The 54,699-nt window shown below is 57.4% G+C and overlaps 3 protein-coding genes across 6 annotated transcripts; 1 reads left to right on the plus strand and 2 right to left on the minus strand.

The window, feature by feature from the left end:
- Positions 1–283: 283 nt before the first annotated feature.
- Positions 284–4,901, minus strand: CD74 (CD74 molecule). Of its 3 annotated transcripts, XM_075164776.1 has the most exons (9): positions 4,764–4,901; positions 3,258–3,433; positions 3,058–3,149; positions 2,886–2,939; positions 2,553–2,648; positions 2,225–2,315; positions 1,616–1,804; positions 1,164–1,250; positions 284–980 (listed from the first exon to the last, which is right to left on the minus strand). In XM_075164776.1, exons 1-9 carry the CDS (start codon positions 4,832–4,834, stop codon positions 973–975), a joined length of 864 nt encoding a protein of 287 aa, XP_075020877.1. In that variant the 5' UTR covers positions 4,835–4,901; the 3' UTR covers positions 284–972. The 3 variants fall into 3 exon arrangements, with proteins under 3 accessions (XP_075020877.1, XP_075020878.1, XP_075020879.1); XM_075164777.1 differs by lacking the exon at positions 2,886–2,939; XM_075164778.1 differs by lacking the exon at positions 1,616–1,804.
- Positions 4,902–10,344: 5,443 nt separating this feature from the next.
- On the minus strand, positions 10,345–47,530 carry RPS14 (ribosomal protein S14). Of its 2 annotated transcripts, none has more exons than XM_075164780.1 (5): positions 47,525–47,530; positions 12,304–12,454; positions 11,825–11,986; positions 11,244–11,320; positions 10,345–10,459 (listed from the first exon to the last, which is right to left on the minus strand). In XM_075164780.1, exons 2-5 carry the CDS (start codon positions 12,450–12,452, stop codon positions 10,392–10,394), a joined length of 456 nt encoding a protein of 151 aa, XP_075020881.1. In that variant the 5' UTR covers positions 12,453–12,454; positions 47,525–47,530; the 3' UTR covers positions 10,345–10,391. The 2 variants fall into 2 exon arrangements, with proteins under 2 accessions (XP_075020881.1, XP_075020880.1); XM_075164779.1 differs by lacking the exon at positions 47,525–47,530 and adding an exon at positions 13,828–14,107.
- NDST1 (N-deacetylase and N-sulfotransferase 1) lies at positions 20,231–42,432 on the plus strand. The gene is made up of 16 exons (XM_075164769.1): positions 20,231–20,302; positions 30,873–30,952; positions 32,118–33,017; positions 33,647–34,129; positions 34,346–34,433; positions 34,662–34,816; positions 35,857–36,042; positions 36,379–36,507; positions 36,677–36,859; positions 37,093–37,189; positions 37,341–37,464; positions 38,070–38,244; positions 38,476–38,646; positions 39,544–39,653; positions 40,542–40,644; positions 40,758–42,432. Exons 3-16 carry the CDS (start codon positions 32,508–32,510, stop codon positions 40,875–40,877), a joined length of 2,634 nt encoding a protein of 877 aa, XP_075020870.1. The 5' UTR covers positions 20,231–20,302; positions 30,873–30,952; positions 32,118–32,507; the 3' UTR covers positions 40,878–42,432.
- Positions 47,531–54,699: the final 7,169 nt, after the last annotated feature.

Consider the following 54,699-nt stretch of genomic DNA (forward strand, 5'->3'; position numbering starts at 1 on the left):
TCCAGTGCAGGGGGCTGCTTTACTCCTCCCCCCATGCTGCGACTCACTTAAAGGTGATTTCAGCCTTCTGGGCCATGCAGGGGGACCCTGGAGTGCAAGGGAGATTGAACAAGTGATGGGCCAGGAATGTGGCAAGGAATATCTATGATCCTGGGTGGGGGCACAGATGTCCGAGTCTGCAGAGATTTTTTTTTCCCCTTTTTTCTTAAGATTCATTTATTTTTAACCTAGGACAGCTGTAGACTGTTTGCAAGCACTGCCCTGCTAGAGTTGCTTACAAGGCTTTCTTATTCAAAAGTTTATTTGAAATAATTAGCTTGTGAGGTCATTTATAAAGGAACTATCAGGTATATTCAGAAAAATTAGAAGCCCCTCTGACTCCAGGGTCAGCTCCTCTGCCTGCTGTTACCCACTGCTGTGGCTGTTCTCCAGCCTGAAGGCAAAAGCTGAAGGTTAGCATCTATCTTTACAAAACTGAGCGCTCAACAAGAAAAACCCTCTACTCCAGTAATCTAACAGAGCTTCAATCTACAGGGGTCAGTTAAGAAGCTGGTGGAGGTTGTTTTGCTGCTTTTAATGTTCATTCAGTGTAAGAAAGCATTAGTGGCTTGTTCTTCAGCAGGGGTGAGCTCTGTGCCTGCCGCTGCCTGGGTGCTGCAGGATGCCGATGAGCAAAAGGGAACAGGATTTATGGGTCTGACATCGTTGAAATCACTTTCCAGCCTGCTTTACCCACCCTTTGAGGGAACACTTTGTCTCTAGCACTGATCCTGGTGGCAGCTGCAGCCCTGTCTGGTGCCCTGTAGCAGGGGAAGGGTCACAACCGATGCCTCGAGGAGCAGGAGCGTGCAGGGGTGCCTGCTGTTAATCGTCTCAGGAAAGCAATATAAGACAGAAATGAAATAGAGCAAAAAAATAAAACATGGGAGCTGGGATGCTGAAGAGGGGGCAGGCATCTGCTGTCGTCCTCTTCTACTTGGCTGTTGTGGGGAAAGAGGGGAGGGAGTTTTGATAAGATGGCTCCAGGACCTCCCAGAGTCCAGGCTGTTTTTGCCTGTGTCTCCATCACAACCTCCACCGCCCCAGCAGTGCTTTTGTACTGCCGTGGCTCTTGGGGGCAGACCTGTGCCTCCCCCAGCCCCACGACCACACTTGGCCCTCACCTTTCTCTGCACCCAGCTTGAGGATGTCCACGCCGGAGAAGATCATCTCTTCTGGCTCTGCAGTGGTGGCAGAAGCAGCGGCGGCATCTGCAGAAGAGGGAGGGCAGGACATGGGTGCTGGACCGCTGGGTCTGCCCTATGGACCCCCCCTCTGAGGGCAGCAGGGGAGAGCCTGTGCCCACCCACTGAGCCATGCGTTTGGGGGCAGGGGGGACTAGTGGAAAACCTCGACTGCATTCCTTGGCTCTAGCTGTACCTATGCGAGGAGGGCTGTGTTTTTTAGGGTCCCCTCCAGCTGGCACCAAAGAGGGGTGAGGGATGCTCTCTACAGCTTGGGCACCCTCCTCTCCTCTCCCTGGCTGCTCTCCTCCTCCCTAATCACAAGCAAAATGGGGGGCAGTATCCATGCATACTGCTCATTCCTCTCCTCCATCCCCTCCCTGGCGACCTACCAGGGCAGTCCAGCTTTTCCCGAGTGGCAGTGCCCTCAATCCTGGTGCCATTTTTGTAGGAGCACCAGCAGTAGCCTGTGGCAGCGTGGCACTGCTTGGGCAGGTAGTCGCCGTTCTCATCGCACTGCGGGCGGAAGCGACCCGGCCGGACACCCCCAGAATTGGCCTCCGCCTGGCACTTAGTTTGCACTAGGGCAATAAAAACAAAGGGGAGACACCGTGGAGCCGCCTGGGCGCTTCTGCTGCCCGGCAGCCTTGGCGGGAGCTTTTTGTCCAGAAGCAGCTAAATTAAATATAAAAGGAGAACAAGCCCCACCCCAGTGACCCTTCTAAAGCTCTTGGGCTAGTCAAGGACAGAGGAGTTGGTGTGGTGCTCTGGCTTTTCAGACATCTGACATTCAGCCCCCGCAGGCAGTGGCAGTGGCTCTGTGATGTCCTAAAGGCCACCACCAGAGGCTCCCCATGGGACGAAGAGGTCCATGACCGGTCAGGGGACAAAGGGGTCGGTTGCCTTTGGGATGCCCCATGCTGGAACCTCTTGGGGGGTGGTTGCTCCTGAAGTGGCAGTCCCGACCCTCCCCAGCTCAGCAGCCCCCCCATCCTTGATACCTTTCTCTGCTGGTATTGCCTTATGCTCCTCCGGCTTGGAGTTCTTGGCCATTTCAAACAGCAGCCACTTGTGCATCCAGGATTCAAAGGACTGCAACAAGGGGAACCAGCATGTTAACTGGGACAGGGGGGTGCACCATGGGGGAGCCGTGCTGCAAGCTCCAGCCTGGGCCAGGGAAGGGCGTGAGCACCACCACCTCCCTTGGGGTGGAGGTAACCCAAGCCTGGCTCAAGCAGGACTTTGTTTTTCCAGGTGGGGACACCCCAGTCCCTTCCCAAAGCAGGGTGCTCCTGGAAGGGGAAGAGTAGGACAGCAGCAAGCACTGACCTTCCAGTCTGCATCAGGCATGGTGTTTTTCAGGCTCTTCAGGTTGTCCATCAGATTGTCCTTCAGCTCCGGGAACATCTTCCTGGGGTCTGCTTGCTGCAGAATGACCACCATGGTCAGACAGGGCAAAGAAAAGTGAGGTGGAGGGGTGAAGCTCTGCTTATATCAGCCAGATGGACTTTGCAGGCGGCCAGGAGCTCCCACCAGCTCCGAGTGCCCCAAGAGACCCCAGACCCAGCCAAGAGCCAGCTTGAAGCTGGAAGCAGAGGGTCGCATCGCCTCCTGCAGCGCAGGGGGCAGCTATGGGGCCAGTGGGGTAGTGGGGGACCTTACCAGCAGCAGGTGCTTCACTTGGTCCTCGGTTTTGTTGCTAGCAGGGGCCATGTCCTCAAGAAAAAAGGCCAAGGGGCAGCGTGAGCACGAGGGCTGGCAGCAAGCCCCAGGGGCAGCAGGCAGCAGCCAAGCAGCTGCCAGCGCCAAGCAGCGCCACATGGGCATCTCTTACCATGTTGCCTGCAGAGGGGGCAAGAGGCAGGACCCTCATGGCCAGGGGCGTGTTCACCATGGCCATCTTCATCTTTTTCACCGGCTTGGCACCTGCCGAGGAAGGAGCGGCGTGAGTGGCGCCGGGTTGGGTGGTCCAGGGGGACCCGTCCCCTCTCCCTGGCCACCCCCCACCATGCTGGTGCCCATGGGGCTACTGACTGGCGGGCAGCTTCCTCTGCAGCGCCTCCAGCTGCAGGCTCTGGGAGGTCCTGGTGAGCTTGCTGATCTGTCCGCTCTGCTGGTAGACAAAGTAGACGGTGACAGCCTGGCCAGCGATCAGCAGGGCCACCAGGATGGACAGCGTGGAGAGGGCGGCTTTGCGGCCCAACGCAGACCTGCAGGACATGGACAGGGAGCTCAGGCCCTGCCACCGGCTGGAGGAGACATCCTCATACCCTGCCATCACCCCCCCAAAAATGCCTCCTGCAGCCCACGTTACCCCCCCCGCCCTCCCCCTCCCCACACCACCCGAAAACACCCCCCTCCCAGGGGGTTTGCAGCCAGACAAATGCAAATTCCCCCTTCGCAGCATGCAGAAGTGAAATCTCAGCGTGAAGGTCCCTCCTTCGCACTGGGGGAACTGAAACCCACTGTGGGGCGAGAGGGGAGGCATGGGAGAGGTACCCGAGGGGCTGCGGGCAGGGCACTGCCACGGGATTTGGAGGCACAGCATCTCTCTGGGCATCGTCTTTTGCAGGATGATGAAGCCACCTGAAGCCCCACTGGTCCCAGAGGGCAGAAGACATATCCCACGGTATGCCAGACTGCACTTAATTTTTTAAATTTTGTGCAAAAAGGGAAGGTGCCGGGCACCCCAAGCACACAGGCAGCACACGGGCAGGCTGGGCAGGTGGGTGTCGCAGTGCTGCCATCGCACTCGGATGCCAAGGGAAGGCAAAGCCAAGCACCACACGGCCACCTGCCATGCTGCCAAGGCCTCCCTGGGCCAGATCCTACCCCACCAGGGTGAACGGGGCACTGGGGGGGTGCAGCGGCACCCCAGGGAGCCACCACCAGCCTCCACTGCCGACGAAGTGGGAGCACCCGTGGGTGCTGCCAGGCTGCCACTGCTGCTGCAAGCAATGTCCAGAGCTGGACTCGCTGCCTGGATATCTGCCTGGTGACTGATGATGTCAGAGCTCCCGGGCTTCTGATTGGCTGAAAGTATTTGGGGGAGGCCCCAAGGGGACTGGGAGGTGGGAACTGGTTGGGACATTGCAGGGGAGCCCACAAAGCCAGCTGGGCTCCGGGTCCACGCTGTGTCCCTGCCTGCCCCATAGCCACGCTGTTCCCCCGTCCACCCCATAGCCGAGACTTGAACCCGTCTGCCCATAGGTTTGTCATGTCCCCATCCACCCCAGAGATCCAGTGACCCCCCCAACCCCGTAGCCACTCCATGCTCCTGCCTGCCCCACAGCCATGCTCCGGCCCCTTCCACTCCGTAGCCATACCACGGCCCCTTGGCTCCACAGTGCCCCATAGCCACAGTGTGACCCCCACCTTCTGCCCCATAGTCACTCTGCGCCCCCTTGGCCCAACTGCATCCCCTTCCATGCCACGGCCACGCAATGCCCCCTCTGCCCCACATCCCCATCGTGCTCCCTTTGCCCTCCCCACAACCCCTTGACCCCACATCCCCCATCCCTGTACCCCCAGCAGCGGCACCTGTGGGCGTCCCCGACATTGAGCACACCGCTGCCACGGTCAGAGATGAGGTCCCGCTGCTCCTCGGCCATGGCTCCGCTGTCGGCACCCCGATGAGCAATGAGCTCCCCGAGTGCTGCCGCTGGAAATACCCCCCAGGCCCCCACCCTGCCCTGCCACCCCCGGGGGGGAGGGGGGAGCAAAAAAAAAAAAGCCCCATTGGCTGCCATCATCTGCATCACCTGTTGCCAGGCAGACCTCGGCTCGGCAGGTCTCCGGTCCAGAAATGATGCTGGATCCAGCCGTGAGCGCTAAGGCCACTTCGTGGGGCATCGCTTCCCACTCCACCATCACGGCCAGGTCACGACATCCAGCCTGGTGACACCCGGTGCCATGGGCTTGGGGGATCTGGTACCCCTGGGGGGTCAGGAGGTGGGATATGGGGTACAGGATGTGACAAGTGGGATGTGGAGGTGGGATGGGGGAGATGGGAGGCAATGTATGAGGAAGGAGGTGGGATGCGGGGGGTGGGATGCCATGGGGAGGGCTCGCCACACCAAAGGCTGAGCAGGACCCTCCGTGGGTGCATGCCGTCGTGGTACACCCCCCCTCGCTCACCTTTGCTGCCAAGGAAAAGCTACACTGCAGCCCAAACCCCTCCTTGAGTGTCACTTTGGACCCCCCTGGGTGGGGGTGCTTGGCCAGCACCTCTCAGGCTGAGGGGGTAATGATTAAAGGACCACCAAGTGTTTTCAAGCCCCCCCTGTCTCACAGCACCCCTGTCACCCTGCCTGCAGCAGCTTTGGAGGGCTGAACCCACTAACCCAAGAGAGGAGAAGCAGCCCTTCAAGGTGGATGACCCCCAAAGCACCAGTGGGAGTGGAGCAGGGTGGGGGGCAGCATGGGTCCCCCACCCCACAGCCCTGCTAGCGCTACAGGCTGGGAGCAGCCATCCACCCCCGTAATGCTGATTTTAGGTGATTTTATACAAGGGCCCCCGGCAGCCCAAGTGTAGCACGTCCCCAGTGCCAGCACTGCACCGTGGGGCTTGGCCTCGCAGTGCACGCTGCGACCGGCACCCAGCCGGCTCCAGCGTCAGAACCCAGCACGACTGCGGCCAGGATTCAGCCAAAAGTGAAACTCAGAGTGTGAAATTAAAAGCAATCCGCCCAGGCATCACTGGTTACCAGGCAAACCTCCCCATGTGCGGCCCAAGGGCCATAAAGTGGTAAGGCTGGGGCAAGCCCAGGCAGGCTCCTTCAGCGACTCCATCCCTCCTCCCCAGTCAGCCCCAGAGCAGCCCCCGTGCAGGGGAAGGGCTTTGGTGCTTGGAGCCTGGTCCCTGCGACCCAACTGGGAAAGCCCCAGGGCCCCCAGGGGTGCTGGGGTGCACAGACCCCTGCCCAAGGGTGTCCATCAGCCTCACCCCAGGCCACCTGCATTCCCAGCTCCTGCCCCCACCTGCATTCCTCCCCAGACGCTATTTTGAAGACAAATAACTTATCTATATCTGCTGCTTTTTAGGTAATGCTGCATTTAGAAACAATCTGAGGTGTTTAAAAAAAAGAAGGGGGGGTGGCGGGGAAGCACATAAAACCCTTCCATAAATTTTTCACCTCTCCTCTCGCTCTCAGCCCATGGCGGGCACTGGGGGGTTTAGAGGGATGCCGGTTTTTCTCGCAGCCCCAGCCCTCGCTCGGCTCCTCGCTGGGACTGCAAGCCCCCCACCCCGGGGCCACGCTCCAGGCGCATTCCGTGACCAGCCTCAGCCCTAAGGGGAACTAGGGGAAGTCTGAACAGGAACTCAGCAAGCGAAACCCCCAGCGATTTCATGGAGCTGGGCCTGACTCTGCAAACCACAAACACAGGCAATAAACTGGGGGGGGGGGGGGGCGGGGGGAGAGCCCCGCTCCAACCCACAGGCAGGCTGAGTCCCCTGAGCCCCCAGCCCAGCTGGGGACTGTCAGCACCAAATCAGCCCTTGCTCTGCACACAGACATTTCCATTAACTTCTTCAGTGCTTTTCCCCCCCCAATACACCTTTCTGCACAGGGCTGTGGCACCTAAAGTGTTTTAAGTCTGTAAATTGATTTTCCTAGGAAGATGCAGACCTCTTTAAAGAGCAGCTTTCAGCCTGCCTTATCCCCCTCCCTTTCTTCCATAGCCTGAGGCTGGCACCCTGACCCAGCACAGGCTCATCACCACCCTGTCACCCCCGAGGCTTCGTATTTGCATGCATTTTGTGCTGCCCATGAAAAACTTGACAAGCACCATTACAGGAGGCTGGGGAACCAGCTGTCTTTTGGGGGAAAAGAGGCCATCTGGAGCAGGGAGCAGTCTCAGGACTCGGCTCAGATTGCCCATTCCCCAGGGCCTCGACCCAAGCCAGCAGAGCAATTATTTCAGGCAGGGAGGCAGAAATAACCTCATGGGCATTCACATGAAGCCACTCATTACCAGCCAAGCCTCCATCTCACAGCCCTCAGACCCCTGCACAGACTGACATTTGGTGAACAAACCCACATTTCTCACTGCCCGTGAGACAACACCCTCAGCAGCACAGGATCGGCCCCAGGCAAACCCGAGGGGAAAGGCTGAGCCACAGGGCTCACCAGCGAGCACAGACCCGTCCCCCAGGGACTTTGTGGGCTGGGGATGCACTGCAGCCCCTGAGCAGCCCCGTGCCCTCAGCAGGATGAGCATCCCTGCTGGGAGGCACAGGGTGGCAGTCACACATCCCCCACCTACGCAGCCGGAACCAGGGAGCCATCACCCAGCTACAGGTGATGCAGTTCCTCCCCAGATCACACAAGACAAGCCAGCTGGGTAGGGGCAGGAACAGGCAGGAGCCATGAAACCCATCCACACCACTCAGCCAGGAGAGTCTTTCCCTCCAGACAGCCCCAGGCCACGCGCCGGGCAGCCCGCTCTGCACAGGGACCTGCCTGGCTCTCTGGTCTCTCTTCCTCATTCACCGTTTCTCCCCTGGGGGGTTTCACACCGACAAGGGAAGTTGTTTCGAAGACGTCAGATTGGCTAAGAAATAAAAGCAATTTTTGCCATTAATTGTGCAGTGAGCCCAGGGAACACCCTGCCCACAGCACAGCACGGTGAGAGCAGCAAGCGGCAGGGGCTGGACTTACAGCAGCTTAGCCCGGACAGCCCTCCGCACCCAAGAGAGCTCCTGCTCCCAAAGATTAAGAGCTAATAAAACAAATCCACCTTCCTGCATTGGGCAAAGCTCCTGCCACCTGTGCAAGCCACAGAAAACCTCCCCGGGGGAGGATATGCCAAGCACAGCAGTAGGTCTCAGGTTAGACACAAAGGTCTCAGCTGGTGCTTCAGCAACCTGCTCTCCAGAGACAAGCAAGGCCAATGCCACCGCAAAGCTCAGTGCCACCAGGTGCCAGCCTGGTCCATGCTGCCCAGAGGTTGGCCTGACCCTGCTACATCGGGGGAACCCACCAGTCAGACTAAAAGCCACTTCCCTTCTCGTACCCTTAGAGCAGTATTGAGCAGACACGTTCCCATTTCCACATCTGCCCTTAAAAACAGCAGGGCTAAACTAGCCTGCGCCAGGGTGGCTGTGCTCTGCCTTGGTGGGCAGCAGAAGGGAGATGGAACGGATCAGAAAACACCACAAACTGCACCCAAAGAGACAAGAGTGGTCTGTTAAATTTGTAGCATGCAAAGGTCCTTCCTTGGATTTTATATTCCTGTAGAGCTTTCCCCAAACGTACCCTGTGAAGTAGCCACATTAACGTCACCTGGGACAGAGTAACACCTACCAGAACAGCAACAGGTTTCACTGTATATAAGTATGTAAAAAAAATATTGACTAAAGCTGTTAGTAACACACCACACCTTTGCCTCCCGCTCCCCTGCGTGCCTCTGCCCTGTTCCCTCCTCAGTTCAGCTCCCCATTGGCTGAGCCACTGCTGGTTTCATGTTTTCAGCACCTTCTCCACACAGAGTTCAAAGAACACAAGTACAGGAAAATGGTGATTTAAACTGCAAATAGTGCACTTTTAAGACAGTAAGGGAAGTTTATTCTAAAGTTTTCCATGGCCACACATGGAATTACAAATAAAACACTATGGCTGCGCCAAGACACATGCTGGCTTAGGAATATCTGTCCAGGCAGAGATTTTTTTCCACAGAAAAGGGAAGTCATGTATTAAGCAACAGTTTGCAGAACACCCAGCAGCAGTTAGCTTGCTTACAAGCCCAGCTTTCTTCTCCACAGCAAGGACACCTCCAAGAGATCATGACTCATTTTGAAACCACAAGCATCTAAGTAGCTCTCACTATGAAGATCGAGATGCACCATGGCTTCAGATCAGACAGCCTGGTTTCCTCTGCTGTGAAACTCGTCCCCTTTCACCACCCAAGAGCCAGCGCTCAACAACTGAAGACCAAGTCTGACAGGAGCAACATGCCCTGGATCCAGGCTGAGCAACTGCTCAAAGACTGCTTTGGGAGCGGAGCGTGTCCAACACCGTTAATCAAAGCATCCTTTCCCACGAGAAGAGGGAGGCTCAGGAGTGGACAGATGAAGGAATCTCCCCATGAAGTGTTTTAAGATGCAAAGGTGTGGGAAAGAGCCCATGTGAAAGCGGTGAGGCTCTCAAGCCTCATGATCTCGAGACAGACCTTGTCCAAGAGCCCAGGTCACCAGAACACCACCTTCCAGCTTCATTTTATAGGTCACACATCATCATGTACAAGACTATTCATATTGGCCGTATAACTGTGCTAATAAGGTTTTTTTAACCAATTCTGATAGACAACCATCACTTAAAGATGACCGCACGTATTCCTGGACAAATGTTTTACCAGCTCCAGATGAGCTCCCTTGCTCGTTGCCAGGAGTCCCACTGAACAGTACGCGACTGCAACAGAACAGGCAAAGCATGACGCATTGTAGCTGCCTCTACAATGAGCCCCTACCAACCGCACGCCGCATTGCCAGGGAGATCACAGGGCAGCACAACACTGACCCACATCAAAACAGGCACTACACTGTATGAGGGCTAAAGTCACCATTTCACAGGAGGGATTTTGGCAATTTCATCTCTCTCGAGCTGTAGAAGCCACAGCTATTTTAACCACAAGCATAAAGAACCTTGACACCACGAGCATACAGAACCCACCTATCTTAAACTATACTTCTCAAGTATTGTATGCCCACAAATCTTCTCTTGGTCTAAAGTCCTGCTCCAGCCGAGGAAGTGACAGAAACAGGAGCAATGGAGAGAGAGGAAGAGAACATTGGCAAAGGTGCAAATGGGCGTTTCTTCCAGGTGATGGCAGCATGTTCCATGGAGGGCAAACATCAGTGCAGGAAGCAGGGCATGACAGAGTCACTTTTCTTAAAATACCTCTGGAAGTATAAATATATAAACAGAGCAGCTGAGGGAGCTGTAATTGCAGTGCTTCTAGAAACTTTTCCTGTATATATTCAAAAGCACCTCTGGTGCAGCAGTGCTAACAACAACCCCAACCCAAACCAGAAGCCCAGCTTCAGAGGATAAGCATTCGTGGATGTAATTAAACTGAAGCCACTCAGCTTCGGAGCATACCTCAGTAAGAAAACACACAGTTGAGAAGAAGTTTAAAAGAGAGCTTTAATGAAAGATGCAGCATTGTTTACAGGCGACGTCCACGGCGACCACCCTTTCTGCGAGTGCTGTCAGAGGGGATGGGGGTGACATCCTCTGCGGGGACAAGAAAACCGAAACCACGCTGTTACCTTCCAGAAGTACCCCAAGAAACCAACCGGGCACAGCCACTCAACCCCAGCAGTCACCCTGACATCCCACAGCTGCACCTCGGCAGTCAGCCACTGCAGGAGCCACACACAGGCAGAACCAACGCTCCATGGGAGTTAAGATATTTGCAAACTTGCCAAGGGCTGCGTACCCAGGGCTTTTAATGCTTAGGAAGCAAAAATCCCCATCTCCCATCCCATTTAAACCAAGTAGCCACAGGGTTTCCAAAGAAACGGAGGGTACACGATGTAACTTTCAGAGCAGCCAACACCACTGCTTCTTGTGACTCCCCTACAAAGTTTGGGACTCTCCCTCAAACATGGAGGAACTCCTCTATTACTGAGTCAGTCTTAAACCGAGACCAACACAGTACTTCTAGGTAACTGAACAGCTCTGGCACAAACCCTGTTACATCAGAGGGGCATCAGCATCCTGATGTACAGCTGGGGTTTATCGTGCAGACAGAAACTTGGTTTCTGAAGTCTGCTCACGCCACCTCCGGGTGGATCTTCAATTTAAGAATCTGTTTAAATTAAATCATACCTACAGGGGCATCTGACAGAGGCCAAGCAGAACATCCCAAAGTCAAACCATCATACCAAGCAGCATATATGGCCTGTTGAGCTCCTTTTACTAAATAATCCCTCAAAACTGATTTTTTGAGGTAGCAAGGCCCTGCACTGATATACAATGACACACGCGTCTAGCTATCGCTTTCTCCATCACTCACCAATGCGGCCGATCTTCATTCCAGATCGGGCCAGAGCTCTCAGGGCTGACTGGGCACCAGGTCCAGGAGTCTTGGTCCTGGAGGAGAGAACCAGAACCCATAACCCCTTAAATTATTCAGAAGTTGAACACAGTTCACAAATAACTGACAATGTTAAAATCAGTTTCCCCACTCCAAAACATCCAGATACCAGAACTCACCTTCCTCCTGTCCCTAGACCCAAACCATTCACACACTATCAGCCACCAAACACACACTTCACTGTCATTCCAAGGTAACACATCTCCAAGTTGACAGCACCTCCCCATCCACTACCGGATAAATAAGAGCACATCCTAGCTCCAGTCAGCTGAAGACGCCCATTCAGAACGGGTTCCAGATGCTCAGCGAGAGATGACCACGTCAGCCAGTCACCATACAATGTGACAGACACCCTTCGGGTCAAGTTTAAAGTCAAATTCCCGGGGTGCATCTACCTTCCCAACCCAGGCAGTGCAAAGAAGGGATGTGGTGCAATCTGGCATGCTTCTAAGACTGGACACATCCGCTAGGAATGCCAGGGCCCAGGCCCTCCAACGTACCTATTTCCACCGGTAGCACGCAGCTTGATGTGCAGGGCAGTGATGCCCAGTTCCTTGCACCTCTGGGCAACATCTTGGGCTGCCAGCATAGCCGCATAGGGAGAAGACTCATCTCTGTCCGCCTTCACCTTCATGCCACCAGTCACACGGCAGATGGTTTCCCTACCAAAGGGAAAGAAGACATTCAGAAAAAAAGCCCTTCCTCTTTCTTCCCCACAAACCAGCTTCTGGGTACAGCAGAAGCTGTTATTTTGAGCGTTACTGGATCAGTAAGCTGCCATCCAGTACCTTGAGCACAATATTCATCACAGAGGAGCACACCAAGCCATCTGGTCTAGGTTCACGTACACACACCATCATATTTTACAGCTCAGCAGAAGCTCAAGGATTTCAGTGGAGCCTCCTGCCAAATCTAATTTCTGTTTTCAAAACAGAAGGAGCCAGGTACTGCAGGGAGGTGACCAGCGTTCAATACTCACTTGCCAGAGAGATCAGTCACATGGACAAAAGTGTCATTGAAGGAAGCAAAGATATGGCAGACGCCGAACACGTTTTCTCCTTCAGCAACCTGAGGTCCCAAGCTGATGACCTGTTCTTCCTTCTTCTCCTTGCCCTTACGAGGTGCCATTTCTGAACAACAACAAAAAAGAAGTAAGAGTGATGGTAGATTTCTCAGCATTCTCTTACAGGATTTTATGAAATTCCCTGCTACTGCAACTTTTTACCAAGCACGATAAATGAGTTACCATTGGCAAAACGCAGGTAGTAATTTTGGGGTATAAGTGCGGTTCTTATAAAACCCAGGATTTCAAGCTTTGCTGTATGCTGGCATACAGATCACCACCCACAACTGCACTTCACGGCAGGAGCTACTTAAGCTGTACTTCATGGCACCACCATGGTCCCCAGGCACCACTGCAGCAGAGCACGAGGAAGCCCCTTTCCTTGATAACCAGCAATGCTGAGAGCTTCCCCTTGCTCATTTATATGACTTTATGGAAAGAAAATACCTAACCAAAAAATTATTAAAGACCCAGGTGCTGCCACAAAGCTCGGACTCTGCAGACCTTTCAAGTACTAGCTTGGGTTCTTCCATGTTATTGGTCCCCTAACCACATCCTTGGGACTAGTCCGGGTAAGTTTTCTGCCTCTGAAGTCTACACCCAGCTATAGAAGACGGCAGACGCAGCACTCACCAGTGCTTGGTTAGGTGGCTGGGGATCCCGCGCATCTGCTCCTGAGCACAGGAGGATGGTTCCCTATTGCCCTCTCCTGCCAAATACCTGCTACAACTGGCGCCTTGCACAAGAGAAAAGTCTAACAACTTCATTAAGGAAATCAACCCAAGCACGACCTACTTTCACCCACGGGCCGTAGCCCGATGGTCGCCTCTCCACAGACAGTAGCGCTGAGCACCGACTGTCAAATTAAGGCCTACACGGCCGCTCTGACAGAGCCCGTCCCCTTCCTGACGCAGCCAGCCAAAGCCTCCATGGACATCACCGTCCCCAGCCGGGGTCCACAAAGCCCACCGATGCCAACACGACAGAGAGAGCAAACTCCGAGCCGCGGGCGCTGTGACGCCGACATTAACCTTAAAACAATGTACCCGCCGCTCGCCTGAAACCGCACTGGACCCAGCCGCCCGCTCAGGGACCAGCGGGTGGGAGGAGGCTCACACCGCCGGGCTCAGGGGTGGGCCAGCCCGCAGCCTCGGCCGAGCACAGAGCCGCGGCCCTGCCGCGCGGCCCAGCCTCCCCACTCCGCCACCCCGCCAGGCCCGGCCGCCTCCTACCCCCGTCGGGAGCGCCGGCCCTCCACCGGGCGCCCAGCTACACCAGCCGCCGGCTCGCCCGCGGCCTGGCGCCCCGCTCCGCCGGCCGCGCCTCCGCCGCACCGAGCGCGCTGCCCCGCAGAGCCCCGGGCCCGAGGAGGCGGGCGGCGGGCGGGGATGCCGCGGCGAGGCGCGCGCGGGCGGATGGCGGCGGATGCCCCTCACCCACCTGCGCGTCTCCGCTGGCGGCCGCCGCTGGAAAGGAAGCGGCAGGGGTCAGGGGGCGGAGGTCACCGCCGCTCACCCGGAAGTGATGGCGGGAGGCGGCCGAGTGTCGCAGGGGAAGCGGCGTTTCCCCGATCTCAGGCACAGGACTCCTCGATCCCGATCCCGATCCCGCCGCGCCGGCCGCCGCCGTGAAACCGTGAACAGCGCTCCCGAGGGCAAGCCGGGCCGACCTCCCCAAGATGGCGCGGCTCCCTCTCCGGGTCCCTTCCCAAGATGGCGGCGACATCCGCCCCGTGGTCCCACCCCAAGATGGCGGCGGCCGCGTGCCGACCATCCCTCCCCAAGATGGCGGCGGGTCCGGGTGCGCGGATGTGTCTGTGCTCCTGGCAGGCCGTTGCCCCTAGCTCTGCCGTTGGGCAGCTGAGCACGGCGAGGTGTTGTGGCGGTCCAGGCAGCTGCTTGTCCCTGCCCCGAGCTCAGGCGGGAGCCCTGACTGCGAGGAGGTGTTTGGGAATTTACCTGTAAGGGGATGTACATAGTGGTTTTACTGTGTGGAAGTCTGGTGTATTTTCTCTTAAGGAGCTAAGGGGAGAGATTTTAATACACGTAAGTCTCTGTTGGGAGGTCAGGTGGCTGATGTGAGTGGCGCAGACTTTGCAGTTGTGAGCGATGGTGCAGGGACTACCTCCTAGAGCAATTAGCGGGGGAGATTTGTTCCACCTCTACAGCAAACAAAATGCAAATTTGTAAAGTTTTACATTAAGGTGGTCCAGCAAGCAAATATTTTCTGGTTCCAACTGATTTAAATAGGGCTTAGGAGAGTAAAGATGGGAAACATCAAAGACCTTTGGAAAAAAGGCAGATCGAACCTGGCTTTACAGCGCTTGCGATACGCTTCCTGGGCCTGGCCGTGCCCTGCTTCCAGATGCCTCCCCCGCGGCACTGGGCTGCCTCCGGCGCTTCGCCCTCCGGGAAGCAGAGAGCTCAGAGCCACGTGGGACTGGGTCACAGGTGGCAGAGCGGGAGCCCACCCGTGAGTGCTTAGGTGGGGAATGGTGTTCAGATCTGCACACAAGAGCTGCGTTCAGAGCTGATCCGACCGGAGGAATCACAGAATCATAGAATCATACAGGTTGGAAAAGACCTCTAAGATCATCGTGTCCAAACGTCAACCCAACACACCATGCCCACTAAACCATGTCCCTAAGGGCCTCATCTACACGTCTTTTAAATACCTCCAGGGATGGGGACTCCACCACTTCCCTGGGCAGCCCGTTCCAAGGCCTGACCACTCTTTCAGTAAAGAAATTTCTCCTAATGTTCAATCTAAACCTCCCTTGGTGCAACTTGAGGCCATTTCCTCTCGTCCTATCGCTAGTTACTTGGCAGAAGAGACCAACCCCCACCTCACTACAACCTCCTTTCAGATAGTTGTAGAGCGCGATGAGGTCTCCCCTCAGCCTCCTCTTCTCCAGGCTGAACACCCCCAGTTCCCTCAGCCGCTCCCCATCAGACTTGTGCTCCAGGCCCTTCACCAGCTTCGTTGCCCTCCTCTGGACACGCTCCAGCACCTCCATGTCCTTCTTGTAGTGAGGGGCCCAAAACTGAACACAGTATTCGAGGTGCGGCCTCACCAGTGCCCAGTACAGGGGCATGATCACCTCCCTGCTCCTGCTGGCCACACCATTTCTGATACAGGCCAGGATGCCGTTGGCCTTCTTAGCCACCTGGGCACACTGCCGGCTCGTGTTCAGCAGCTGTCAACCAGCACCCCCAGGTCCTTTTCCTCTGGGCAGCTTTCCAGCCACTCTTCCCCAAGCCTGTAGCGTTGCCTGGGGTTGTTGTGGCCGAAGTGCAGGACCCGGCACTTGGCCTTGTTGAACCTCATACATTGGCCTCAGCCCATCGATCCAGCCTGTCCAGGTCCCTCTGCAGAGCCTTCCCACCCTCCAGCAGATCAACACTCCCGCCCAGCTTGGTGTCATCTGCAAACTGACTGAGGGAGCACTTGATCCCCTCGTCCAGATCGTTGATAAAGATATTGAACAGGACCGGCCCCAGTACTGAGCCCTGGGGAACACCGCTGGTGACCGGCCGCCAACTGGATTTAACTCCGTTGACCACAACTCTCTGGGCTCAGCCGTCCAGCCAGTTTTTTACCCAGCGAAGAGTTTTTTACCCAGGAAGAGTTTTTTACCCAGGAGAAGAGTTTTTTACCCAGCGAAGAGTTTTTTACCCAGGAGAAGCAGATGGCTGCAGATGTACGAGGGAGGCTCCTTATAATGGCCTGCTAGCAGGATTACACAGTCCAAAGGCTTGAAAACACATCATCAGGGAGGGTCCAGCACCTCTGCTCGACTGACAGTGTTTGCTGCTTGCCCATGGGAAACTTCTGACCCCCTTCTTGCACCCATCAGCTCCACGGCTCTGGGGTGCTGCATGTTTTTAGGGGAGCGTCCACATGCCCAGCAAGACTGACGTCTTTTGGGGTACCTTTTCCCTTCTCTGGCCAAGCATCCCAGGTCCCTCCAGGCTGCAAACCTCTCAGCTGCCACCAGGGAGAAGAGGTTTGGTCTGTAAGGCTCCCTGCTCCCCTGCACCCCCCTGTGCTGGGCTTCTTTCCCAGGAAAGCTCTCTGTGCTCATGAGTGACGCCGTAACGCCCGCCTTGGCCCCATGGGCCACCCTTGCCCACTCCTCTCTTCATTAGCAGTTTGCCGCTGCATCAGGGATCTTCCTGTTTAAATATTGAAGGAGAGGCTTTTAAGATATACATCGGTGGGACTGCTGTAATTCCAGCCGCGGGCTCCAGTGATACCGGCCGTGGCCTGATTTGAAGGAAGGGGCTAGCAGCAGGTGAGCGCTGCAGAGATCAGCCTGTGTCAGACCATGTGTGCCCTGGTGGCTGCAGCTGACCCGTCTGAGAAGGAGCCATGGGGACAGTGAAGGGTGCACAGGGAGCTGGAGCCAGGCGGGGTGGGTTTCTCCCCAAGCAGCCACGCATGCAGGGTAGGCTGTGATGATCCTCTGCGAGGCTCACACCAGCCTACAGATGTTCCACTGGAACAGATGCAAGCCAGAGGCAAGGAAACGGGCAAGCCTCCACTTACGGGGGAACAGGCTGAAATAACCAGATGAGTTTCTAAAAAAAACCAACCCAGCGGTTCAAAATCCAATGCTGCCCTCAGCCCCAAAGCAGCTGGGAGGCAGGCTGCTCCCAGTCCCTCCAGGATCTGTGCGGGATAAGGCTTTCTCCACTCTTCGGGACAAATTCTTTCCTTTCTCTTTGCCTTGCACCAGTCCTGGCATGTCTGCAAGGGAACTGCCTGCTCTGCAAAATGTTCCTGGGGCTTGAATGCCAGCCCCCACCAGGCTGGCCTAGCTGCTGAGGGCAGTGCTGAGGACCTTCCCAGGCTGGGATGAGTGAGAAGGGAGGCACCCGGCAGGGACTGCAAGGACTCCAGCCTGGCCAGGAAGGATGCACCAGGAAGGTGGGGTCAGTGCCAGAGATGCTGTGTATTTGCTTTGAGAAATCCCCCAGATTTAGTTCCTTAATGGGTAATTAACATTCCAGCTGCTCCTTGGTAATAGCCTCTCCAGCCCATGGGAAACCCACAAACACAGTGACGCTGCAGGCGGATTTCATAACTCAGCTGGTGACTAAACAAAAAGGGAGCCGGAGAGCCAGAGTGGAAACACTGCTTTCAACCTTCTCTCCTGCCCGGGCTTTGGCGCTGATGTAAACCTGTCCTGGCTGAGAGAGGTCAGTGGGAAGCGACTGGCCTGACCTGCAAAGGCCCCGGCTCCGGGCTTCCCGCAAGCAGGAATTTTCGGTGCTCAGATGTCACTGTTTCCGTGACTGCGTCTCGTTCCCACGAGCCACCGGTCTGGTGGCCTTACTGGTGGCCTTGAAACAGAGACTGGAGCTAGAAGAGGCCAAAACTCTCCCTGGAGGCTCAACCCTTGCCGTCTGCCTGGTATGGAGCAGGGTCTGTGGTCGGGGCTCTCACAGGGCTGGTGGGCAACAGCTCCCGGTCCCTCAAAATGGTATCTTTCCTCTAATAGTCCTGGCAAAGAGAAATTCAGGACCCTGAATGCAGCCATGCACAGGTAAAAAAAAAAAAAAAAAAAAAGCAAGCTTTTCCATTTGCTTTTAAGGCCATTTTTAGTTTCAGAAAGGCAGTTTATGCATGCATACATGCAAAATGATGTGTCAGAAACAGGCGTAAGAAGATTAAAAAAGAAATCTCCAACGCTGAAGTTAAAGCACTTAAGGAATTGGCAGAGACTTCAAGAGCCGGTTTCTGGTCCTAATGAAGTCGGTGGAAGTGCTGCCATGGACTTCAAGGGGACGATAATGTGGCTGTAACTCAGTAGGGAGCTGAAGGTGTTGATTAATAAATTGGAGACAACGTGGAGGAAAGCCGCTGAACTTCTTTCCAACAGATGTGCTGAAGAAGAGCCTGTTAAAGTGTGCAGGAAAGGAACTGGTTTCCTTTGTGTTTGCAAACAGAGGATGGGGGGAAAAAAGCTACCTGATACTCATGTAAAATAGTAGAGCTGGTATTAATAAATACCAATGCCTTTCTGAGCAGCCTTCTGTTTCCAGCGAGTAGGTCATTCTTTTTAAAAAAATGTATTAGCAAATGCCAGACCAAGCATTCAACAAATTCCTTTTCCTCAGAAGTAATTATTCAGTGGAAAACTTTACCGCTGGAGATTGTGGATTCTGCAGATTGTCCTCAGAGTTCGGTGCGTGCCTTTGATTACTCATTGCTGGCTTTTTGCTCAATGATTTGTGCATGAATCTCCTCTGCTAAAACTCTGGCAGAGGTTAGCACAGCCTCAGAAAGCTGTTCCCGGTGGAGATACATTTTCAGGCTGAGTTTGCAAATCATTTAAGGCTGAAAAAAAATCCCTTTAATACCCTTTACAGCAGTTCGCCGTTAAAAAACTTCCTGTTTGTCCCTTTTTGTTTTCTGAGCTTTCAAGTAACTTTGGCGTAGGCAAGATATTCAGAGATCTTCAGAGAAAAGGCTTGTGAGGATAAGCAGTCTTTGACTTCAATGAATGCTTCAGAGCACATTAGAAAATTTGCAGCCATAATTGTCTGCAATTCTTTGTGTCTCCTTCCCTACGATTTCCCTTTCTTCTTTTCGTTTGTTTATCTGCCTGTTTCATTTGATTGAAATTGCTTCCTCGCCTCCCGTTAAGTCGGAAGCTCTCCCAGAGCTGCCAAAGCCAAACCCAACAGACCTTCTGCCGCATCTCGTCCCCATGGGCTGGACACGAAACTTGTCCCCATGGGCTGGACACGACGAAACCTGGTGGGGTCTTCTTCACGCACTGCGTCCCTTCTCACACACGCAGGGAGATGGACCCGGGTGGCTCTTGGCTGGCGATTAACGTGGGGTCCCTTCCCCTGGACCGGAGCGTGTCTCTGAATGCCAGCAGAGCTCCCGGCAGCCACCATGGTGAGGGCAGGAGCAGGAGTGGAGTGGCTGAGCCGTGTTAAGCTCGGTTTTCCCCTCTCTGAGGAATGAAGGGAATTTTGTGTGTGTGCTCACAGGTCCAGGGGCAGCCAGCCTGTGACTAGATGTGTGCCTTGCACTTGTCTTGGAGTCGGGATGGAAAAGCTGACATGATGTTATGAACCGGTGCTCTGAAATCACGCCTGGGTTCTGTGGCTGGGGTGGAGGTTAGGGATAACCCCAGGCTTAACTGGCTTCAAAAATCTGACATGAAGGTCACACACACACTGGGGGAAAGATAAAAGGACTCTGTGTAGGAGACATCAGCCTGGCAGCCCAGTTACACCAAAGGCGCTGCCTGGGCCTTACAATTCGGGACAGCTTGTGGTGCTTGCTCTGGGGAACAGTGGTGACAGCAAGGACCCGCCAGGAGCATCGCTGGGTAGATCACCACGTGCGCCCCAGCCCCCGGGGGATCGAAGGAGTCCTCCATCGGGAGATTATTGCACGGCTCATGGTCATCCCCCGTGCCCCGACACGACAGGGACCGGAGGCGGCTCTCATCTCACGGCTGAGGAGCCAGGAGCTGTGCTAGGCAGGGGATAAATGGAGCGGTGCAAGGGGAGCCTCGGCGGTCCACCCCCGCGGTGCCGCTGCCCTCCGAGCCCCGCGCTGGCCGCCTCTGCCGTGTGCTTGCAGCCGGCGTGGAGCAGCGCCGGGGCGCCCAGCGCTGCCACCCCGCTCCCCCAGCCCCCGCTCCCGGGCCGCGCCGTCGCCCGCCACCGCCCGGGCAGGCACCCCAGCGCAGCCCCCGGGGCGGTGCTCCCCGGCCGGGGCCTATCCGGGGGCGGCGGGGGGCCGGGCCGGGCCGGGCGGCGGGGCGGGGCCTGGCCGGGGCGGCGGGCGGGACGCGCCGAGCGGGGCCGGGCCCAGCGGAGCCGAGCGGAGCGGGCGGTGGTGGCGGCGGCGGCCTGGCGGAGCGGCGCGGGCCCGGCCGGGCAGGCAGGTACGGGCCGACCGGGGCGGGAGGCGGCGGCGGCGGCGCAGACAAAGGGCGGCCCCGCTGGGCGGCAGCGCGGGCCGGGACCCGCCGGGCCTTGCGTCGCTGGCGGGGCGGGCCGGGGTGGGGGGAGCTGGGCCGGGAGAGCCGGGCCCCGCCGCCCTGCTCGCCCCCCGGGCGCGGCGGCTCCCCCCCGCGCTAACGCTCCCCTTCCCCTCCCCTTCCTTTCGGCAGGTTGCCCGGTGCCCCTGGGGAGGAGCCGGCCGGGGCCGGGGGTCCGGCGGGGCCTGCCCGGGGCGGAGCGGGGCGGCCGAGTGAGGGGTCCGGCGCAGAGCCCACCTCGCCCCGAGCAGCCCCGCGAGCCCTCGGCTCCATCAGGCCTCACGTCCCCCCGTATCTTCCCACCCATCCCTGCTCTGGTGCGCGAAGCCGTGCGGGGCGGCCGGGGGTGCCCTCGCCCCAGCGCTGCCCAGGCACCCCACCCGGGCGTCGGGCACCGCCGTGCAGCAGGCAGGGATGCTGTCGGGGCCAGGCTGCAGCACGAGCGCTGAGGGCGTGGGGTGCAAGGCCTAAAGCGTCCCTGCTCTGGAGGAGCGTTAGTGGCGTTAGTTAATAAAGGATTGAAGGAGATCAGGAGAGTGTGGCCAAGAGCCAGTTTGATGGTGCACACCGTTTGCACAGCACGGCTTGTCCGGTCTGGCTGGAGTCCCCGTAAAGCACCTTATCACTCCCTCTGGAAGAGGTCCTAGCATTTACGCAGCCACCAGTGAACTCCTGGGCCTTTCGTGCATAGCTGTATTTATTTTTTTCCCCCAAGTCTTTTGCTTTTTGCCTCCACCGCTGCACAGGCAGACTGTCCCCTGCTGATGGGAGCAGCCCGTGATGCCTGGCGGTGCAGAAGCTGTGCCAGCCTGGCCACCTTTCGGCATCAGCTGGAAGGCTCTGCTTCCCTTGGAGACTGGTGCTCGCTCCCAGCCCTGCGATCGCATCCCAACGCCAGGGCTCTCCCTTCCCGCTGTCCCGGCCAGCTGCCGCCACAGCACATTGTGGGGCTGGTCTTCTTCCCACTACCAGCACTCACAGGGTTGGGAAGCTGGCTCCTTGCAACACAGCTTTGTCACCGACAGCCTTGAAACAGCAGGTCTTCCTGCAGCAAAGCAGCATCTTTGTTACTTTAGTCTCAAGAGTGTTTTTTACCAGGGCTGGGCTGGCACAGCTGGGGAGGCGAGCGGCTCTGTGCCTGCTCCTCTCAGCTGCTCACGGGGACTATGGCCGAGGAAGTCGTCCTTTTCCAAATAAAACAACCAGGATGAATTCAATAGGAAATAAGTTCCTTGCTTCAGAGTGAACTTGCTGTGGGTGGAGAAGAAGGAAATTAAACAATAGAAAAAACGTGCAGGGCTTTATACGGCAGGAAAAAAGCCCCAACCTCACTGGCCTCTGGCAGGTTGGGCGAGCATCTTCCCTTCGCCCATGTTGGTGCTCCTTTTCGGCTAGGACAGCAAAGGCGATGGCGATGCCCGTGTTTCCCAATACCCCACTGTGCCTGGGGCATCCGTGCATGGGTGTGGGGAAGCGAGGACCTTCTGCGTTACCATGGTGCTGGTCCCCAAGCCACCCTGCAGGGTCACCTCGCTCGGCCCCGGAGCATGTCATGCTACCCTGCCGGCTGCAGCCCCCAAATTCCTCCATTCCTGCCTGGAGCCACCGGCACGGGGCACGGATGCTGATGGGAAGGCTCACGCACGTGAAGCCTTTCCTGCTTCCTGTGCCTTTGGGAAGCTGGTGGGTCTGGTCTGGTTGTGTTTCGGTGAGGATGGAAAACCCATCCTAGCCAAACAGACTTTTTTAAAGGTTGTTTTGGTTTTTTTCCCCTCTTTTCTTTCTGTGCAGCACTGTCAGTACTCTAGAACAGAACATACTTAATGTGCTGTTGGTGGTAATTTAAACAGAAGAAAAAAGATGCCTCACAAGTCAAAGACTAGGCTGGAGTGAAGAGGGAATGATTAATATTTTTTTCAGTAGCGTTTCATGGTGAAGTATTGCACAGCTGAGCATGTCCCTGCTGCAGAGTGTCACTGGCACTGCCTGCCCCTCTCCGCCTGCCGGCTCTGGCTTTTATAACCAGGTTTGGTTTTGGGGGCATCTCTGGGTGCCTGGACTGGGGACAGAGGGCCATGGTCCCACCGAGCATCCCGTATCAGGGGCTTCTGGCCGGGTGCTCTCTTGGCTGTTCGTGCTGTGGGGCAGGGTCATGGAGGGCTTTGCTTAAAAGGGGTTTTGTGGAATTTTACCTCCTAGATGTACCTTATTGAGTTGGTTTTTTATTTTTAGCTGTTGAAGTAGAGCCTGCTAGAATGAGGTTAGGACTTAAGGCAGAGAGAGAAACAAGATATTAAGCTCCTATATTTTGCAATTGCTTCATGGCCACTGAGAGCTGGGGTTCCCGGTCCATCTCGCTGATGTTTCTGGCCCTGCTCTTGAAGTCACTTTAGGACCTCAGGAATGCACTTGGCTTCCTTGTGTGCTTTTGGCCAAGGTAGTGGCATTGCTTTGTGCATTTTTACAATGTGCCATCGTCATGCATGTGCCAGTGGCTTTGGAGCCTGAGACAGGGGAAGGAGGACCGGGGTGGAGGGAAATCATGATGTTGCTTTCTTGGAGACCACCTCACGAACCTCGGGGCTGTGACGACTCAGTCCCCAAGTGCCTACAGGAGATGGTGCCCCCTGCACCCCCCCTTCTGCGCCCGTCCCCAGGTGTGGAGGAGTAGGGCAGCGCTCGCACCAGGACCCCTGGAAGGGCTTGGTGAGTCACACAGCGTGGACGCGGGGAGAGGGCGGCCTGTAGCTTATGATTCATGTTGTTTTCCTGCAAAAGCCACCGGCTGTAATGGCAGAGCTTGCAGAAGACAAATCAATATCGAGCTATAAATCCCGAATGTGACTGCCGGCCGGGAGGCGAGGGGGCTGGCGTTGGGAGCGCCTCGGTTGCCATGTCTCCTCCCCAAAAGCAGCAGCCCTCTGCCCAGGGAAGGGGCTGAGATCCTCAGTGCTACCTTCAGGTGGTCTGAGCCTTCCTGGAGGGGTGTAGGAAGGTCAAGAGATTCCTGAATGTGGGGTGTCCCAGGAGGAGCTGCCCTGATATTTAAGAGGGGGGCGTGCCTGGGGTTCAGTCTGGTCCAAAGCATTGGAGATGCAGGTTGTCTTGGAGAGACCGAGACTGTCTCCCAGGGGCTCTGCCCTGTCATTGACAGGGGACTCAAAACGTCTTGGAAATCTCATCAATGATGTAAAGCGGGGAAGAAGTGTCTCTTTTGGCTTGGGCATGTTGAGGGTTGGATGTACAGCGAGGGGTGTCCCTCTCAGCTCCCTCTGCCGTGTGGAGAGACGTGTCTCACCCAACAACTCTGTGTATCGTGTGGAAGGATGACAGCCCCCAGGGTGTGCCCGCTCCTTGGGACAGTGTGCTGGCTCTGCATGGTTGCTGCTCTTTGGCTCTGCCGCCCATGCCTTGGCCTCAGCAAAACCCAAATGCCTTCCGGCTACTTGTCAGGATCTCACAGAGTATCCCCCTTCCTTCCCAACCACTGTCTGCTTCTTCACAGCTTTATACAGCCCTGCAACCCCAGGGCTTGGAGCCTGAAGTGGTGGTACTGGCTTAGAAAAAAGGGATGCGTTAAAAAGGGTTAATGGCTCAGTCCTGAAATATGGCTGCAAAATGCTATCGATGCCTGAAGTCTAAATATACGGCTCAGGCCATTTTATATCTCCAGCAGCCTCGATTCATCCCTTGGCTGCGCTGGTGCACTGCTGGCCTTGTGGATTTACGTCGGGGAGGGGAATCGAGGCCGGGAGGGAGGGAGGCCGTGTGTGGTACCTGGCATGGGATGGGGATGCTTTGCCTGGTGGCTGGATGGGGACATGGGAGCCCACCTGAGTGGGGAATGTCCCCAGGTAGAGAGGCCAGGAGTGGTGCAGTCCCCTGGCCCAGCTGGCCGGTGCGAGGTGAAGCAGCACAGGTTACCAGTGGTTTATTAGCTCTTGCCAGCTGAAACCGTGAACGTGTGTGTGTGGGGCAGGCAGTGCAGTGCTGGGATGGAGGGGCAGGTGGGGCATCAGAGGTTGGTTCCTCGAGCGTTTGCTTTGCCTTGAGCTCCTGCAGAGGAGAAGGAGAGGACAGGGCTGATGCTGTAGCCTGGGAGCAGGTAAACTAAAGCAACAGGCTTCCCGGGGAAACGCTGCTTAGTTTGTGCAACCTCAGAAAAGGATCTGGAAATCGGGGAGGCAAGAGGCAACTTGGGTGCCAGCAGCCCCGATGCTGCGCTTGTGGGGGGCAAACGTGGGCCTTACCAGCGGTGTCTTAGACAGTGAAAACAAAACGGATCTTGCAAGTGACTCTGGTATTCTGCGCCTGTTCCTGCTCTCCGCATTTCCCCTGCGCTGCTGAGCATTGCAGCCTCTGGTACTTTTTAAGGATGGCAAAGTTTGCGTGCAGAGGTAATGTCTTTTATTAGCCTAACTAATACCTTTAGGAAAAAACAGATGTGCTCTTGGGCCCAAGGAATGCCTGCGCGCCCAAAACGTGTCGGTTTTTCCAACTGTGACCGTTGGTCTAATAAAAGATCTGACCTCCGCCTGGCCTGGCCGCGACCTTGGAGAGTGCCGGCCCCAGGAGCAACCCGCCCGTGCGTCAGTTGCTGCCCGGCCCTTCCCCAAAGGACCTGCCAGCCCAGGAGCCGTCGCCAGAGCATGCCCATGCTCACAGCAGGCGCTTACCTGCCTCCTAATTCAATGTCAGCACCCAGCCCCACGGATGCTTTGGGCTCCCAGTGGGGTCTGTCCTGGCAGACTGTGGGGAAGCGGAGTTTGGCTGTGGCTCAGCTGGGGCAACCTTGGGATGCAGTCCAGCAGAAGCATCCTTGGGAGCCCCTGGGAGAAGGGAGCAGCTCCATCCTTGCAGGCATTTCTCCCAAATGCAGGTGCCGGCCAGTTGGTTGTTCTCCGTGAGCTGGTTCACGCTGTGGTTTTATGGATGCTGCTTTGCAGAAGTGCTGTTTTGGGGATGGGTTGGCACTCAGCAGGGCAGCCTGTGCTCCCCAGAACAGTTGGTGGTTCTTCCATGGCAGGACAGAGCTGCTGTCCTAGCAACTTCAAATTCCCCATAGTGGGACGCTGTCAAGAAACGAAGCAGCTGGCCCATCCTGCGGGGCTCGCAGCACTGCCGTGGCCGAGGGGGGGGAATCGCTGCCCCACAGCTCTCAATGATCGAGCATCACCTTTGCACTCATGGCAGGACCAGCATCTCTCCGGGGAAGATCTGGCCAAGCAAAGTGTTGGAGGCAGCAGAAGGTGGTTCAGTCGGGGGTTTTTTTGGGGAGGAGTCCTGTACGACCTGCAGTGAGTGAGAGTGCAGGCTGCCGCTGCAGCGAAATATAAAAATTCACACAAGATTATTTTCCCCTCATCCTAGAAAAGCTCTTGGGCACTTGGAGAGCCACAGGAACTAACACGGCACATTTCAAAGCAGGAAAATTGGATTCATTGAGTGGATTTCCCCCCCTACCCCTGCAAACCCACTTAAAATTCATGAAGAGTTTTGTCAGTAAGAACCTGTTTCAATTAACAGACAAAAGAAACTCTCCTCGTTAAGCGCCGCTTTCAATTAAGGTTTGGGAGAATTCCCCCAGCTCTGCTTCCTCCAGAGCAAGGCTGTTCCCGAGGATTCAAGGGCAAAAAATACTCGTGAAGAGGAGCAACCTGCGAAGGGCTCTGGCTTTTTTGTGGGAAGGCAGTGGCACGGCCCGAACCATAACCTGGCCATGGGGTGTTCGGTCGGGACAGTGTCAGGGAGCATCGCTGCCAGGGGATCGACTGCCCAGCCTGGCATCCCTGGGGCGTAGGAAAGCTAATGACTGCTGCTAATTGCTGGCCTAGTTTATGGAGGAGACTGATTTCATGTGGGTGTTGGGAGATGAGGGGGAGTGTGGAGAGGTGCTCTTCCAGATCAGGGTGCTGGGGACAAGGGGGGTGGCAGCCACCAGTGCCACCTTCCAGCCACCGGTGCCTAAGGCTCAGAAGTGGGGTGACCTCCCCAGGGGGTTCCTCTGTCCAGCCTTGCTGGCGGGGGGCTGCGGCACCTCGGAGCTGGGGAAGGGGCTGGGAGACGGGGATTAGCAGGGGCAGGACCTGGGGAGTGGGGTTCAGATGTGGGGTTGGGCTTGCCTGCTGCTCTGCCATGGAAGAAGTTTTAATCACGGGCTTCCAGAAACCTCACCCAGTTCTTTAGGGTTTGGGGTGTTTTTTTCATTTGTTTGGGTTTTTTCTCCCCTAAAAATTCAGCAAATGTTTGTAGCGATTTGCTGCACGCCGAACCTTGCCTTTCCATCCCTCTGCAGGGAAAGAACTGTTTTCATGATTGCTTTTTTGAAGAAAACCCGAGGAGAACATTACTTTTATCTTTTCCACTAAAACTGAAGTGCTAATAGGGCTTTCTGGCTGAAAAACATCTCTTCCAGAGCTCGGCACTTCGGCCAGAAATAACTTTTTTTACATTAAAATCTTTGACCGCTTTTGGTTTCTTGGTTTCTTTCCACAGGAGCGGGTAGGTGGTGGGCAGTCGGAGCCAGAGTTTTATTTCCAGAAGGTAAACTTCGTTCGGCAGCAGCAATTCAGGTGGATGCTCCGACTGCTCATTTCTGGCCAGACTTTGTAATCAGATCTTAAATAAAGTGCTGAGAAAAAGGGAGGATTTTCCTGCTGAAGTCCCCCTGGGGTGCAAATGCTCCAGACCTTAAATAAATTAGGGACAAATTTTCCTGATATTCCCTTGTGTTTGCTCCTGTCCAGCCTGTGCATGGTGGGGAGAAGCCAAGCCGGGTGGGTTTGGGGTGGGAGTAGCACTGATGGCTGCCTGACCCTGCCTGTCCCAAGGGCAGCTGCCAGAGCTGCCATTTTCCTTCTTTAGTTTTGCACCTTTTGGGAAACGCTGGTGTCCTTAGGAAAGCGGCACTGGGGCTGTCCCCCTGCCAGCAGCAGGGTGTTTTTCTCCCTGGCGTGTTGTAACTCCTGTTTGCAAAGCGCTTAAGCAGCCCGTGTAATCTACCACCAAGACGCTCCTTATCTGGCATTATAAAACTGCCCCGGTGGCACACGAGCGGCCTTGGCGAGAGCAGGCAGCCAGGACAAGCTCGTTTCTGCTCATTTCTGTCCTTTTGCTCCTTTTCCCCTCTCCATCTGCTTGACATCCCTCTCCCCTGCCTGGACACCCTGGGTTTGCAGCTTGGCAGGAGGCAGCTGGACATCCGTACAGCTCCTTCTTCCATCCGTGTCTCTTTGGGCCCATCCTGGCTTGCCCAGGCTGTGAGTAAGTGGGGATCGCCAGGAAAATCCCCAGTTTTGCAGCAGTTGAAGCTTTTATGCCGGGTTCATCCCCTCTGGTGCAGGGCTTTGGTCCCTGCTCGAGGAGCACCTCAGAGGACGGATGTGCAGGGAGCTGTGACCCAGTGCCTCCTGTGCTTTGATACCGGTGCGTATCGTTACACCACCACGCACCGAAGCAAAGGAGTTAATCTCCTTCTGATTGTGCCTTCTCTTGGCCAGTGGATCCGGCCCTGGCTGGGGAGGGAGGTGACGGGGACAGGGACAGGGACAGGCAGTGGTCCTTTGCACCTTGTGATGACTCTTCCCCCATGCCAGTACTTCCAACTCTTTGCAGATGTTTCCAGTTGCAGTTGGGATTGTTGCTGTTCAAGTTGATAAAGGCAGCAATGCAGAGGTAAGTGTTTAAAGGCAGGTTTTTCACACCAGTTACTTTTTCATTTTCAAAGCTCCCCTGTCTTAAGCTTGCAATTGTCTCTTGAATAATATGGTGGCAGTAATCTCTTCTCTAAGGACGTGCTTAGCTCAGTGGTTTTAGATCTGCAGCCCTCTAAATATTACCAGCGGAGTGAAGGGGATTCCCTCTAGAGGGAACTTAAACCTATTAATAATAATTCAGCTGCCTTTTGTGCATCTTTTACAGGTAGTCCGCAATTCCTGGGGCTGCAGGGCACCAGTTAGTGATTACTGAGGGTGCTGGTGGGGATGCGTGAGGCGTGGGAGAGACTGCAGGCATGGTGGGCTGAGCGCTGTCGCCTCGCTGGGGACCTAGGTCCCAGCCTGGCTGAATTTGACCTTCCAGAAGCCTTTTGCCATCAAATGTCCGAGTGGGAGACGAAGCAGCTGCGTCGGTGGGGCCGAGCCGGTCACATCCCCTGCAGTGGTTGGAGGCGGGAGGGGAAGCGTTGGAGCAAGCAGAAGTGATTGCAAATTGCTGAGCTGGGCAAGGCAATTTAGCATCCTGCCTCTAAATCCTTCTCCATCCAGGCTTAACCCCCAGGGCTGGCTTACGTGGAGAAGTGGAGCTGGTGTGGCCGTGATGAGGTGATTACCCAGCGGTGCCGGCATGGTGGGGCTCTCCCTGTGACGATGAGGAGTGAGGAGCAGGGGTGCCCACCCGAAGGGTGCCAGCAGGAGAGTAGCAGGATGACCCGTCTGGCTGCGGTATTTAGGATGTGGCCCCATCTCTGTGAGTTGAATGTTGGGGATCTGTGAGCTACTAGAGTCAGGGGTCGGGGTCCTTGTGCATGCAAGGTCTTGGGGTCTCTTCTCCCTGAAGGTGGATGCTCGCTCGCTCCCTTGCAGCCCTTTCCAAAGTGGTGCGAGGGAGATGCATGAGCAGTTTCTTGCCGTGTCACATCCATGGTTTTGAGCTCACCTCCCATCCCTGGGCTGTGGTGTTGGGACAGTTGATTTATTCGACAGCGGGACTTGTGAACTGCCTGATCTTCACTGCTTGCACCTGCGGCTGGACCTATTGCATCCCCCGATAAATCAAACCCTGCTGCGGTTGTCTGCTTGGACCGCCGACCCTTCCCTCTCCTCCGGATCTGCTTGCACTTCCTTGCTTATATTAAATCCTCCCATTGCATCCCTGCAAAATCCCACCGGAGGTTAGAGGAAGAGCGTTGCAAGCAGCTGACGAAGATGGTTTCATCCCCTCTTGTCCCCTCTGGTGCTCCTCTGGCTTTCTGGGGTGCAGGGGAGCGTTTGTGGCCAATAACTCTGGCCAGGGGGAAACCGCAGCCCCCAAACCGCACTGGGGGATGGATTTAGAAAAGCTTTTCAACCGTTTTCCCCTTCCTCCTGCAGCTGTCTTAGATTTGAAGTGCTGATAGTAAAGGGCTTCCCCGGCCACTGGTTGTGGGTTGCACTCCCTGCCTACCCCGGGGTCAGATCTGGCCCCAGGGCAGTGCTCCGGGCTCCCGGCTGCACCGGGAAAGCCTCTTGGATGCTGATTATGTTTGTCAGGGCAGCCGGGTTAAGAGCACTGTGGCTAAGCCTCCTCACCGAGCCTCCTTTCCAGCGGAGCCTGGGCCAGGGCTTTGCTCAGAAACCCACGAGAAAACAGCTTTTTCTGGGGCTCTTTCTCCTGTGGTCCTTGTTGTGCAGCTGTGGCTGAGCACAGTCTGTGCGATGGGAGCCCGCTGGCGCCGTACAGTGCTTCTGGGGGCCTGAGGTCTGCGTGTGGGACTCAGGCTGACATTTCCAGCTGGTGCCTTTTAAATAACCACTGTGGTTTTAAAAGGCACCTGAGCAGCTTCTAAAAATCAGGTTGAAAGGAAGTTTGACTCTGGCTTCACCTTGTCAGCTCTTGTGGGTTTTTTTCTATTTTACCGTCGTGTTTCCCTTTTTGTTTTAGAAAAGCTGTTGGTCTCAAGAAATTGTTTTGTGCTCTTGGACCTAAACCAGCTTCCTTCTCCAGGGTGGAGCTGTCAGCTCTCCCACCACTGCCGGGGACGTGCAGGGGTTTGCTGGGCAGCGTGCTCATGTGGGCAAAGCCCTGAGCAGGAGCATCCCCGGCTCCCAGCATCACCCCAAACCCCTCAGCATCCTCCCCGCAGAGGGTTTGCTCTGGCAGCAAACCGGCAGAGCAGGATTCCTGCCTGCTCTCTGCCTTGGTGGGGGTTTTGGGGCAGGACGCTGCCTGCCGCAGCCCCAGCTCACACCTGGCTGCTCCGGGGGTCAGGCACTGGCCCCCTGCCTGGGCAGGCATTGCTTTTGCGCTTTGACGTGGCAGCCTCCTTCCCCAGGGAGAGTCAGCTGGTGTCTGCCCGAAATGTTGTCTCCAAAGCCTGGTCACTAAGTACTATAATTAAAAGCTCTTGGAGGAGGATGGACTAATGAAGCCCCCTTGGAAATGGCAGGTGATGTGGGCGCAGGGCCCTGTTCCCGTCTGCTGTGGTGGGTGGTATGAGGATGGACGCGCCGTCCTGCCCGTCAGCCACCAGCTCCGGTGCTTGGCATCAAACCTGCTCGTTGTCACTTCCCCACCCGTAACCATGGGAATGTGGCTGCCAGCACCCACTGCTCCTAAAAGATGAGAGAAATGGAGGGGGAATGGGATGGCACGGCTGGGATACTTGATAACGCAGACCCGGCTCTCTGCATCCCTAGGGATGGTACCCAGGCAGGGGAGCCTCCATCTGCATGGGCTCATCCCTAAAAGCGATGTCCCTGTGTGCTTCTCCTTTCAGACCTGGAGAAGCGCCTTGCCCCGAAAAGGGTGTTCTCCTGGGGATGCTGAAGGTCCAGCCCTGTCGGAGGGGAGGAAAGAGTGAGTTGGGGCAGGCCACACCTGGGGGGGCCAAGGAACATCCTCTCCTGGTCCTACCTGGAGATCGTCCATGTGCGCAAAGAGAAATTACAAATCAATAAAACTGGGTGCTCTGCCATGCCCAGCACAGCTGGCAGTGGAGGTTGCTGGTGGGTGGTGGAGATTGTGATGGAGGCTGGGTGCCGGCAGCGTGTGCGGGGTCCGGGTGGAGCAGCATCGTGCTGACAGGGTTGGGAAGTGGAGCCTGGAGCGGGGCTCGCTGCAGGGAAGGGCAGGGATGACAGGATTACCCTGCCAAACCCCAGCCTGTAATCCACGGTACCATTAAGCTGGCCACGTTTAATCCTGTTACATGCCCAGCTGGTGTCTGTAGGGCGGGTGCTCGGCCGCAATGCCAGCAGGGTGCAGGGAGCTCTTCCCAGGGAGCAGCCTGGATCTTTGCCCTTGTCCCTTGCACTAGTGGTGGGTTTGGGGATGGTGCTGCAAGCCACTGTGCCACCGCTTTTATTTTTTCCTTAAACACATTGGCAGCATCAGTGTCAACCCACCAGTGTGGCTTAACCTCCTGGCAAGCAGTACCCATCCGTTTTTTTGTCTTTCTTTTCTTTTTTTAAATGGGCCTTTCACAGGGAAGGGAAAAATATTCCCAAGGTCTCTTCGGCTCCATGTGGGCGCTCCCGCGTGCGCGTCTCAGTGATGTTGGCTGGTGGCTCCTGGCTTGGCCTCATGCCGCCCAGCTGGCCAGCACGTGTCCCTCCCTGCCAGGCAGCCTGGGCGGTGGGGAGCTCGGACCCCCGCACTCCCGTTCTCCTCGCCGCAGCCTGGCTCCTGCTGGGTGCCCAGCAAACAGGTGGAGTGGGGCTGCTTCTCCAGCTCCTTGGTGCGACGGGGACTCGCGGGGGGCCAGGGGCTCCCCCCATTGCACCCCGGTGGTGCTGCCGTGCCCTGGGCATGCACCACAGCTGGGGTCCCACAGCACGCGTGCGCACTGCACTCCCGCCCTATCCCCAGCGCCGTTGGGAGCTCGCGGCACTCTTGCAGCAAGCCCTGGCACGCCAGTGAGCTCGCCGAGGGATCTGCTAGGGCCGCCGTGCTGGCGTAAATAAAACTGGCAGTGTTGGTACTGACACTGGCCCTGCTTGCTCATCCTGTCTCTCTCTCGCAGGGCATCGCGCGGAGCCGGGGGACCAGGGTGCCCTGGGGAGCCGCCATGCCCACGTGCCCCTCGCAAGCCACGCCGAGGCCGCCCGCCGCCCCCTCGCCCCACTGAGGCCATGGGGCTGCCACTGCCACCACTGTGGGGATTTCAGCTCAGCAAGGGGACTCTCGGTGCGTCTGCCATGGTGACATGAAGCGGACAGCGAGAGACGCCGGACTGCTGGAAGGGGAGAGAGCCTGCACAGGCGGCCTGCTAGTATTTTAATTTATTAGTAGTATTCAATTTTATTTTACCTATTTTTTTTGGTTGGTTGGTTGCTTCTTCCCCTCCCCGGGGCTTGCAAGGGGAGGGGGCGGGCAGGGGAGGGGGGCCCCACCTCACCCCGTGGATGCAAGGATGACTGTGCTGGCCAGGGCCCGGCGGGGTATCCGGCAGCTCTCTCCGCAGGTGGTGTTGCTCCTGCTCTTTGCCTTCTGCCTGCTCAGTGTTTTCGTCTCTGCATATTATTTATATGGGTGGAAAAGGGGCTTGGAGCCCTCCGGGGACGTGGTGGGGCCTGACTGCGATGAGCCCAAGGTCTCCCCTTCACGCTTGCTGCCACTGAAGACCCTCAAGGTGACCGACTCCTCCCGCACGGACCCCTTGGTGCTGGTCTTCGTGGAGAGCCTCTACTCCCAGCTGGGCCAGGAGATCGTGGCCATTTTGGAGTCGAGTCGCTTCAAATACAGGACGGAGATCGCCCCGGGGAAGGGGGACATGCCCACGCTGACCGACAAGGACCGGGGACGCTTTGCCCTCATCATCTACGAGAACATCCTCAAGTACGTCAACCTGGACGCCTGGAACCGGGAGCTGCTGGACAAGTACTGCGTGGAGTACGGTGTGGGCATCATTGGCTTTTTCAAGGTAAGGGGGTGAGTGAGGCGAACCGAGACCCCGTGGCCAGGCCGGGTGTGAGTGGGGGGCTCTGGGGGCCCAGTGCCCTGCAGGGACTGCGCCCTCCCATTGCTTTCTGCAGGCAGCCCGAGTTGGTGTGGAGCCAGCCCGGAGCCTGGTGTGGGGTGCAGGCTTCTCGCAGAGGGCACCGTCTTAGCCCTCTCCCCATGGAAGGGCTGTGTGGCTCCTGCATGTTTTGGGGGTACAAACACACCTCTGGGACCAGCCCGGTTGCTTTGAGCATCCCGTTTCCCAGCCGTGACCTTTGCTGGGGTTCACCAAAACCATGAGCAGGTATTTTGCTTGGCAGTCCTCTGCCCTTCTCCTGCCCAGGGCTCGCAGCCCCGGGGGCCTTGCACATTGAATGTGAGCAGGACTGGGTGTGCAAAGGGGAGGAGGGTGCCCCATGCTCAGGAGAGGAGGCGGGGGGACCCAGCACCTGGATCTCCAGGAGTGGTGAGCCACCTAACCCCTCACCATGGCCATTGGTGCCCCTGGTGAGCCCCTGCCTGCACAGCCAGGCTGGGCACTTGGTGTGTCTTTCAACGCCTCCGTCCCTGGCATCCTGTCTCCTCTAGCTCCCGTCTCTCCCCATGCAGGCCAACGAGAACAGCCTGCTGAGCGCCCAGCTGAAGGGCTTCCCCCTCTTCCTCCACTCTAACCTGGCGCTAAAGGACTGCAGCATCAACCCCAAGTCGCCCCTGCTGTACATCACGCGCCCCAGTGAGGTGGAGAAGGGCGTGCTCCCTGGGGAGGACTGGACCGTCTTCCAGTCCAACCACTCTACCTACGAGCCAGTCCTCCTGGCCAAGACCAAGTCAGCTGAGTCCATCCCGCACATGAGTGTGGATGCAGCACTGCACACCACCGTGATGCAGGACCTGGGCCTCCACGACGGCATCCAAAGGGTGCTTTTTGGCAACAACCTCAACTTCTGGCTGCACAAGCTCGTCTTCGTGGACTCTGTTTCCTTCCTGACGGGCAAGAGGCTCTCCCTGCCCCTCGACCGCTACATCCTGGTGGACATCGACGACATCTTTGTTGGCAAGGAGGGCACGCGCATGAAGGTGGAAGATGTCAAGGTGCGGCTGTGATGTCCTGGCTGGGTGGGCAGGGGATGCGTGGGGCTGGGTGCTCTGGGATGCTCCAGGGATGAGCTTTCCTGCCCCCAGAGCATCCCCTGGCACAATGGGAGCCCCTCTATGAAGCTCTTGGGGACACGGGTCCTCGCCTTGGTGTGGCAGCCATCCCTGTGGCCGCATGCTGAGGACGTCTTGCTTTCTCTCCCCCACTCCCAGGCACTGTTCGACACGCAGAATGAGCTGCGCACCCACATCCCGAACTTCACCTTCAACCTGGGATACTCAGGGAAATTCTTCCACACGGGTGAGGAGGGCAAGGGCATTGCTTTGCCTGTTTGTGCCATATGGCTGGTGTTGAGGCACAAACTGGTGCTCAAAGAGGCCGAAGTTGCGGCTGCAGGAGGGTCCTCGGGCATCCCACCCTGCTGCCCCCCATCATCCGGTCACTGAGAGGGGCTCCCCCTCCCTCTGCCCTGGCTGCTCGCACATGGCTCTGCGTGCCCGGCGGTGATGGTGAGCATCATGCCCACAGGTACCGATGCCGAGGACGAAGGCGACGACCTGCTGCTGTCCTATGTGAGGGAGTTCTGGTGGTTCCCCCACATGTGGAGCCACATGCAGCCTCACCTCTTCCACAACCAGTCGGTTCTCGCTGAGCAGATGACGTTAAACAAGAAATTCGCTGTCGTGAGTAAGATGCTGCCGGTGGGGGTGCTTGTGGTGGCGGGAGGATGGGAGGCAGCGAGCTGCCGGGGTTGCCCATTCAAGGGGAGACTCTTCCCTGCGTTGCAGCTGTTCCTGCCTCGCCCAGCATCGGGGGATGCGGGGGTCCAACCCATGGGGGATGTGGAGGTCTGACCCATGGCTCTGCAGGGGAAGTGTCTGCTTGGGTTGGTGTGTGCTGGATTTTAACTGAGCCTAGGGTTGGGTGCTCAGCCTGGCGCTGTTTGATGCTGTGCTGGGCAATGATGCAGGATCCTGGAGTGGTGCCATGTGCCGGGAGGCTCCTGCTGGTGGAAACTCCCTCTGCAAGCCGAGCTGTCAGGGTCATGTTTGGTTTATACAGGCAGGCTCTGACCTTCAGCTTGGTAAGAGGTTGTCCGTCCTCTTGGACCGTCCTTTATCTGCCCTGGATAAAGCCAGCATTGAGACCAGATCATGCTGTGATCGACTGGTTTGCTCACAGCTGTCTTGAATCCAAACCCAGTAAAGCCGGACCCAGTAATAATAATTCGGTCCTATAGCCGAAGAGAGGGATCTTCAGGCTAACTTGAATTCATTGTCTGATAATTAGACGTGCTTAATTAGAGAGAGACCAGACCATCCCTACTTGGGATGGGCAGTTGTCCAGCTCAGAATTTCTAGGCTGTTTTATATCTACTGATATAAACCAATTTACAGTCCTGTGTAGATGTATTTCGTTCTCCACAGAAAAGCTTTGCTGCTGTTGTTTTGTTGGTGACAGCAGAAATGGCAGGGATGAGGATGGCCCACGTGAAGCAGAGGAGCGAGTGTCCACCCAGCACATCTGCTGCTGGGCTCCTTTTCATGGAGACAGCCCTGTTTAGGAGAAGATGTGCATGCACAACCCTGCCCTGGTTGCTCTCCAGAGGCACGAATTGACTATTTGTAGTTGGGAATGGGCAGTCCCTTGGGGAGAGATTGGTTTGGGACGTTGTGGTTTTGGGGTCTCCATGGTCACCCACTCCCTGCTCTCTTCTCTGCAGGAGCATGGCATCCCCACTGACATGGGGTATGCCGTGGCCCCTCACCACTCGGGCGTGTACCCTGTCCACGTGCAGTTGTATGAAGCTTGGAAGCAGGTTTGGTCAATCAAAGTGACGAGCACAGAGGAGTACCCCCACCTGAAACCTGCTCGCTATCGCCGTGGCTTCATCCACAATGGCATCATGGTAGGTGGCCAGGCTTTATCTCTGGTGCTTCTCTCCTCTGCCTCCCCCACCAAAACCCAGAACCTTGGTGGGTGGTTTCTGGGCAGCTCAGATGCTTTGATTTGAGGGGGCTGTGCCCTCTGCTCGTCCTGTGTGGGGGAAGCTTGTGTGAGGAAAATTTTTGGCTTCTCCATCTGTCCACCTCCATCCTTTGTGGGCATCAGGATTCAAGTCAGAGGTGGTGAGGGGCAGTGGAGCCAATCCTGACCGCTGAGAGGTTGAGGACCCCCTTTTTGTTTGGGAGGAGGAAGGGGACCCAGCCCTGGATGCTTCATCCATGTCTTTCTTCTGCCCCAGGTACTCCCCCGGCAAACCTGCGGCCTCTTCACACACACCATCTTCTACAACGAGTACCCCGGTGGCTCCAGTGAGCTGGACAAAATCATCAACGGGGGTGAACTGTTCCTGACTGTGCTTCTCAACCCCGTGAGTACTGCCGTCCGGCTGCCTGGGGACAGACGGACAGGTGTCTTTTGCAGAGCCGTCCCCCGGTGCCACTGTGTCCTCAGCGTCCTCGGCCAGCGTGGGAGCTATTTGCATGGGATGGCTGCTGGGTGAGGCTCTGCTAACCCCTGCTCCGTCCTCTCCACTTCAGATCAGCATCTTCATGACCCACCTGTCCAATTATGGCAACGATCGCCTGGGCTTGTACACCTTCAAGCACCTGGTCCGCTTCCTCAACTCTTGGACCAACTTGAAGCTGCAGACACTGCCGCCTGTGCAGTTGGCACAGAAATACTTCCAGATCTTCTCTGAGGAGAAGGACCCACTGTGGCAGGTAGCCCTTGTGCCTGGAATGGGGGGAATAGGAGGTGTTTGGCCTCTTTGTGGTTCTGCGGGTGGTGCCAGGAAGGAGTTTGCCCCATAGAGCTGGAAATAACCCCAGTCTTTGCCCTGCCTGCTGAGCAGCATGGCCTCCCCGTGCGTCTGCTCGGGCTGGAGGGGGCTGAGCAGTGGTGTGCGGTCCCGTCCAGGCTGCCCTGTCTCTAATCCTCCCCCTGTGCGTTTCAGGATCCCTGTGAAGACAAGCGTCACAAAGACATTTGGTCCAAAGAAAAGACCTGTGACCGATTCCCAAAGCTTCTCATCATTGGGCCCCAAAAAACAGGTGTTTCCCTTCACCCTCAGTGCCGTGAGCATGCTGGGAGGCTTGCCGGGTCCGTGCAGCCCCAGAGAGCCTCTCTCAGCCCTTCTGCCCTGAAGCAGAGCTCGGAGGGAGGTTTGGCCCAAGTCAGCTCTCGCTTTCTGTTTGTCCGAAGGAACAACCGCCCTTTATCTCTTCTTGGGGATGCACCCGGACCTGAGCAGCAACTACCCCAGCTCCGAGACCTTCGAGGAGATACAGTTCTTCAATGGACACAACTATCACAAGGGCATCGATTGGTAGGTCTCCCCATCTCGGGGGCTGAGCTGGGAGCACTGGTTCCTTCGGGAACCAGAGCAGCGATGCCATGGGGTTTCTCATCAGCCTTGCAGCCACCGGGCTCTTGGCAAAGGGCACCTGGGTGCTGCAAGGTGGGACGAATCCTGCGTGGGCTCTGCCCTTTGCAAGGGTGTGCTCATGCCAGCACCAGCTCTGTTGGGCGGTCAGGGAGTTTGCCTTACTGCGGAGGTCTGTGGTGCAGCCAACATTGGCGGTGGTTGCTGCCGCACTGCCTTCAGACCACCACACCACCATGGTTTATCCCTAAAATGTTGTCCCGAAGACAAAGGCCACTTGCCGGGCCTCAGAAGTGCCCTTGGCAGAAGCCGTGTGCATGTGTGTGCACCTGCTACGCCCTGGTTTCGGGGTCTGCCTGGGGAATCTGGTGAGGCCTGGCCCTCCGAAATGGCTGGAGGGGATTGTGGAGCCCTAGGCAGTGTGTCAGACCCAGGGCGACCCTGCAGGGTTAGTGCATGGTACAGTGTCTGAGATGTCACCTGTGAGGGAGGGTGCTGGGGACGTCTCTTGGCGCCCGTCCGCCTGCCTCATGCTGTGCTTCCCCCAGGTACATGGAGTTCTTTCCCATCCCCTCCAACACCACCTCTGACTTCTACTTCGAGAAAAGTGCCAACTACTTTGACTCAGAAGTGGCTCCCCGGCGAGCCGCGGCCCTGCTCTCCAGGGCCAAAGTCATCACCATCCTCATCAACCCTGCAGATCGAGCCTACTCATGGTATCAGGTGAGCTTCCCACCTCTGCCTCTCCCCCGGCTTGGGCAGCCCTGTGGGGTGGTGGGCCAGGGGCTTCCCTCCAGCTTGGTTTGGGAGGTGAGGTGGCTGCAGGCGCTGCACTTTTTGGCTGAACAAGACGTGCAAGGGCACGGCATGGTGGCCTGGAAGCCACCGTGCCTCGTGAGCAGTCCAGGATTTGGGTTGCTCCACGAACCAACCTGCCTTGCTCATGCCTGACAGCACCAGCGAGCTCACGATGACCCGGTTGCCCTGAAATACACCTTCCACGAGGTGATCACAGCAGGACCTGAGGCTGCTCCGAAGCTCCGGACCCTGCAGAACCGCTGCCTGGTGCCGGGCTGGTACGCCACCCACATCGAGCGCTGGCTGAACAGCTACCATGCCAACCAGGTAGGGATGGGAGCACCCCACTTCTACAGTGGCAGCATCCCGGGGGGGCTGCCAAGCAAGGCGGTGGGGAGAAGAGAGCTTGGTCCCAAGTCAGCTGCGAGGGTGCTCCCATGGGAGCTGTTTTTCTTATACCCTAAAAGTCATGGGGGGAAAAGTAAAAGTACTTGGGGAAGGGGCAGAGGGAAGATATTGTGCAAGAAGGAAACCCTTGTCATGTGAGGTTGTTGATGAACGATGCACAAAGATGTCCTTGTGCTGGTCCTGGGCAGGTAGGTCCTTCTACTAGTCTGGCAAAGCAGGGTTGAAAGGGGGCCGTGGGATGGAGGGCTGTGGGTGGCTCTGCAGGGGCACCCACTGCTTGCCTGCTGCTCTTGGCCACAGACCCCCGTGGGGCTGTCCTGTCTGGTATCACCGTGACATCGAAGAAGGACAAAAATAGCAGGCAAAGCTGCCCGTGGTTTGAGCTGCCTGCAGGGGAAATGGGGGCTGGATGCCAGCCTTGCTGTGACCCGCACAGTGGAGCACTGCTGGCAGTGTACGGGCTCAGTCCCTGAATGATTTTTCCACAGTCATTTAACCTTATAAAGTTTATTAGTTGTCTGCTTCTGGCATAATTGCTGTGATGCAATCCTGCTGACTGTGGGTTGGGCAGCCCTGAGCCGAAGCCCTGATGTTGTCCTGGATGGGTCCTGGCCCTGGCTTTTACTTGCATTTAATTTTCCAACACCGAGTGTAAGTGAACACCGGGGCATATTAGCATTCAAAAGGGGACCCTGTGTGGGCTGGTGGCAAATTTGGCTCCAAGATGGCAAAAGGTACGGTGAAGGCGGCATTGTGCCCCAGGAGAGCAGGGCTGGGAGCTAGTGGCACCTCACCGCCCTGCCTTGCTCCTTGCAGATCCTGGTCCTGGATGGCAAGCTGCTCCGAACGGAACCTGCCAAAGTGATGGAGACAGTCCAGAAATTCCTCAGCGTGACCAACTTCATCGATTACCACAAGACCCTGGCGTGAGTCCTTCCCCGCGCTTCTCCTTCCTCCAACCTGCCGTTGCTCCCAGTGCAGCGGGATGCCCCTGGGGACACCCAGCGCTGTCCTGGGGCAGCCCCCAGCTCTGGGGCTCACTACAGAGCTGCTGCTGGTTTTGATGAGATCGGGGTTTCACCTGAGGCTGGAACAGCAGCTCCTTGTTGCTGTGACCTGCACTGGGGTAGCTGCAATCAGAAATAACGTTCAACAAGAACCCTGCTTTGCTGTGCTTATCCAGGCACTGCAGCAGGGATGGTGGTGTCACCCTGGGCAGCCCAGGAGCAGCTCTGGGCTCCTGGAGTGGAGTTCAGGAGTGCATTCATGCCATTTGTGATAGTGTTGAGCCCCGGCACCCTGGCTTCTCCTGCATGCACTGCAGAGAGCAGCTCTTGCTGCTGACCGTGTGGCACCTCTTCAGGTGCCACCCCACCCTCAGCCTTCCAGACATTAAAGCCCACCATGGGAAGCAGGAGCCTCCAGAGCTCCTAGAAAAACAATAATTTACCTCTGTGCTGGGCTTGCCTGTATATGTGGCCGCTCTGAGCCTGCAGCCAGGTGCCATGGGGCTCCTGAGAGCATCCAGAGCCAAAGGTGCTGCAGAAAATAATAATTAAATCCACGTAGACCCCTGTGCTCCCTCACAGCAGGGCGATGCTGTGATGAATGAATGTCGGGCCGCTTACTGTGCAACTGCAGAACCTGTTGTACCAGGGGGACGATAAAGAGATGTTAGCTGGGCTGTGAATTAAAAAGAGGTGGAGAAGTCCCCCTGTGCAGGGCTCGGCAGCAGCGGGGCTTGTCGGGCAGCATGCTTGCCTGTGGCAGGCATGGCGAGGCGAGAGGGATGAGGCAGAGCTGTCACTTTGCAGGTTTGATCCAAAGAAAGGATTCTGGTGTCAGCTTCTGGATGGAGGGAAAATGAAATGCTTGGGAAAGAGCAAAGGGAGGAAGTACCCCGAGATGGATTCGGATGTGAGTATGCAGAAAGCCTCCTGGGACGGTCCCAAGCAGGGCCGGGGGGCTGTGCCTTGGTCGTGGGCTGAGGGCTGGTCCCCCTGACCCTCCTATCTGTTCTCCCGTTGCAGTCGCGCGCCTTCCTGCGGGACTATTACAGGGACCATAACATAGAGCTCTCCAAGCTCCTGTACAAAATGGGGCAGACGCTGCCCACCTGGCTGCGGGAGGAGCTGCAGAGCACCAGGTAGCTGCCGCCCACCCAGCAATACCCGAGCGGGGCCGACGCCTGCACCTGGTGGGACCTTCCTCAGCAATACCCGGCTGCCACCTTGGAGGAGACCCCGAGGAGCGGACAGCTGCGCCGGAGGCTGCCTGAGCAGCGGCCTGACTCTGCGGTCCCCGCGCTGCCATCTCTCCGCCTACCCCACACCCGTTCCTCTTTCTTTTTTTTTTTTTTCCTTTGTAATTCCTGGACCTGTGGGTGAGGTCCCTTCCCACCCTGCTTTGACGCGGGCAAGTGGCACAAGTTCCCCTTTTCTATGCCCAAAACAGGCCCTGACTCCCCCTGGGCCTGAGGGCAGCGGCAGAGCCTTCTCTCATCTCCTGGTCCAAGGGTGGAGGAGCCGCTCCGGGCACGCTGGAGGTGACTTTGCTGAGCTGGAGCAGCAGAACGGAGCTGGTGGAGACCCAAAGCACAGAGGGACCCAGACCCGCTCCTGCCATTGGCCTGCAGCAGGAAGCTGGAGAATTTGCCAGATTCCCCTGACCTGTACTTGGAACAGCTGCGAACAAGGTGGATTTTTGATTCAAAGACTCGGGTGCGATTTCTTTTGTCATCTCCGTTCGTTTTCAGACTCCTCAACCTCTTCCTCCTCTCCGTGGGCAGTGCGGTGGGACTGCGGCCGAGCAGGAACCAGGGGCTGGTGTGCTGGCCCCGCTGCGCTCCCGTCCCCCCAACCCCCCCCTTTGTGATCTTGTACATGCGTGGTTTCCTGTGGTAAAGCCGAGCGGCGCCCGGTGTCCCCCGGCACAGAGGAGAGCTGGCCCTCGGGGACAGGGTGGACGTTGGGATAACAGTAATCGGAAGGATTCTGAGAACTTCAAACCTCTTGAATATTAAAAGCGAAAGTATTTTAATAATGTTGGGGAGTGGGGGGGTGGGGGGGTGGGGAGGGTTCGTTTGGTTCCCATTTTGCAGGGGGTTGTTTTTCTTTGGTGCCAGAATTTGTACCTAAACCCCGAGGGTTTTGTGTGGTCTCTTTGTTTGTTACATGTGACATGGATGAAGGTCAGTGGGGAAACGGGATGGTTTCCCAGCCGGAGACGTGTCTTTATACTGGTGGTGCTGTACAGAGCTGCAGTCCCAGCTCTGCCTCTCCTGCGCCCCATCCTGTCCCCTGGGTTTTGCTGCTGGGGCTGGCAAACGAGACTGAGCTATCACGGGTTTACTGGGATAAGGGCCCAAATTTCCCCTCGGACAGTGCTGCTCTGCAGGAGGCAGGATGCCAGCAGTTGCTGCCAGAGGTGGACGCGGCACCCAGGATGCTGCCCTCGCCTCCAGAGCGGGGCCAGGGCAGCGGGGGGAGGAACGCGGCGTTTCATGCTGGGTGACGGAGAGGCCCCGCTGGCAGCCAGGGTTCCCACCTGATTATTTTTGCAGGAGCCCCTGTAGCCGCGCATGGGGCCATGGGGGGCTGCACCTCCCCTTTGCCCCTCTGTGGGGTTGTGTTGGGAGAGGCTCCCGGGCACTGCTGTAAGGTCCTGTTGAACCAACCGCTAATAAATCGGGGGGCTCTGGTTTTACTTGCTGGTTGTTGCCTGTTTCTCTCCTCACGGGCAGGATCCAGCCCTCCCCCCAGGGGGTCCCATTTGCCTCCAGGGACTTTTGGGCCCATCTTTTGTGGGGATTTAGGGAGGACGGGTGTGCATGGGAGCAGCCCTCTGTGCACGAGGTGGCAGTAGCCGTCTAGTCCTGGATCTGGCCGCGCTGCACAGCCGCCCGCAGCTTTGTGTTCCCAGGACAGGGCCCACAGCCAGCTGGGACAGCATCCAGCTACGACTGTTAGCACTGGGGCAGGGATTTGGGGGGGGGACTGGGGTATCCCTGCTTGCCTTCTCCCCCCTGCCTGATTAGCCAGTCCTGCCTGCCAGAGCCTGCCCGCCCGTCTGCTGCCTCCCCACTGCCTTCTGCAGCCCGGCCCCTGCAAAGCGCTGGAGGAAATGAAGACGGAGCCTAATTAATCCCAGCCAGGTTTGTTTGAACCTGTTGGAGTGACAAACGATGTGTGGTGCCGCAGGAGCCGCTGGACGGAGGAGAGGGGGTTGCAAGGGGAGAGCCATGGGCTGCCTGCCCGCCCCCCTGGAGCTGCCTGCCTGCCCACTGCACCCCTGGGCTGCCTGCCTGGACAAGGAGGTGCTTAAGTTTTGACCCTATGCTGTTACCCCGTGGTTTGCTTCCCCGTGTCCCCAAACACGGGAGGGAGCGGTGCTGCTGCGCCCGGGGCTGGCCCCCAGCCCCCATCATCCCTATCCAGCCCCAGGTGATGTGCAACCTAACAGGGCTCAGCCAGGCTGCCCCAGGTGGGACCAGCTGCTGCCCAGCATGGCCCTGAGTTAATTGCTTGTTAATTAATGGGGCCAGGAGCCCAGCTCAGCCCTATGCGATGGCCCCAGGAGGATGAGGATGACTCTACCCTCCCACGGCCACAGGAGAGCTGTGGGGCAGGAAGGCTCTGTCCCCCTCACCCATGGCCCGCGTTGGCACTGGTGGTGTTTTCTAGCTTCTGCATCTGCTGAAAATGTGCAAACTCAGCAAAATCTGGGCTGGGCTGGGCTGGGCCAGGGCCAGGGCCTGGGCAACTGCGGCTGGCAGGAGCCCTGGCCAGCATCCCCGCTTGGGGCTCAAACCCCACCGTGCCCCTGGGCTGCTCCCCCTCCCCAGCTGGGGGCTCCCTGGGGCCGCCCCTGCTGTGACCTTGTCCCACAAACACTCACTGGAGACCCCAAGGCAGCCTCGGCCCGGCAATGAGCCCCCAGGGGGCTGGGGGCTGCGTGGGGAAGCGAGTGGGAGGCAGCAGCCTCCTGGGGGTCCCACAGAGCTGAGCCCAAGGCTGCTCCAGGCCCTCCGCAGCCCCAGCCTGCAGGCAGGAGGGGAGAGCAGGGCTGTGGTGGTGGCTGTGGTGAGGGCTGGCTTTCCTGCCTGCAACAAGCTGCTGCAGGGCCAGGTCCAGCCCCGGGGGCTGCTCTCTGCGCCTCGATTCATCCTGCAGCCGTGCCTTGACACGTCCCGTATCCACGTCCTGACACATCCTGTATCTGTGTCCCAACATGTCCCACATCCTCCCTGGCTGCTTGGCGATGTGCTGGTGAATCCCCGCGGCAGACGGCTGCAGGAGGGATGTGGAGCCTGTCAGTGCCTGGACTGCTGTTTGCATGGGGCCAGGCAATGCTGGTCATGCCACAGCCCAACCGGGCGGGCAGGGAGGGATGCTGGCAGGGAGGGATGCAGGCAGGGAGGGATGTCAGAAGCGGGATGCATGGCTTTTCTGGCCTGGCGTGGGGCCAGGTGAATGCAGGTGGCCTGTGGTCTCCCCGCGTGTCCCCAGCACAGCTGCACAGGACAGGAGTCAGATCCTACCCCCAGGTGCCTCCCAGAGCAGCAGGGTGGCTGCATTCCTGCTCCACCACGCAGCCGGTGCGTGATGTCCTGTCATCCCACAGCCACGCAGAGCCACCCCCACTGGCATTGGCACCAAGCCCCTGACCTCCCCAGGGGCCGTGAGGGCTGACTCCTGTTGAGGTCCAAGCTGCTGTGCCAGCGGCCGTGACGCCTGCCACGCAGGTCTCACCAGGACAGGATTTTGCAGGAGGGCTTGGAGGCGCAGCGCTGTGCTCCCAGAGCTCCACCAGACGGATCAGGGGGGCGGGAGCTGCAGGAAGAGGGAAAAGCCGAGAGATTCCTGGGTTCCTGCCAGGATCCCTTGGGGGGTTTATAAGCCTGGAAGGGCAGATGATTTACAGACCCCCGCTCCCCCAGCAACTCCATCTGCTACTAGAGAGTGTGGCTCAGCCATGTTCGGCACAACCCTGGGCAGGGCGGGCATTAATAGCCCGCTCCCGAACGCGGGGACTGGAGTGAAGTTCCCAGTCTCGCAGCCTCGCTTGCCCAGCCCTGGGAAGGAGGGGATGGAGAGAGGTTTTCCAGCCAGGGAATGAGGTGGCAGTGCCAGCAGTCGGGGTGCATGTACACCCTGTCCGGCTCCTCCTGCCCCACTGCTGGCAGTGCCCCAGCTCCATATGGGTGCTGGGGGCATGTGGGAAGCAAACTGCTCGGGGAGACATTGTGCCTTCCATCATCTGGTGAGCAGAGTGGGTGGCGGGACATGGAAAGAAACCTCTTGGGTGACTTGAAAGCCTTGTGTTGGCTTCCCAAAGCGGGCAGAGGTGTGGGTGCTCGGCAGTTTTCGGGTGGGATGGGTTCCTTCTCCAAGCGCTCCGTGCTGTGTCCAGCCTTTACAGCCTGCTGAAGCTTGACATTTAGATCAAGCTTTACAATGAGACTTAGTAGAAATCAGAGTTATTTCAATCAAAAAATGTCTATACCATGGTTTTATGTTGGAGAAATCTCGCTGTGACCCTCCCCACCAAGCTAATGACCTCCTATTTCTGTACCGAAGAGGTACATGAAAGGGGCCAAGTCCAGCAAGCATGAATCTGTCCAAGACCTCAGCTCTGAAAACCTAGCGAGGGAGTTGGGAAGGGCCATGGAAACTGCATTCTCACAGGGAGAAACAAGGGTGGGTTTGCACCCTGTAAATAACAGAGATCACCGACCATGGAGGAGCCCTTACTCCCCGGAGAAAGGCATCCCCAGACCAGATGGCTGGAGGTTAAAACCAGATGACGCAAATATTTCACACCACAGCAGGATTGCGAAAGTGGCGATGGCTTTGCCTTCTTCCATAGTCCTTTCCTCCGGGCTAGGAACCTCCTCCCGCAGCATATTGTCATGGAGGTGGGGTGTGGGTGTGACACGCTGGGACCCGCGTGGACGGGGAGGTGGCAGAGGTGCTGCTGGTGGGGCTCCGCCTGCAGCCAGGCTCCTGCTGGGATGATGGGACCCTCATGGAAGGTCAGATCTGGGGCAGCCAAAAACCTCCTGAGACCCCGTCCAGTGCCACCCAGCAGTGCTGTGTGCTGGGAGGGGACAACAGCCGTGCCAGCCCTGCCGGAGGGCCGTGTCCCTTTGCATGACCCCTGCAGCTGCTGGGATGTGACCTTGGTTCTCCAGCCCTGGACTTACTGCATCCTTGTCGTGGGACCTGTAACCGGAGGGGGGATGATGCCTAGGCAGGGAGGGAACAGTGCAAGTCACCAAGTCCTTGAATAAGAGCCATGCAAAATATTTCTTCTAATGCCTCTCGTGATTTTGAAGTGACGTATTTACACTTTGTGATAAAATAATGCTAAATTCTGGTGTCTGAAAAATGTCAATGTATTTTTATTATATGTTCATCTACCCCTGGATTACAAAGCCAATAAAAAGCTTTTTGTAGAAGTTGTACATTTTCTTGTAGAGATTTATAGGTCTTGTTTGAAGATACAAATGTATTGAATGTCTTCTATATATTAGAAGACATTTATATATAAGATATTTACAACACCTAACACTGTAAATACAAATCGCCCACTTAAATGTCACAGCCTAAATCAGAAAACACTGGAGATGTAAAATAGACTTGAAATGTCAAAGGACAGATGACAAAAAGATGTTTCTTCCATCCAGGAAAATTGTCTTATAACCAGTTTCCATTAATCCCGGCTTTCTGGTGGCTGCAGTTAACCCAGTTCTGCGAGTGGTATTTGTTTTAAAGAGGAGACGTGGTGATGGGCAGCTCGGGGCTGTAACCCCGCGGGGCACTGCTGGGAGCTGGACCCCTCCAGCCCCGCGAAGCTCTTGGGCTGATGCCCCCCTTAGCATCCCCCTCATCCTAGCCCCATGTCCCCCCTCCCTCCCCACCTGCCAGCCCCCGCTTCATCCTGCATCCCGCCGCCCTCCCGCAAGGCGTCTTTGTCCCTTCCCGTGCTGTTTGCTATTAAAACCAGGTGTTGGAGTGGCTCCGACTCTGAGGGGAGCCAGGTACGCTTCCCGGGGGTCTCAGGGCAGGGAAGTGGCAGGTTGCCCCCCCTGCAGAGGGGCCACAGGGGTGCGGGGGGATGAACTGGGGGGCAGCTCTGGCTCCCCAAGGAACAGGACTCCCCAGGGACCTGGCACTCAGCGACTTTCTCGCAGCCGGAGCCAGGGGGGTCAGGGCCGAAGGGGTGTCCCAATGTCTTCTGGCTCCTAATGCAAGTGCTGCCAGCTGGCAAAGCTAGAACCAAGTGGGTTTTGCACAAGTGGAAAAAGATAGGGTCTGATAAGGTGGTTCTGGTTTAATAATGCGGGGGACAGCTGGGAGGCAGGCGGAGTGAGGCCAGGTTGGGTCGGGAGGCTCAGGGCAGCTTTAGGATGAGGAAGGGCTGCGAGGTGATGCTGCTCCCTGGAGAAAAGCAAAGGCAGATATTAAACGAGGCTCCAGGCACTGAGAGTGTGCAAAGAGCGACAAGATGCGGATGGCTTTAGCTGTCCTGGCAGCTTTTCGTTCAGCAAACCCAGCTTCTAGCCACGTAATTGCAGGTATAACTTCTCTGGGCTCAGGGAGCAACAAAAATTGTGCCGGTACCAGCACATTCCCACTGCCGAGGGACTGGCACTGCCATGGAGGTGTAACTCAACCCACATAATTTATGTTTCAACCATTTTAATACTTTTTCTCCTCTTTTTAAGCCCTGCAAGGACTCGGCGCTGTTTGTTTGCTGGTGCAAAGCTTGCTTTCAGGATGCTGCTTGCCGTGGGCTGCTCGTCTCTCCCCTGCCCGCTGGCCCCAGGCAGGGATGCTGCCTTCCCCAAAGACCTCGGCGCTGCCCAGAGCTGCTGGAGCATCCCCAGCGAGTCCCTGTCCTCGTCCCTCCCCAGGACAATGTCTGCGGCTCCTTTGCAGAGCACTTAGGGAGCGAGAGAGGAGAAACTCAGGAGCCAGGGTTGCTAGAGGAGCTTTCCAGCTCTAGGTCCAGAGGAGGGAAATGTTAAAGTGTTCCTCGCTGTCGCACATCTGGGTTGAGTTTCACCACTGGTCCCTCCCCGCGCACCATGGGGGCCGCCACTGCTGGAGCCACTGGGACTTGGAGAGCCATGACGTGGGTCCCAGCACCGGGGCAGACGGGGAAGGGTGCTTGGGGACATCTTCCCCTGTTGCGTGGGGGGACTATGCAGGTGAGCAGGCTGTCCTTGGGGACTGCTCCAGCGCTGGCACGGGGTCCCATCAGTCAGGGTGGGCTGGGAGGGAGCCCTGCGGCGTGAAGGTGGGTGCAGGCCATGGGTGCATGGAGGCCTTTGTGGGCGGGTGGCAGTGGCGGGGAGGGAGAGGAGCAGTGCGGCGAGCTGGACCCCCACTCCGGGCTGCCACCAGGGTCTCTTCCCTGGGCCACACACAGCCACAGGGATATTTATACAGGATGGGAGCGGAGCATCCAGCCCCGCGCAGCCGTGTGCCTCCCCATGCACACCCCCCCAAAAGCCATACGGACCCAACACAAATCAAACGCCTCAGAATGAGCCAGAATAAATATTTTACGGTAAATTACCAAGGCTAATAATTATAAAAGTCTGTACTTATGACCCAGAGCCAGGGGAAGATTTCCAAGCAGCTGGTGACCACATGGGTGACAGTCCCCCCCTGCTCGCCGGCTGGGCTGACAGACCCTCCCCGCTCATGAAGAGCAGCTGGGGGCAGGGACTGGGGGGGGCCTGGGGGTGGGTGTCCTCCCCTGGCTCCAGTGCTGGGGTTGCTGGGGGGTCTGCGAAGCCCCACGGAATGGCCAGAGACAGGATTTCCCACAACGGTGATTGCTGCTGGGGCCTTGGGGAGGGGGTGGCATGGGGGCGGGCCGTGGCTTCCCACCCACACAGCCCCACTCTGGGAGCCCTTGGGGTTATGTTATTGCTGAGGGACTCGGGGAAGACAGCATTGAACAGGGGGTGAGGCTGGGGGAGGGTGAAGGGGAGAGGAGGAGGAGGGCCGGCCCTGGCTGGCTATGGGGTGGGATCGTTTTACCCAACTGACCGATCAGAGGTGAATTTTGGGGTGCAGCCACCCCTCCTTGGCCAGCAGGAACCAGATTTGCCCTCACCCCCCAGCTCTGCCCTTCCCCAGGGCTGCCAGGACTGGACCGACCCGGGGGGACGTCGTGAATCTGGCCATGTGCTCGGGGCTGGATGAGGCGCATGCCGGGCGAGCACCCCCGTCTCCACCTCGGATGGGGACCACAGCCCAGGGAGGGGACCCAGCAAAGGGTGTGGGAAGCTCTTGCCGTTTCTTTTCTTCCTTTCTCCTCCTACAAGTATTAATTCTGATGACCACAGCGATAGCGTGGCCATGCACCCCTCTGGCATCTTTCAGCCCCTTCCCGCTCCTTGCAGGCCCTGGTGTGACCGTCCCCATCGTGGCCCTCCAGCCCCTCACCGTCACCCTGGCTGCTGCCTTATCCTCATCTCCCTGTGGAGCAATTGGAAGGAGTGGGGATTTAAGCAGCCTGACCCCACTCAGTGCTTCCCCATTCCCCCAGCTTTTTTCCCTTCCTACTTGCCCTGATTCAGAGAAAAAAATCGGCTGGATTTCAGGTCAGCACCCGGCTCTCCCTCGCTCGGCTCCTCCAGGCCGATGACTCAGACAGTCGATGGCGGCATCTGCGGCTCCGGCCCCGCTTGGCTCCGCTCCCGCCCGACACAGCTTCAGCAACAATGGTGTTGGCCTTGAGCGAGCTTATGCAGAGCGGCGGGCCCCCTCTGCACCCGCTGGGGCTTGATTTAGGCAGAAAGCGGGGTCAGAACAGAGAGGGAGAAGCAGGGAGAGAGCAAAGAGGGGGAGCCCATTGCTTGTCCCCAGCCGGGGGCCTCAGAAGTGTTTGGTGAACACCTGCATGCACCGAGGGCCGAAGGGGTCGCTGGGGGAAGCGGGTGGATGTTACCAGCCCCGGATCTCTGCAGGTGGGTGCGAGCATCCCGCCCGCACCCCCTCACAGCAGCAGCTCTTGGTGCTCAGCAACATCGGGGAGAGCACCCAACCCCTCCCTGCCTGGGGGTCCGAGAGGGGCTGGGGATGCCCCGTATCATCCGAAAGCTTTGATCTGCTCCCTTGGGACCGTTAACCCCATCCCCTGGGACACTCGGGCAAGCTGACCTGGGCTCAGCCCTTCCTCCGTTTTACTGAAAGACGTGAGCAGGCGGCAGCAGCCCTTGGCTGAGCACGGACCTTGGCTTCCAGCGATCAACAGGAAACGGGAGATGGATTTCTCGGCAAACTGGGCTTTCCATAAACAGTCTGAGGGGCTGACCCGCGACGGCGGGAGCAGCGCAGAGCCAGAGCCGGGCTTTACAGCTGTTTATCACATTTTTCTTCTCTCGTTTCCTCCCTGGCTCAGCAGCTCAGCGTTCCTCTTCTCCCGCGTGCAAACTGGGACCAAGCCCAGCGCTATCGGACGGGCTGCTGCCATTCCCAACCTGGTATACATGGGATGCTCCTGCCGGAGCAGGATAGGGGCGGGCAGCATCCTATGTGTCCTGTGCCCCGCTCAGCCTAGATGCAAGGTGCCAGGGTCCCCCCCCCAACCCTTTCCAAACCTTAAACCCAGCTCCTGCCGGGCTCCATTTGCTTCAGAGCGCTTAACCCAGCTCGGTGGCGTCGACTTCTCTGCCTCGGGCCAGCTGTTAGCTAACCAGACCTCACCAGCACACAAGCCTCCAATTTCTTGGCAATCAGGACTTAAGAAAATACAAGCTGACCCTGAGAGGTGAGAGGGGGCCAGGGGGGCTGCTCCAGGCTCTCCGCCTGCTTCTCATTAGCAGCAGCTTGTTCAGTGCCATCCCCGCTCCCCCATCTCACCTTGGGGAGCTTGGCGGCTCCGGTATTTCCCAATGATGGTTTGCCCATCTCAAACAACCATGAGATGAGAGATTTAGGTGTAGAGCATCCCTCCATCTGTCTGTCCACCCCTCCCAGCAGGACAGAGCTGCTCCATACCCGTGCATCCTCTGCGACCCATACTGGCGTCCCCGGGCATTGATCCTGACCCGAGAGGCAGCGTCAGGGGCTGACCCTGTCCCTGTCCCTGTGCACACCCTGTCCCATGGGACAGCAGAGACTGTGTTTTCGGGTGGTGGAGGTTGGTGCAGGGCGGTGGGGTCAGCTGGCGGTGTGGGCCCCGTTTGCCGAGCCGAACAAAGGGGCTTTCTTTCGGCGCGGGCTCGGGGGGGAGCACAGCCCGTCTGGAAGTGAAGCCGCCTGCGTCAGAGGCAGACGGCAGCAGGACGGGGGGTTCTTCCAGAGGGCAGGAAAAGCAGCGGCGGTGGTGGCGGGGCTGCGCTGGAGCCCCCGGGGAGCTGCCACCGTGAGCTTTGCAGGAGCCAGACCCCACGACCTTTGTGCCCCTAGCCCCAGGTTGCCCACACCCGGTGGCAGGAGGATGCTGGGTGCCCGAGGCCAATGCATGGCCACCATCCTCATCCCATGATGCCACCATGATGCCAGCAGTGCTGCCAGTCCACCCCATAAGCTAAGAAACCCCCAACTTTGCAAAATACATTTTTTTTGGCACTGAAAGGCACAAAAATGCCCCATGGAAAGGCAAGAGCGGGTGCACAGGCAGATGTTCAAGCAAAGAGCGAGAGACCTGGCACAACACCAATTTCGTCAGGTCTGTGTCGATGGCAAGTGCCAGCTGCCAGCTCCTCCCCACCATGCCAGGTACAGCCAAAAGCTGCCCACAAAAGCAAACTGTGCAACCCACCAAAACACAAGCAGCTATGTGGAGCCGTACAGGCGTTGCTGGCGTGGCCGTCTGTGCATGTTTTGGCACCAAAATGCACATCCTATTTCCACGTGATGGATGTGCAAGAAAATGTGTTTGCCTGCAGAGAGGGGATGTGGATGGTGGGATGGGGTCAGGAGCAGGGCTGGCGGGGTAGACAGGACGCTCAGATATGGGGCTGGCCAAGGAGAAACGCTGGCTGGAAACGGGCTCGGCTGGACCGGGGCTCTGTTTGGGAGGAAAGCTGGTATACGGGTGTGTTGGTGTGTAAGGATGTTGGGTCGGGGAGTGTGTTGAAACAGAAAGGTTTGATTTTTTCATTTGAAATGGCTTTTCTGATCTCTTGGAATATAAAACAAAATGTTACCAAAGGGGGAAAAAAAAGAAGGGAAAAAATCAGCACTAACCATTCCTTCCCACCCTGAAAAATCCCCTTTGCAGTCACATTTTTTGCTTGTTTGTTTTTCGGCCTGGGCAGGAAGCTGAGCCTCAGAGGCTCACATGTCCCCAAGCCATGGCTCTGCTGGCCCCAGGCTGCCAGGCAGGGATGGTCTTCAGGGAGCCACGCTGCGGGGATGCTCCCTGCCAGAGATGCGCCAGTGTGTGGAACGACGACAGTCACATCGCCCAGTGTTTGGAGGAAGGAAGAAACTTCATGGACATAGCTCAGTGCCCAAATATTACAGGAGTGCAACCAAACAGTGCCTGATCCTGCAGTGAGGGATGCTCGTGCCCGGGGACCGCGAGCTGGTGCCCCCAGCTCTGCATCCCAGTCCTCAGTGGGAGCAAGGGGATGGTTAGCACAGGGGCAGGGGGGATGCTCCAAGGGTGATTCACGCTAACGTGCCCGGCTTGACAACATTTTTGTGTGGTAGGAAGCTCCTGCAGGATTCACTTTTGCAGCTGTGAATCAAAAGAGCAGCTTGTCCACGGGCCAGCTCTCCCAGGGAAGGATGCTTCCAGCCGCACGGGGTTCTCAGGGCTCCATCCCGGCCTCTCCGCGGGTACGGGCGCAGGCAAGGGCTGCGGGTGCCAGAGGTGCTAAGCCCCATGTGGGTCCTTGGCACAGCCCGTGCCCCTGCCTGCCCTGCCTGTCCCTGGGCAGCAGCCAAGAAGGATTTGGAACCATATCTCTATTCCCACAGAATTTACCCCCTGGATTCCCACTTTTTATTCTTTCTGGCAGTATTTGGTTTAATTTGTCCCCAGTGAGGTGTTGGAGCCTGCAGGGTGGCATGGCTGGAGCTGTCCCAGCTATAGCCGCTGCTATCCCACACCGGCTACTGCGTCCCCCATGCAGCTCTCCCCATCCCCTCTCATGGTGCAAGGGGCACCCAGGGGTGCAGATGCCAACCCCCCGCCCCGGGCGGGCGCTGGGCCAGCCTGCTCCAGGCATTGCCCCGTCTCCACAACTTCCCAGCTCCCCACCAGCCCCGGGAGCGCCCCGAGCCCCAGACCCCGCTGATTAGAGACATTTAACATTCCTCCCAATGCCAAAAGGATATTTTATCAGCGCGGTTTTTTTCCTGCAGGCTATTTTCTTTTCATGAAAACATTAAATGGCCTGAGAGATAAGGAGCAAATTTATAGCAGTTCACACCGAAGCAGCCAAGACACTGGCAAGGAAAAAATGCCTTCCCTCCCGCTACCCGCCTTCCCTCGCATGCTCCCCACCCCAGCCGCTTCCTCTCATTCTCTCCAAATTCTCCTGACTCCCACAACAAGCTTGGCCTCCCCATCCTGGTTCTTCCTGCCCTGCGGCAGGGCTTGCCACGAGGTCGCCCACCGAGCCAGAGACCGTGGCATGAGGAGGTGCCAGCACAGTCCTGCTCACCATTGCCCCGGGGATGGTCGTGAGGACTGCCCGCATCCCGGGTGATGCAGCCCCATGTCTAGAGGATATACAGCCTGGATCCATCCTCTGTGCAAAGCCTGCCTTGCCTTAAAAATGAGCCGGTCTAAAACTGGGTTGGTGTTAACCATGGGTTTGGGTGAGACCTGCAAGCCCTTCCCTTCCCTCCCCCAATAAAGCGTCCCTTGTTCCATCCCTGCCGCTGGGAGCTGCTCAGCAAACCAGTCCCGGGGCTCACAGAGCTGTAATGTTTAACTTACCAAAATCTGCAATAAATTTTCCTGGTGGCCCCCAATCAGTTGGCCCCCGTCCGCCAGCGCTGCAGGTTTATGAGCTCTGAAGAGCTATAAAGGCCTTTTATTGGCTGTGGTTTTTATTTCAAATTAGAGTGTGACTGGATAAACACCGGACAAAGTACCAATTTACCGGGCACCCTGTATAGCGCTGCACTGAGGACTCGGGGATGGGCTGAGATGCGGCCCCGTGGGATGGACAACGTGTCCCTTTACCCCGGCCAAGCTGGGCTGATGCCTTCCCCCCCGGCTGACCAAAAGCACCAGGGCTGGGAAAGGGAAACCTGCTTTGGGAGCCCCTGTGGGTGCTGGGTCAGGGATTGGGCTCAGCCGAAGAGCCCCAGTGCTAAGGGGTCCACCCAATTTGGGGAAGACAGAGCACATCAGTGGTCCCCTCTGTCTCAAACCCCACTTGGAGGTTTGCCACCAGCTGATATCCTCTCCTGCCAAGAAGGTCGAAGCCAACAGCTCTTCTATGGGAATAAGGGAGGGATGCAATGCCAGGGAACCCAGATGTCCCCATCCCACGTTGAGGTGGCCAGTGGGATCTGCAGGGAGCAGTGCCAGCCACCCTCTGTGCTAGGGACCTGGAGATGTCCATTCCCTGCTTGCAGAAGTGGTGCCACGCTATTTTGCAGGCACCATGGTCTGTCCCCAGGTGCCACGGAGGGAGACGGAAGAGAGAAATGGATGAACAGCATGAGGATATCAAACGCAGGTATTTTCCAGCCCTCCCCAGCTAGCACCTTGCCTGCTCACTGCTCCCAGGGATGCTCTCATGTCCTTGGGGTGCGGTCAGGGAGGGGACACACTGCCAGCCCTGCCCAACCCCTCTCTGCCACCATTAGTCACAGCTCTGTGGGGCCGTGGGGCTCTGCCATGTCGCCAGGATGAGAGGGCTGTTTTGCGGGGCCGGTCCCCTCCCTTCACGGCAGGGACACGCAGCATGTCCCAAAAACAGGGACAGCCCTTTCCTGGCCTCAAGTTTGCGGGGGGGTTGGCTGCTCTTTTGGAGGGACA

This window comes from Calonectris borealis, chromosome 15, assembly GCF_964195595.1.
Source record: "Calonectris borealis chromosome 15, bCalBor7.hap1.2, whole genome shotgun sequence".
In the NCBI taxonomy this organism is placed as follows: domain Eukaryota; kingdom Metazoa; phylum Chordata; class Aves; order Procellariiformes; family Procellariidae; genus Calonectris; species Calonectris borealis.

Bases quoted from the DNA above. Each gene is read 5' to 3' on its own strand.
- CD74 (XM_075164776.1), bottom strand. From the start codon at position 4,834: ATGGCCGAGGAGCAGCGGGACCTCATCTCTGACCGTGGCAGCGGTGTG. The intron at 2,649-2,885 runs GTAAGGTCCCCC...GTCATTCTGCAG, and splicing joins AAGTGAAGCACCTGCTGCTG to CAAGCAGACCCCAGGAAGAT. The intron at 1,805-2,224 runs GTATCAAGGATG...TTATTGCCCTAG, and splicing joins GGCAATACCAGCAGAGAAAG to TGCAAACTAAGTGCCAGGCG.
- RPS14 (XM_075164780.1), bottom strand. From the start codon at position 12,452: ATGGCACCTCGTAAGGGCAAGGAGAAGAAGGAAGAACAGGTCATCAGC. The intron at 11,321-11,824 runs GTACGTTGGAGG...TCTCTCCTCCAG, and splicing joins CGTGCTACCGGTGGAAATAG to GACCAAGACTCCTGGACCTG. The intron at 10,460-11,243 runs GTGAGTGATGGA...TTGTCCCCGCAG, and splicing joins AATGAAGATCGGCCGCATTG to AGGATGTCACCCCCATCCCC.
- NDST1 (XM_075164769.1), top strand. From the start codon at position 32,508: ATGACTGTGCTGGCCAGGGCCCGGCGGGGTATCCGGCAGCTCTCTCCG. The intron at 39,654-40,541 runs GTGAGTCCTTCC...GTCACTTTGCAG, and splicing joins GATTACCACAAGACCCTGGC to GTTTGATCCAAAGAAAGGAT. The intron at 40,645-40,757 runs GTGAGTATGCAG...CTCCCGTTGCAG, and splicing joins ACCCCGAGATGGATTCGGAT to TCGCGCGCCTTCCTGCGGGA.